The 72,089-nt window shown below is 40.4% G+C and overlaps 3 protein-coding genes across 15 annotated transcripts in view; 1 reads left to right on the forward strand and 2 right to left on the reverse strand.

The window, feature by feature from the left end:
- The first annotated feature begins 9,084 nt into the window (after window positions 1–9,084).
- Window positions 9,085–17,980, forward strand: CLN5 (CLN5 intracellular trafficking protein). The gene is made up of 4 exons (XM_081214629.1): window positions 9,085–9,272; window positions 12,492–12,657; window positions 13,202–13,427; window positions 15,702–17,980. The coding sequence occupies exons 1-4, from the start codon at window positions 9,100–9,102 to the stop codon at window positions 16,211–16,213; spliced, it is 1,077 nt and encodes a 358-aa protein (XP_081070755.1). The 5' UTR covers window positions 9,085–9,099; the 3' UTR covers window positions 16,214–17,980.
- A 2,394-nt stretch (window positions 17,981–20,374) lies between these two features.
- Window positions 20,375–40,918, reverse strand: FBXL3 (F-box and leucine rich repeat protein 3). Its single transcript, XM_081214630.1, has 5 exons — window positions 40,662–40,918; window positions 35,506–35,857; window positions 32,754–32,876; window positions 29,142–29,313; window positions 20,375–22,903 (listed from the first exon to the last, which is right to left on the reverse strand). The coding sequence occupies exons 2-5, from the start codon at window positions 35,854–35,856 to the stop codon at window positions 22,260–22,262; spliced, it is 1,290 nt and encodes a 429-aa protein (XP_081070756.1). The 5' UTR covers window position 35,857; window positions 40,662–40,918; the 3' UTR covers window positions 20,375–22,259.
- Window positions 40,919–52,617: 11,699 nt separating this feature from the next.
- Window positions 52,618–72,089, reverse strand: part of MYCBP2 (MYC binding protein 2) — a 266,977-nt gene continuing 247,505 nt past the window's right edge. For all 13 annotated transcript variants that reach the window (XM_081214828.1, XM_081214825.1, XM_081214831.1 and 10 more), the window contains 14 exons: window positions 71,757–72,023; window positions 70,764–71,047; window positions 68,592–68,688; window positions 67,154–67,273; window positions 65,264–65,365; window positions 63,851–63,979; window positions 63,355–63,487; window positions 61,967–62,070; window positions 60,763–60,951; window positions 59,618–59,725; window positions 58,285–58,494; window positions 56,171–56,278; window positions 55,359–55,524; window positions 52,618–53,450 (listed from right to left, as the gene is read on the reverse strand). In XM_081214828.1, coding sequence (XP_081070954.1) covers window positions 53,335–53,450; window positions 55,359–55,524; window positions 56,171–56,278; window positions 58,285–58,494; window positions 59,618–59,725; window positions 60,763–60,951; window positions 61,967–62,070; window positions 63,355–63,487; window positions 63,851–63,979; window positions 65,264–65,365; window positions 67,154–67,273; window positions 68,592–68,688; window positions 70,764–71,047; window positions 71,757–72,023 — 2,133 coding nt within the window. In that variant the 3' untranslated portion in view covers window positions 52,618–53,334. The remainder of the gene's footprint in view (window positions 53,451–55,358; window positions 55,525–56,170; window positions 56,279–58,284; window positions 58,495–59,617; window positions 59,726–60,762; window positions 60,952–61,966; window positions 62,071–63,354; window positions 63,488–63,850; window positions 63,980–65,263; window positions 65,366–67,153; window positions 67,274–68,591; window positions 68,689–70,763; window positions 71,048–71,756; window positions 72,024–72,089) is intronic.

Here is a 72,089-nt window from a genome sequence, read left to right on the forward strand (position 1 = left end):
CTCCAGGAAGTCAATAACACCCTGTTGAACAAATGAATGAATAACAGCCACATAAATTTTAATACCCTTCAAGGTAAATAGGTGCTAGGTTTAAATGGTTTCTTCTCCTAAGTTTTAGAAGCAAGAGACGTTTCTGAAAGGAGGAGCTTTGTCACTACCTAGTAATGACTTTAAGCAAGTCATTTTTCCTCCTGGGGAAAGTCAGTGAGTTCCTCATGAATAGACATATTCTCTGACTTCAAACTTCAAGTCTTGCAGTCAAAAAAATGAATGGGTAGCATATCTTAAACTATTATTTAAAAGAATGGTGTAGCCGCTGTGGAAATCAGTACGGTGGTTCCTCAAAAAGTTAAACATAGGATTACCGTATGATCCAATGATTCCACATATAGGTATGTACCCAAAAGAATTAAAAGAAGGTACTCAGCAGATACTTGTACACCAATGTTCATAGCAGCATTATTCACTATAGCCAAAAGATAAAAACAACCCAAATGTCTTGGACAGGTGAACGGATCAATTAATGTGATAGATGCATACAGTGGAATATTATTCATCATTAAAAAGGAATGAAATTCTGATACACACTACAACCTGGCTGAGGCTTGAAGACATTATGCTAAGTGAAATAAGCCAGCCACAAAAGGACAAATATTGTATGATTCCATTTACATGAGGTACCTAGAGTAGTCAAATCCATGGAGACAGAAAGTAGAGGTTAGCAGAGGCTGGGAGAGCGGGTAATGGGGAATTATTGTTCAATGGTAAGATTCTGCACCCAACTCCAGACTGTCCAGGTTTTTTCCACCTGAACCGACAAGCAATTCTCATAACACCTGCTGAGTGTCCTACAAATTCAACTCAATTCTGACACTATCTACCTGGAGATAGCGTTAGATCCCATAGGGTAAGGACTCACCCTACAAGACTGCCCCCACTTCACACACTAGTCTCAAGTCCAGGTTGTCACCTGTGCTTCTGGCCAACCAGCTATAGATCAGAGACTCCAATGACCCCCCGCCCCCTGCTCCATGGATTTGATTAATGTGCTAGAGCAGCTCACAGAACTCAGAGAAACATTTTACTTCCTAGATGACCAGTTTATTATAAAAAGATATAACTCAGGAACAGCCAGACAGAAGAGGAGCGTAGGGCAAGGTATGGGGAAGGGTGCAGACTTCCCAAGCCCTCTCTGAACCTTCCAATCTTCCCAAATTGCCACGTGTTCACCAACCCAGAAGCTCTCCCAACCCTGTCCTTCTGGATATTTAAGGAGGCGTCATTTATAGGCATGATTGATTAAATCATTGGCCATTGACAACTGAGTCAACTTCCAGCCCTTCTCCTCTAATGTGGACATCAGGGGAGGTGGGACTGGAAGTTCCAATCCTCTAATCATCTGGTTCGTTCCCCTGGCAACCAGCCCCCTTAGGTGCATCCAAAAGTCACTTTATAAACATAACAAAAGACATCTTTAAAGTTCACTTCACTTAGGAAATTCCTTGGGTTTTAGGTGCTTTGAGCCAGAAACAAGAGGACGACCATATATATATTTATAAAAAATCACAATATCAAAAACGGGTAGAGTTTCAGTTTGCCATGACGAAAAAGTTCCGGGAATGGATAGTGGTATGGTGGCACAGCATTGTGGATGTACTTAATGGCACTGAATCGCACACTTAAAAATGCTTAAGATGATAAAATTTGTTATGTATATTTTACTGCCAGAAAACCCAAACCAAACCAGAAACACGCTGTTGGCCATGGGCAACCACGTGGAGGTGCCTGTCAGGCTGCTGCAGATGAAGGACGGGCCTCTTAGGCTGAAGCCCTGCCTTCACACTAGGATGGTTAACATTCCCAGGGAGCCCGCTTTTCTTTGTCTAAAACGCAGTTCAGTAGCTGGCGACCGAGTGGAGGGGACAAAGGGGGAGAGTTGAATACAGTTCAAAATTAGAAAGAAGTAAACCGCACGAAAGGAAAAAGTCCTCGGATGCGTCTGCCCCGCAACTCCGCAGAGGGAAAGCGCGCCCTCCTCCTGCCCTCGGGCTGTCCTGACCTTGCCCTGGTGCCTCAGCCCCGCCAGAGTTTGATGGGCTGCCATAGAAAGGGGCTGCCAGGGCTGCCACAGAAACGCCACATCCGCCAGGACGAAGGTGGGACAGCTGAGCCTTGCTGCGGGATGGGACGGCAGCGGGCTGCACTCGATCGCCGCCTGGCGGCGGACCGGCCTCGCGCACAGCCTGATGGAGAGGGTGTTGGCCAGCGGTCACCAGTCCGGCGGGAGAGAGAGCGCGCCTGATGAAACTGCACATCAGGACTAGGGGAAGCTGCAGCTATTGTCCCTTGTGCTGGGAAGGAAGAAAAGGTGTGCCAGGCAGCCGTAACCCAGATTTTATTAACCAGAATGTTTCATTTCAAAATTATCTTTAAATTTAAGAGGGAAAAAAATACGGAATCCTACCTTTAGCTGGACCAAAGTAACTTCCATGCAATTTATTCCAAAAGAGAACATCAATATTTATATACAATAATTGTTTCATTTTAAAAAATTCAATAATACAAATGAATCTGTATACAAAACAGAAATAGACTCACAGACATAGAAAACAAACTTACGGTACCAAAGTGGAAAAGAGGGGGGAGGGATAAATTAGGAGTATGGGCTTAACAGACACAAACTACTATACATAAAATAGATAAGCAACAAGGTTTTACTGCATAGCACAGGGAACTATATGCAACATCTTGTAATAACCTATAGTGGAAAATAATCTGAAATACATACATACATATATATATATATATATACGTATAACTGAATCACTTTGCTCTACACCTGAAACTAATACACTATTGTAAATCAACTATATTTCAATTGAAACAATTTTTTTCATCGTGTTCAATAGATTTTTTAACTGCTCAGCTCGAAAAGCAGAAGTTGAAGTGGTGTTTTTGACACACAAAAAACTGAACGAGAAGTGCCACTGCACCCTTTCATCTGCATCAGAGCTGAAGGACAAATAATTTCTTAGGTCACTTAAAATGGAAAGGTTGATGACCAGATACAGTGTGGACTGTAACTGAGAGCGGTGAAAGGAGCCAGTCTTGGCTAGGATGCTGTGCTCCTCCTGATATTTTGCGTTTCACAAATGTAGCAAGTTTTTAGAAAGTCCAATAACCATATTTGTAACCTAGTTTTCTTCTACGATCACAGGAAAGCAACAGCAAAGAATGTGTTTACCTTGTTTAGCTAGGATGCTCCCCGAGTTTCTTTTGTATGACCTCATATATTGACCAGATATTTGAAAGAAATTTAGTCTTGTACTATTAAAGGGTGAAATCTACAATCTCCATCAATTACATCTCTACTTCCCCTGTTAGATTTTTAAATTACTAACCCTATCTTCCTCCAACAAAAATTTACTAAGCCCTTGTTATGTGCAGTGTTATAAATAAAGGACTACATCTACTTTCAAGAAGAAACCTACCTTTCTTAGCCTGGAGATAGATGCTGGTCATAAGTCATGGATGGAAGATTGCAAACCCATGAGGCTGATTCTAACTCTTGACCCAGAAGGACATTTTCATAGCCTAAGACTGTCAGTGATGCCTAAATTTAGAAAGAAGAAGTGTACATGCTACCGACATCAGGCAGGGGAAAGAGCAGCTGCCTATGAAAACGCAGAGGCATCCACCCACATCATTGAGGATAAGGAGGAACAGGAGAAGAAGGAGGAGGAGATATTAGTCAACTCGAGAAGCAGGATAACCGGGTGGCCGGAGCAAGTTCTGTGTCTGCCTGCTGGGGATCTACCTTGAGTGATGTTGCGAAAGTTACTAATATCTCTGTGTCAACACTTCCGCAATCTGCAAGAGGGAAGTAGCACCTTTTTCACAGGGCTGTTGGGAGGATTAAATATAGTAAATGTCCAGTGTGTCAAAACCTTAATAATGGGCTTCCCTGGTGGCGCAGTGGCTAAGAGTCCGCCTGCTGATGCAGGGGACACGGGTTCGTGCCCTGGTCAGGGAAGATCCCACATGCCGCGGAGCGGCTGGGCCCGTGAGCCATGGCCGCTGAGCCTGCGCGTCCGGAGCCTGTGCTCCGCAGTGGGAGAGGCCACATCGGTGAGAGGCCCGCGTACTACAAAAAACAAAAACAAAAACACCTTAATAGTCATGTATTTCTGCTCACTGAATGGTAGGCACTGCTTCCTTTTGCTTGATATACATGAAAGCAAAGAGACGTTTTTGTTCTGAAGCTTTCTTGACAATATTAACAAACTGTTCACAACAGAAGTCAAAATATATGCAATAAATAACTAGAAGATTGTAAAGAATTGTTTAAAAGATTTAATGTAACAAGTAAAAGAGTTTCAATCTGGAATTACTTGATTTAGGATTAGGGTAGAGGGTTAACTATAGCTCCACAGTCGTTTGTTTTAAAGTATCACATATTAAGTATGTGACACTAATTCCTTCAAGTGGATATAATTTGTAACTTTATTAAATTCACACTAAATTATACTGTTAAATTATCTTTGACCTAAAATAAGTTATGCTGTAGGTAAGTGAAACTGCCAATAAAAATCTGAAAATAGGGCCTATATATTGCTATATAGTTGATTGTATTTGTTTAAGCCAGTTAAGCACCTGTAAAACAGGTACGTGTACCCAAGTTTCATAGCTTTGGGGGGAGGGGGGCTGTTAATGATTTGATTAACATGAAGATACTATTAACCTCTTGCATTAAAATTAGTACAGGAAATTAGTGTGCCCAGGGCAAGGGCTCTTAACCTTTCTTCATGTTCCATGGATCTCTTTGGCAGCCTGGTTAAACCCCTTCTCAGACTAATGTTTTTTAGTAACTAAAATAATATTAACACTGGATTTACATTATTGACACTGCATTATACGTGTCAATGAAAAAACTAATCAACAGTCTAAGAAAGAAATGGAAAATCTCATTCAAGTCAAACTGAGGATTATAACCCAGGAGACAGACTCTCAGAGAGCTCTGAGAACTGTTCCAAAGAGTTAAGAGGGGAGGTCAGTATATATGTGATTCTGGGGAAGCCAGCATGTGCAATCAAGTGCACAGCTTGGTAGAAGTTTGTTGCTAGTCACGAGGAACAGATATCTTAGTTAATGGTTTTTTTAGTATTTTTCTAAATATGGGAAGATGTAAGAATCCAGGTTCATAAAATTTTTTCTTCTGAAAATATCTAACTCTCTGAAGGCCAGTTCTGTCAGTTTTCCCAGAGCACAGAGTGCCTTATCCTGATCTTCACCCTTAATTCCTTTTAGGGTGTATTGTAGGTCAGGGACTGCAGTGGCTAATGAAATGATTCTTGTAGAACTGGATGGTGGGCAACATTCTTTGTTTTCCAATCCCTTCCCTTACAGTCTTAATTTCAGCCAAGGTCTGGGAGGCATTTCATGACCAGTTTGTCCCAAGGTGCTAGGAATGCTCATCCTCAGGTTAGGCAAGGATTTCCTTGGTAGGCCACTTAGTGTGTTGTTACTAAACTAGGCCCTGTTAACCATAGGCAAAAGCTTCTGTACCACCTGTTTTATTAGTCTGTTATGGTCCAGGACATGGTCCCCTCTTGTTGCTTCTTCCCATATCTACAGTTACACTATTACAATCATTGATCTTACGGAACTGTATATTTGGCCAATCATTTCAAGTCGCATCATCACCATTAATTTTATCTGAGGCTTGTCACACATTTGGTAATGCAAGAAACAATAATCTTGTAAAAGAGGCAGAATATTTACTAACATAGCCAGTAACATTAATAGGTCTTATATAAGTATTTAAGCTAAGAACTTCCATTAGGTGTGGCCCAGGATCTCCCCAGATCCTCTGACCAGTCTGTTCTGTACCAATCCCTATCTTTAAGGGAAATGATATATTGGCATTGTACATAAAGTTCATTAAAGATGTCTGCCCATATAAGGCCAGTGGTGAGTCATCGTGACTTCTTACAGGATTGAGAAAGGAATGATATCTTCTAAGGAGTTACAACATGGCTGGCGCCAGAAGGAGAAAAATTGATCTTTATGTTGAGCAGGTATTTCTGCCACCGGAGAGGTCTCGTTAACACATAATGCAGATGCACAGTGCACACTAGAGGGGAGCGAGGAAGCCCAGATGGAGAGAGAAAATATTTACATTTAAATTTTTCTTGTCTTGCCTTAAAATATGAATTTTTATTTCATCATAAGTGAGAAAGTAAAATTAGCTTGGACTGTAAAAATCTGCCCTGCCATCCAGGAGCCTGGAATAAAAGGCTGATAAAATCAGTTGCAAAATTAACATAAAGCAATAGTTCTCCACAAACAGAGCTGTAAAGTGTCATAACCACCTCCTGCTTTCTGACTCACTGAGAAAATTTGTTCTCTGAAGTTAAAGACTTAGAGAGGTTTTGCTGTTGGAAATTACATCAGTAAAAATGAAATATCTCACATTTACCTGGAGATTCTCAGCCCCTTAACACAGAGAAGCAGCTTCAATTTACAACCTTTACAACCCAGGTGCAGAGCTTGCAATAAGGGGTTTCTAGACACAAAAATTCCATCTCTATTTAAACTTCGTAGTATCCAAGGAAATAGGACCCCAGGTCCACTTTGTCATCTAAGCTGCACGTTGACTCTGTGTTGACACACAGCCTTGCTTTGAGCCTACCAAAATACTGCTCACTTAAATTTCACTTAAACTCCACCTTACCTCAGAATCCTATAACTCTATCTTTTCCTTTGCTTGGGGAGATGCCACGCAGTTCCTCTGTGAGCAACCTCCCACGATGCAACAGTTAATAAACCTGATTTTACTAGACTACAGTATTGTTCCACTATTGTGGTCTTAGGCTAATTGGAAAAGCCTGCAAAATAAACCAATTGGATTAAAATTCAGTCTATTTGTTGGGCCCTCAAAGTTTAAAAACGTCGGACTAGAAAGAAGTAGCAAGTATGATAAGGGCTCAGGCAACAATAGTCTGGAAGCCTCCTTAGCCTGGGGTGCTAGGGTCATAGCCAAGAAGAACAGAAGGCAGACCATAGCAGAGCAGATGGGAGCTACCGAGAGACTGAGTCAGGGCTAATATGAGCAAACGCTTTGGGCTCCTTGCACACAGAGTGGAGAGACTGCACACCCAAGAGGGGAGATCCCCACCACAAACCAAGGTCGATCTGAAGCTTAGTTTTGTAGCTCTGGGAAATCCTGAGCAGGATAGAAAGTTCCACTGTGGCCCTCTAGTGTCTGGTCTCCTTATTTGTAAAGTCTATAATGTTTCTTCCGAGAGCTGCTTCTTTTAGCTTTAAGCCATGCTCAAGTGCGGGCCCACTCAGAATCCTGCAGGTGCCCTTCAGATCAAGCAGTACCCGTCCGCTGTCACCGCTAGGATGAGTTTCCCTCTCATCTTGGGTGGGTCTTTGGAGAAGCCTGCTTAGGTTTGGTGATTTTGAACTGGGTGGTGGTATTCGGAGGAGGGCTAGGGTTGGAGCCATCTAAATGCTTAGGTAAATGAGGGTTAAAATGAAGCCCCGCCTGAACCTCCCCAGAATCCCCAACCTGCCGCAGCAAGTGGGCAAAGGCGTGTGTGCATGTGCGCATGTGTGCGTAGAGGGGAACAATTCCCATAGACCCTCAGAAGGCCTGGCAGGCGTGGGGAAGCCAATGACACTCCCACCTCTCACCGTGCCCTCACCCCCGACCCCCCGCCCACCGGGTCACAACAGTCCCCTCTGGCCATTGCAGTCACCCTGCTCATTCCAACATACTTACAAATACTATGCTGGTTCACTCATGGTGTGGGTGACGTGGAAGCGTTGGAAAGCCCTGGTCTGAGTCCTGCAGGCTGCCCTCTTGTGAAACGAGTGACTGTAAGTGACCATAAGTGACTATAAATGATTATAAGTGTCTTTAATGCACTATTTTATTTTTGGCCGCATGGGGTCTTCGTTGCTGTGTGCGGGCTTTCTCTAGTTGCTGTGAGCGGGGGGCTTCTCTTCCTTGCAGTGCTCGGGCTTCTCATTGCGGTGGCTCCTCTTGTTGTGGAGCACGGGCTCTAGGCGCGCCGGCTTCAGTAGTTGTGACACGCGGGCTCAGTAGTTGTAGCTTGCGGGCTTAGTTGCTCTGCAGCATGTGGGATCTTCCTGGTCCAGGGCTCGAACCCTTGTCCCCTGCATTGGCAGGCGGATTCCTAACCACGGCGCCACCAGGGAAGTCCCTAATGCACTGTTTATAGACATACGTCAACCTCTGTCTATGAGAGCAGGGCAGGCCGTGAGTGCCTCATCAGAAGCAGGGCAGCTGATCCCCGTTGTTTTCTTCAGGTGGTTCAAGGGTCAAAGAAGACAGAGTAATGCAGAATCTCCTTCGGAACTGAAGCGGTAGATACAAGGATGAACATGGCGGGGGGCGGGCGGGGGAGGTGGGTGGATGTGAGCTGCTTGTTAGTGCGGCCACTGTCATCACCGGCTTAGTCAGGTGAGGACCAGTCACTCCCGCATCACTGTCTTCCTCACTGCACTCACCTCCCCCATATATTCTCCTTCACTCAGATGTCTGTTGTCTCCTAGTCTGGGCCCTGAGGGATGAGGTAAGTGTTCGGTGCTAGAGAATCCAAAAGAGACCAAAGCTGGACTTTGTTTGTTTGCTTGTGGTGACTGTAGTTGGGGGGAGGTCAGCAGAAGCTCCAAAGAAGCGGTGACCTTTAAACTGAGACATGAGGCCAAAAGAACTCGGCATTAAGAGTCAGAGAAAAAGAAGGCCCACGGCCTGTTTGGGCTGCTCGGGGGAACTGGAACAAAGCGCCTTCCGGGTCGGCCAAGTCCAGAAGCCGCCCACGCTCGGGGCACCGGACAGGAGAGGAGACGGGCCCGCGCGGAGACCCTGCGCCTCGCCCCTTAGTGCTCCGGGCGGCGTGAGGAGGACCGAGTCGCCGGGACGGGCGCGCCGGGCAGGGGGCGGAGCCGCTGGCGGACAGTCGCCCGGGTCCCGGATTCGCTTGAGGGCGTGGCTCTACGCATGCTCGGCTCGCCGGCCCTCCGCCGTCGCGGGGCGCGGGAGGCGCAAGCAGCGGGGACCGCCTCATGGCGCAGGCGGGGAGAGCTGGTCCGGGGGCCTGGGGGCGGCGGTGCGCGGGCGGGGATGCGTCTCCGGTCTGCGCGCCTTGGCGCTGGGCCTCCGCGCTGCTCTGGCTGGCGGCGGCGGCAGCGGCGGCGGCGAGCGGCCCCTCCCGGCGCCAGTGGCCGGTGCCCTACAAGTGAGTGCGCGGGCGCGGCGGGGCGGGCGTTCGCGCGCGCGGCCGAAGTTCGCGGGTCAAAGGCGGGGGGGTCGGGAAGGGGATTGTGTCCCGGTCGCGCAGTTGTGCGGGGGCGGCGCTCGGCGACCCTGAGGGCGCGGCGTTGAATGAAGTAGAGAGCTGTTGAGTCGCGGCTGTTTGCTGCGCGCCGCCCTGGGGTCACCTCCTCCCGGGACCCTTGAGCCATTTACGAGATGACCTAGACTCAGGGCTGCCCCGAATCGTGGATGAAAAGGGAGTAATGTTATTTCGTCGCGTGACTGTCGGATACAAGTCGCTGACACTTTGAATAGTTTGGGGAGACCTTTAATATCACATTTATTACCGTGTCATGCCCTCTCATTTAGTTATCTTGAGTGCATAACATTTGCGCGTCAAGTGTCCAGTTTACCCAGCTTGCCTGGGTTTGCCTGGGACTTCCCGTTTTTAGCACTAGAAGTCCGGCGACCCGGGAATCCACTCGCCCCCTCGGTTGGCGACCTCGTTTGTCCACTGTCTTTAGCCTGGAGGTAGGACGCTGGTCATAAGCTGAGGACAGGGAGACTGCAGATATGCGAAGCATATTTGAGCCTTTGAACTAGAAGAGTATTTACATGGCCTAATTGTCAGAGATGGCTAAGCAGAGAGAAAGAAAGAAAACATGGTGTCAACATCGGGCAGGAGAAGGGCCAGCAGCTTTTGAAAATGCACAACTATTTTGGATGATGAAATAGTGAGTTGGGAGACAGGATAACCTAGGGGTCGCGAGTGAGTTCTGGGCTCCGACCACTGCGGATCAAGTCAGGCTCCACCATCACTAGCTGTGTGATCTTGGGAAAGTTGCTCAGTATCTCAGTGTCCACATGTCCTGAGTCAAGAAGTAGGAACAGTAGTTACTTCAGGGATTAAATCTAGTAAATGCTAGCCGGCTATTTTCAAACCTGAATACAGTATTGGTATATTCTGCTCACTAAATGGCTCGCAGTACTTCCTTGTTTTGCTTGATATACATGAAAAGAGAAACTTGAGTTTGAAGCTGGTTTTCTTGAAAGTGTTAATAAAACGTTCAAAAGAAGTAAAAATTTAATATTCAATAAAACAAGGAAGAGATTGGAAATCCAAAACTACTTGATTTAAGGACAAGATATTGACTATGACTTCTTATGTTTCTTTAAAAGTTTGAAGTGTTAAGTACATGCCTTCATCTAATCCCCATCATAAAATTTTAACTTTATTAAGTTCACACTTAAATCATACTTTTGAAATTACCTTTGACCTAAAATAGATTTTGCTGTGGGTAAGTGAAACCTATATGTAGTTGCCCATTTGCTTAAACCAGGTAAGCACCTATAAAACAGTTAAGTATATCCAAGACTCGTAAGCTTTTAGGAGGGGTTGTCAATATTTTTGTCTAAATAAAGTTTTTTTTTTTTTTTTTTTGGCTGTACCGCAGGGCTTGCGGGATCTTAGTTCCCTGACCAGGGATTGAACCCAGGCCAAGGCAGTGCAAGCACCGAATCCTAACCACTAGACCACCAGGGAACTCCCTAAATCAAGATTTTAACTCTTTAAATTAGAATAGACATTTTTGTTGCTGTGTTAGGACTGTAAAACAATAGATTGGGCTAGAACCTGAGGGAATCTAGGATTCTTAGAGGCTAGGTAGAGGCAGCTGCTTTCTCTCTTTCATCTTTCTCTCCAGTGGAAGGTGTGTAGTGAGTGTCTGCTGATCTGAAATCACCACAGTCCCTCCTCCCCAGTCCTACTGCCATGGCCTTCTCAGGCTGCTTTCTCTCTTGTATTATTGCCCTGAGCTCCTCACTGACCTCTCAGCCTTAATTTGGCCTTTCTCCCCGCCCTTTTCTAATTCATAAAGTGAGGCTTATTTAGAGCAAATTCAGCTATATCACGTCTGCTACTTCAGATCCTTTCATTGATCTCCCTCCCAGGCTCAGCCCTCCCCAGCTGTGGCACTCTAGAGGGTGACCTTCACATTGTCCAGACATACCTCTCGTTTTATTGCACTTCTCAGATACCGCATTTTTTTACCAACGGTAGATTTGTGGCAAGCTTGTGTGGTCAGATGCTAGTTAGCATTTTTTAGCAGTAAAGTATTTTTAAATTGAGGTACATAGAATATGTTGGGTTTTTAAAGACATAATACTATTGCACGCTGAATAGACCACGGTATGATGTGAACATAACTTTTATACGCACTGGGAAACTAAAAAGCTCGGGTGACTCCCTTCCCTTTACGGCGTCATCCGACGTATCGTGGTGGTCTGGAAGCGACCCACGCTGTCTCCGAGGTGCACCTGAATTAGGGCGAAGTGACAGTCCCTGCCCCCCTCTCCTCTCACCGCTGCTGCCTTGAAGCCTGAACTCCAGTCTTCCTTACCCACTTGAGACTCTTCCAGCGTGTCATGCTTGTCTTAGAGTATTTAGTGTTTTGTTTCCTTTTCCGTACTGACTTCCTAAAGTATTTTAAAAACCTAGGCTAGGCCTTCATCTCTTCCTTTGCCTCCTTACCCCCAGCCATCCCGCAGCAGGTAAAAATGATTTCTCCCTCTTCTGCACCCTCAGGACTTTGTGTGTTTATTTCTTTGTAAGCACTCACCATGCTGCGCTTCATCGCTTGTTTAACGTCTTAGCAGCCCTCCCCCAGAGCTCCTTCCTGGAGGGGAGGAACAGCATTTTAACTTTTGTTTCCCTCCTTTCTAGTATAGTCGTAGATCCTCAGTAATATTGGTTGAAGGGGATGTCGGCTAATCCTCAAGAAAATAGAAAATATGTTCTATTTAATTATGATTATCTTTGAATAATCTTAACATATGGATTGTTTGGGAAGTTCAATATCATTTGAAAGCTATTCCTTTATTCAGTAAATATCTGTCTACTAAATAAGATGTGGGGCTATAAACATTTTCACATGTGGTCCCTGTCTTCAGAATTCTCACAATGGGAGCGGGGAACCAGGAAGCACGCAATTATCAGTGCTTTCAATGTATCATTTGCTATTAAAGACATCATTGGAGTTTGTTCACAGGATAACATATAAAATGTATATTTATACACTATGGCTGAGCTTTGGGTGTTTTTTCTAAAAATGTGATTGACAGTGAAATTAAAATCTGGATTGTACAATGTGCGAGAACCAAATTCCTATTAGAATCTAACTTGATGATTTTTTTTCTTTGTCAGACGCTTTTCCTTCCGTCCAGAACCAGATCCTTACTGTCAAGCTAAATACACTTTCTGTCCCACTGGCTCCCCTATCCCAGTGATGAAGGATGATGATGTCATTGAAGTCTTTCGATTACAAGCCCCAGTGTGGGAATTTAAATATGGAGACCTCCTGGGACACTTGGTAAGGCTGCATCTTGATCTTATAGCTGGTTAATTAAGTGATTTGATTAAGTGGATTTGAGGGAATAATCTCTATTCAGTCACTAGTTTTAGATGATGTTTATTGGTGTTCCTCTTAGCGAATTTTAAATAAGTAGTCCAAAAAAAAATCAGGTTTTATGAGCCTGACAATAATCAATGCAGTTGCTTTAATCCATTTTAATATTATGAATCCAAACGCAATTCCTGTACCCAGATCCTGGAAAGAAAGGAGGAGGCCCCGAGCAAGGGGCAAGGCAGGTGGGAATCACTTCTTCACATCCAGTTCCTATTGTGCACACTTTTCCTAGGTTAGCTCACCATTTGAGCCTCTCATCACCTGAGAGGTACACAGACTTCCTTCCTGAGTCTGGGGCATGGAGGCTTCTCAACGCGAGAATAGCAACAGGGAAGGCGAATAACTGGTCTACTCTATATGCAGTTGTGGTATCGCACTTTCTCCCATCTGGCTCCTAAACCAGTGGTTATGTCACAGATGCTTTGATACATGTATGATCTTTACACAGAAAATTATGCACGATGCCATTGGATTCAGGAGTACTTTAACTGGAAAGAACTACACAATGGAATGGTATGAACTTTTCCAGCTTGGAAACTGCACATTTCCCCATCTCCGACCTGAAATGAATGCCCCTTTCTGGTGTAATCAAGGAGCTGCCTGCTTTTTTGAAGGAATTGATGATATTCACTGGAAGGAAAATGGGACGTTAGTTCTAGTAGCAACCATATCAGGTAAGTTTCAAAAATATGGCAGCATTTGATGATTGCATCAATATCCAAAAATGACAGAAATTACTTTCATTGAGGCTTCTCAGTAATGGTCTACTCGTCAGAGGTCAACTTATAAAATACACTTCTGGAATCACTAACCTTTGATCCAAACTATTACTCATGCAAAACTTCACCTTATTTACAGATTATCTTTTCTATTTTCATAATAAAAATAAATGATATAAAGCTGTACAATTAAATTGGACTTTCTAAATAAAATAATAGAGGTAAATCTCTATTTTAGAGGTGACCACCAGTTTGTTCTCTGTATCTGTGGGTCTGGTTCTGTTTTGTTTGTTCATTTGTTTTATTTTTTAGATTCTACATGCCATATGAAATCATATGGTAATTTGCCTTTCTCTGTCTGACTTACTAAACATAATATCCTCTAGGTCCATCCATGTTGTCACAAATGGCAAGATTTCATTCTTTTTTATGGCTGAATAATATTCCATTGTATGTACATGCCACATTTTCCTTATTCATTCATCCCTTGATGGAAACTTGGGTTATTTCCATGTCTTGGCTATTGTAAATAATGCTGCAGGAAACTTAGGCGTGCTTATATCTTTTCAAGTTAGTGTTTTCTCTTCCTTTGGATAAATGCCCAGGAGTGGAATTGCTGGATCATATGGTATATGTTTAATTTTTTGAGGAACCTCCATACTGTTCTCCATAGTGGCTGCACCAACTTACATTCCCATCAATAGTGCATGAGGGTTCCCTTTTCTCCACACCCTCAACAACACTTATTTGGTGTCTTTTTGATGATGGCCATAATGACAGGTGTGAGGTAATATCTCATTGTGGTTTTGATTTGCAGAATTGGTGTCTTTTAAATGTAAGCTGGGAATCTTTTAACTATATATCATGCTGTTTTCTATCTTTCTTCCTATTTTCTAATTGATGTGCCCCAAACCATCCAACAATATGAAAGTCCATTTCTCTTTTAGCAATGCTCAGTGGTAAATAGCTATCCTTCTTTCATTCCAGGCCAGTTCACGTCTCTCCTTTCTCCATTTCCACCTACCTCATTATCTACAGAATCTTCCTTCTGACATCAAAGTATGATCATATGAACAAGTGATCACTATTTTCTGTAGAAGAGTTTGCAATATGCTGGTACTTAAATCTTGTAAGTTATCCATCTGCCTTGTGATTAATCCTGTTCGTTGACCTTTCTTCACATGACAGAGTAGGGTTTTGAAGCGTTCTTATCTCTTCATTACAAGCACTGGCTTTTCAAAGTTGAAGAGCACTAAGAACAGTATCCCCAGCTCTAAGAAAACAGGATTTATATTATTTCACCATTTTAATACCATACAATTGATAAAAGCAGCCACTCTGTTCATTCTGTAGGGCTTGAAATATTGATTTTATGGACTCAAGTTGGAATAACCTAAGAAAGATTCACACACAGTGACAAAGTGAAATGTTGGGGCCATGCCGTTTTAGGCCCAGATGTGGTTGCAACCATGCAGAGTATTTTGTTAACATTTGGAGAGATTCCTCTGGTCTGGTACAAGGTGGTAAGAGAGAGTGTTAGCCATCCTGGAGTCTGTATAATCCATGAACTTGGTCAAAAACGTTTCCAGTTTAGTTGATTCACTGGAAGAATTTGTGTAGTGGGTAGAAAGGTTGTAAGCAGTAGCCACAGTACAGGGAGCAAAGGGAGATAGCAGATATTCAGGGTGAATGGGGCACGGTGCTTCCTTCTCAAGTAGCTGTTCCTCAGGGCAGCCATTCATACCTTGCTTTGCACAGAAAAGCTTTGTGTTTCACCCTCCTCAGTTCTTCTTACACTGTCTTTGCCTCATTCACTTTTTCCTCTTCCACAATTTTTCCCTTGCTTCTTTTTTCTCTTTTGCCTCTGAATCCAAGATCTGTTGAGTGGAGTAGAGAAAGAGGGCTTTGGCACATGTACAATTAGCTTCTGACTGTAGCTTAAATGATTATAGAATTTGTATGTAAGACTCCTCTTTATACACCTATTATATCTACTGTTGAGCTCAGAAATACCTTGTGCCTTGAAAAATGGAACAGAAATTGGCTGAGCTTGGATTCCTTTTGTGAGATGCAGGTTTGGAAATTCAAAAACTGTTGTTTAATCATGTAGTCATGGCCTTGATCTGGTTAGAGCATTTTACTTAAAACTAACATGATTAGCTTTGAAAATGTTCACATAGTGCTGTTTTTTGTTTTTTTTGTTGTTGTTGTTCGTTTGTTTTTAACTAGGAGACATATTTAACAAAATGGCAAAGTGGGTAAAACAGGACAATGAAACAGGGATTTATTATGAGACATGGACTGTCCAAGCCAGCCCAGAAGAAGGGGCAGAGACATGGTTTGAATCCTACGACTGTTCCAAATTCGTGTTAAGGACGTATAAGAAGTTGGCTGAACTTGGAGCAGACTTCAAGAAGACAGAAACCAACTATACAAGAATATTTCTTTACAGTGGAGAACCTACTTACTTGGGAAATGAAACATCTGTTTTTGGGCCAACAGGAAACAAGACTCTTGCTTTAGCCATACAAAGCTTTTATTACCCTTTCAAACCACATTTGTCAACTAAAGAGTTTCTTTTGAGTTTCTTGCAGATTTTTGATGCCGTGATTATACACAGACAGTTCTATTTGTTTTATAATTTCGAATATTGGTTTTTACCTATGAAATCCCCTTTTATTACAATAACATACGAAGAAATCCCTTTACCTGACAGAGACAGAACACTCTCTGGTTTGTAAACCTAAGCCTCCTGCTGTTGTTTCTACCAGCACATCAGCTTTCCAGGGAGTGGTTGTACATGTGTGCATTTCTTAGGCCTTGCTTCCTCGGGACAGGAAGGTCAAATACACAGGGGCAGAATTGCTGCCTAATAGTAGCTCGGGAATTTGTTTGGAAAGACGATGAAAACACTTATTGTGTTGGCCAAAGTGGAACCCATTAGGTGATCTTGATTTCAATCTCCAAGGCTTTGTTAATATGGACAATTGTATCATATCATCAGATATACAGGCTCTTTGGACTCACAATGTGAAATTGTGGATATGCTGTGCCAAAACTTTAAAAATACTGTCCGTGACTTTGTCATGGTGGGAGCTACGTTTTGCAGGTATGGTAGTTACACTTTTTCATTTAGGTACTTTCTGGTAGTTTTGACTGACTTTACAGCCTTTGTAACTTCTACAGCTAGTCCTAGTAGTTTGATTTTCTCCTATTCACTTAAAGAGTAATTTGGAGGTTTCCCTGGTGGCACAGTGGTTGAGAGTCCGCCTGCCGATGCAGGGGACACGGGTTTGTGCCCCGGTCCGGGAGGATCCCACATGCCGCGGAGCGGCTGGGCCCGTGAGCCGTGGCCGCTGACCCCGCGCGTCCGGAGCCTGTGCTCCGCAATGGGAGAGGCCACAACAGTGAGAGGCCCGCGTACCGAAAAAAAAAAAAAAGTAATTTGGACACCACAGCTGGAGTGGTCATGCTTCCAGATGTGGTAAAATCAGTGATAAAGAGCACACGTTTCTGGCTAGCATTTTAGAACTAGCCAGTAACTTGTATTTTGTGATTTAAGCAACTTATCATTTCCAAACTTTAGTTTCCTTATCTCGAAAATGATTCATCTGTCATGATTGTTGTAAAGACTGAAGCCATGTATAGTTTGGCCTAGTAAGTTACCACAGTAAGTGGTAACTATAACGATTAATCAAAGAACAAACGGCATTGATCTTGCCTCATGTGATTTACATGCCACCCTTTCCTGGTTTTGTAATAATCACCTAGACTTTGAGCTGGCGGCATAGTGCTTCTGCGGTCCTTCACACACATGGAACATGGAAGTATCTGACTGCAGGTACATCTGGGTGAACAGGCACCCTTTAACTAACGCCTTCACTGCTTCACACAGTCCCTCCGCCGCCCACTTAAAGCTGCCAGCAGTGGAAGAAGGTACACTTCCCAGAGAGAGGGCAGGTTTTTGTCAAGGATCTCCAAGTAGCCGTGCTTCCATTAGGGCCACCAAACAAGGTTTCAAGGTCCTTTAAGTGTCTGATAACTGAACACCTTGTTTCTATTCATGGAAAAAATACCTACCAGTCAGGAAAATGATGAGGCAGAGATCAGAGAAAACTATCTGTATTTAATATGTAAATGTACCAATTCTATCCAGTTTCTGCCCACATTTGAGTGCTTCCTAAGAGGTTAGTACATTGAGTTCTCATAAAAAGCTTAAGCGTAGGTACTCTACGTGATTCAAATGAGTAAACTGAGACTTAGAAAGGTTACATGACCTTTCCACAGCTACCCACCTAGTGGTAATGGAGCCTCATTCTGAACCAAGTTCTGCTGACTGAATGGGATGCACCATCAAGCAGGTTTTTCAGCACTGCATCAGACCAGTGCCTGGACCATAAGTTACTAACACCATATGTTCTGGTCTGTGAGGAGGAACTGTTAAAGCAACTTGTTGGACTAATTTTGTTTCTGTTGAATCTAATTAAAAAAAAAACCGGGGGCTTGTACTTTGCTTTTATTTCATTTGTCTAGGAATTTATTATTGTCTTCAAAACTATAGGCACTAAAACGCAGTCTAAAAATAAAAACCCAGCCCTTCAGCACAGATAGCATAAGCACTGCACCATTATGATGATGCCTGCTGCACAGAGGATGTCTCACCCTCGAGCACAGGGAGAACTGGCTTTCACTGCCTACAGCTCAGCCTTGTCTACTCATGTTTATAGCGCCAAACATTCCTGATTACTTTAGCCTCTTTAACCTACTAGTTGTCTTCGGAATATGTCACAAGAAAACTTGGATCTTTGCACTAGCACCATCTAGTGGCTAAAATCGGGCAATGTCAACCTCTACGGATTCTCAGGAAAATTGCTCTGGAAAAAGTGTTTTGGATTTCCAGAACTGCATTGGGGTAACAAGCAGAAACTCCTATGCCAAGTTTGTATTAACTGTAAATCACAGAACTTGGTTCCATGGCAACAACAAATGAGGACATCCATACATGGAACTTGAATATTAAAGCAAGAATCTACTAGTTACATTAAAAAGCATTCATGATTTTCCACTGTTCCTAAGAATACCGATAAGTGAAGAAATTCTACTGAGAATTTGACATACAGACTCAGGATACTATAACAGAGTGTGTAGCATTCACATAAGTAAGTACTTCTTAAGAATTTATCAAACCTATCAACTAACAAGTTGAGGTAGGGCTTTGAAGCAGAGATGATTCAGGAAAAAGCTTTTAAAATGGTAGCTGGAAAACCAAAACACAAGCCAGGCAGGAATTTGCCAATTAAATTTTGCTGTCCTTTGAACTTCTATATAACTAACTTAAATGTGATTTCTGTTTTTCTCGTTAAGTTGTAAATGTATAAAATTTCCTCTACAAGAAACCATTAGTTGAAGTCTAACTTATATTAGGGCTTTAGAATAATCTTATTAATAACTTATTAATTCTGGCTCCATATTAGGTAAGTATACCCACAGTGTGTCATCAGTTGTAGGTACAGGAAAATAGGCAAAAGGTGAAGATAACTCAAACTGTAAATATTTGGAACCCTCAATCAATACTGGCTCCTTATAAGAAATCAGAAAAATAAATAAAAATTAAAAATCTTAAGAAGTTGGGCTTCCCTGGTGGCGCAGTAGTTGGGGGTCAGCCTGCCGATGAGGGAGACACCGGTTCGTGCCCCGGTCAGGGAAGATTCCACATGCCGCGGAGCGGCTGGACCCGTGAGCCATGGCCGCTGGGCCTGCGCGTCCGGAGCCTGTGCTCCGCAACGGGAGAGGCCACAACGGCGAGAGGCCCGCGTACAACAACAACAACAACAAAAAAAATCTTAAGAAGTCTCATCCAGTTTTATAATCTGCTCTGGTGGCACTTAACGAATTCCCTAGGACTATTTCCTTTAAGAAGACGACCTTTTTTTTTTTTTTTAAAGAAATTGCTGGTATGTTACAAAAACAGCAACGTTCCCAAATCCCCCACACGCTTTTCCCCTCACAGCAAATGAGTTGGCCAAAGTTTGTTTCCAGCATCTTCCTCGTGTTTACCTTTTATTGTCCAAATAGCATCCTGCTTCTTAAACCTTCTACATTTTCTCTCCCCTATTTAAAACAAGATAGCATGTTAATCATATATTCTTTTACTGGACTGATTATTCTAAGGGTAAGCTCTTAATTCACTTTGGAGTAAAAGGCTTTGTGTTTTTATATATCATATGATATGTTCTTTTTTTTTAAAGGAAAGTTGGGTATCAGCAAGTAGGTAAAATTTTTCTGGCTGCTTGGTAACATTTAAAAACCAGCCCCACAGATAAACTGAGCTGGAATTTGTGCAAAGATTGTGCCCAACTGTGTATGGGGTAGAGATTACAGCTTATTAAAGGACCTAGTTCAGGCCTGAGCCTTCTTCATACCAACCCTTGCCTTCTATCCTAAGCTTTTCCATAAATATAAAAAATTCTCCTTTGATTGCAGTAAATTGACTTAATCTTTAGTCATGCCTTTTTACTGATAATATTGTTAATAAAATAGCCCAGATTAACATTACCAAGGTAAACTGAAGTTATTTTATGGAAGCTGGAGATGGAAAATAATTTCAGTAGTTTAAAAACTATTCTGATTGTATGGATTTATATAAAGGTGTTTCTCTCTAAAAATGCTAGCTGGTTTCAAGGATCCTAAGAATTCCATTCCTAAACAATCTGTTTTTTAAATTCTTATTCTAAATGCCTAATCTTGTATCTCAAAAAAACCACTCTATCATAAATATTTAATATTAAACATTACATCCATCAGATATGGATATGAAACTAAAACTATAAATCTGTAAGTTTAACTTGTTTTAAAATCAAATAAGTACATTTGCTAGGGTAGTTTTAAAAAATAATACAACAGCATTTATAACTATCTTTATTCTAAAACTGATAAAAGCATTTAACATATACTTTACAGTATAAACAAGTGCTATGCATTTTGCTTAAGAAGTGACTTGAAGTTTTTCAAGCATTATATAATTCAATTTGTACAGAAAGTAAATTTCCAAATAAAGCTTTGGTTAGTAGAACTGATTACATACTGTCAAATCCATTTTCCAAAGTTGTTCAAAGAAAAAAGCTTCATCCACTAACAGGTATTTCTTGTACAAAGTTTTTCACTGTTTATAAGAGGGAGGAATATTACAATAATTGCTTTTGATTTCCATGTCTGGACCAGCCTTTTTTCTTCTCATTTATATGCGCTCAGAATACCATCACTTTTGAAAGCATAAATTATGCAGAAAATCACCTTTTTACTTGATTCTTAGGAAGGTAATGTATTTTAAAAATAGATTAGATTCGTAAGACTGTTAGCTTCCATATCTACCAAGATGCTTTCTAAGTTTCAAGCACTAATACATCCCACTGGGGGTAAATCACTTCTAATTTCCCTTAGGAGGGTAATATCTACTAGCACTAGTGCTCAGAATCAAGTTTATATAATATCTAAAAAAAACTAAATATAGCCCCAAACTTAATATTTTTACAGTTTCTACAATGTATGGATTACCTTTATTCATATGAAAGTAATAAAAATGCTGCCTAACTTAAATAATATAAAATATCAGTTTAACCAAATTAACTATCACAAAACTGCAGACATTTTTCTATTAAAATTTTCCAGTCCACTGAGCAATATTTACTCAAAAATATGATTATTAACTTAAATATATGCTCTTTTAAATTTACTGTTTATGCTGAACTGTACATTGGTGCTTTTACGATTTTTGAAAATTCTACTTACATAACTATATAATTCCAAAATGTAAAAAGAAGCCATCACTAAAATTCACTGGAGACTAATATTCTTTCATGGAAACAATTTATAAACATTTTAAAGTTCTACCTTTAATTATTTCAATTTGGCTTTTTAAAATAGATAAAACTTCTCATTTAAATTATTGTGTAATACTTCAAAACTAGTTTAAACAAAGATAAACCCAAGAAGAACTAGTAAAAGCATTCCTTACTTTACATATGATGCCCCAAGTGCCACATACATAGTAATGTATCACAGAAAAGAATTTATATAGTTTAGCAGATTATAGAGCAATCCTAAAAGTTCATACAAAGCTAAACACTGCCTCCCTTTTATTCCACTCATTTTCTTTTAATTTAATCTTGGCTCTATTTATTATCTTTCTACAATAACCATTGTGTGACATTTATCTGTTTTTCTAAGTGTCCCAATTAACTGTATATACTTCTTTAAACAGCTTTGTAACATTTTAGAACATTGAACCAAACTTTTTCATTACATACAATATATCCTACATTTTTCTCACAAAATGCTCACTTTCCTGAGCTATATTAAACACCTTATAACAGGTGTATGTGTAACTGAAGACCCTAAAATGTCAAGTTTACATTTTTTAAAAATGCATAGAGAACATAACATTTTGGAAAACCTATTAGTACTCACTTATTAGATATTACAATATATATGTTTTGTTTCCTTCAGACTGTAAAATGCTTAATCTTTATTACTTTCAGATCTGAATCACTTTTTTAATTTTTTGAGATTTAACTGCTATTAGGCTAAAGAAGTACATGAACTTTTCTGACCAAAACTGGTCCATGAGTCTTCCAAAAAACAATCCTTATATACTCAATGAAGATATCAAATTTCTGTGCCACAAAATAGTAGAATTATATCAGACCTACAGGAAATAAACTTTTATTATAATATAATATGCTTAAAATTAAGGTGCTATTATTCATCATGCCCTATGTCATCTGGTCTTTACCAAGTGGGCATCATGTCTGGAAACCACACTCTACCAAGATGCTTAGACACTTCCCAGTGAATCTGCTCCAAACTATACTTTTGGTCAGGAATTAATACTTCTTCCATAATGGATAATTGAGACAGGCGGCCACCACACATCTTCACAAACTCAACAAAGGCACTGCATGAGACTTCGCATTCCCCTAGTCCAATAGCCGACAGATTTTTGCAACGCTCTGCAATGCGAATTAACTCTTCATCAAGTGGCCGTAATCCATTAGCACACACTACTAGCTCAACTAGTCTAGGACATGTCATTCCCACACGGCCAAGCACATCTTTGCTTACTGATCTCCCAAAGTAAAGATGGGTGGCAGGTATTTCATACCGAAAGAATGGATCAAATTCCTCTTCATATAAAAAAAAATACATTACTAAGTTCACTTTGGGTGAATGTCTGATGAAAGCATCCCAGCTGCTCTTCTGAATAGCATGGAAGTGTGTCTGTCCAGGATTCTCACTGACCACGTCAATGCGCAAATGTTCTAATCGAACGTGTTTTTCAGAAGATAGAGCAAGCAGCAACTCATCGCTTAGCAAGTGGTAATTCAGGGCCAGTTCACGTAAGCCATGACACCGATCCGCCACACAAAGGACACCTTGGAAGAAAGAAGACCCAGTTATTTATAAAGTTTTCTACAAGTCCACCATCTCCAAGAATTTGATCGAGTACATGGCCTACAATAAAATTTTACGTTTCATTACCACAGAGCTATACAATTTAAAATCTAGTTGTACTGACTGAACCAGCAGGAAGTCACACACATTTAAAAATCTATTACCAATTCTGTCCGTAAGAAAATGAGACCAATTCTAAATCTGATACCTTAAAAGAAATGAAGCTCACTTACCAACTCAGAAAAATCATAAATTATTCACTATCATTAAAAATATACCATGACTAAAGAAGACTTATCCCAGTAACGCAGTGTCATATTTTTAAAAAAACTGATGACTAACACTAAGTTTATAGGTTAAGCAAGAAAAATCACATAATCATTGTGACAGAGGCTAAAAGACATTTTTTTGAAATTCAAAATCTAATCTTAATGAAAAAATAAGGTAAAACCAGATAAAATGTGATTTATATAACTAAATAAGACATTTGAAAAATTAGAAAAAAAAAGACTTCCATCAAATGAGCAAAGAGTTTAACTGCTAATAATAATGTAACAAGCCTGTCAAATTTCTAAGAAAAAAATACCGAGATATCAACTAGATAGATGAATCAAAAGATAACTGCTCATTCACATCAACGGAAATATACATTATGACTTTTTTAATGCTCTAACATTCTCAGAAAGCAATTCCTTATATGGTTCCTTATACTTCGGGCACTATGCTTCAAAACTGCCCAAAACCCCTAGCGTAGGAGCAGGTTTTACCAAAGGTCAGTATCTGATCTCTGAAGTGGTCTAGTGTAAGAACTCTGCCCCAAAGGGACACAGCCTGATACTACTTGATAAATGACCCGCTCAAACCATTTCTTTTCTGCGTTTAGAAACGAGGATAGGAACAACAAAACAGAAAACATATTATCTACTATTTATTGTACAAGTATGATATGTTAGGTTCTAGATATGCTATCCCACAAATACTCAAAAAAAATCTAGAAAAATAAGTGTCTTTTTTAGTTTGAAGTTGAGTCAGCTAGCTAAAGATAGCAAAGCTGGAATTCAAACAGAGACTGAGTGACTCTTAAGTACACGTGTTCACCTACTGCCTAAGAAGTAACAAGACGGAGGTCACCAATAAGCCAAAGCTTTATACAGCTGTGGGAGAATATAGGCAACAGAATCAATGACGTGATAAACTGCATCACCAGTATAAGAGAGTCACCAGAAGAGGGAGTAAAAGACATCTGTGCTTCACTATTCAGCCACTGCAAAACTTCTGTTCTCCACAAGGTATGGATATACTTTGAAATAAACCCTGATCATCCAAGGTAACCTGGACACATCTCTGTTCTTCGCAATCTCATAAAGCCTGATATAAAAAGAAAATAAACACATGGGAAATGGTAACCGAAGACGCAAATAAAAGAAACCTTGAGGTATCATTTAATAACTACTAAAACAGTTGTGGCAGGCATAATTCTAAAAGTTGTCCTCAAGATTCCATGCCCTAACATCCAGAACCTGTGAATGTGATAGGATGATCACTCCCATGATTTTTGTTATGCTATAGACAGCACAGTTAGCTTTAAAGTAAGATTAGCCAGGCGATCCTAATCTAATCACATGAGCCCTATACACACAGTTTTCTCTGGCTGGTTGCAGAAGAGGAAGTCAGATTCAGAGCTTCTCTAGCTAAACAGAGAAGCCCTGCTGAGCCATGCCTCTAGCTCTGACCTACAGAACTGGGATGCCAATAAATGGGTGATGGTTAAAGCTGCTAAATTTGTAGCTGTTGGTTATGCAGCAATAGAAAACACACAGTTACAAGTGCTTAAATACTTAACACGAAATAATGACAAAGATAAAACTGGTAAACTATTACAACTCAATAATACAAAAACAAGTAACCTAATTAAAACATAGGCAAAGGATCTGAATAGACATCTCTCCAAGGAAGATATATAAGTGATCAATAAGCACATGAAAAGACATTTGAGTCATCAAGAAAATACACATCAAAACCACAACAAGATACCAGTTTACATTCACTAGGATGGCTATAATCAAAAAGACAAATAAGTGTTGATGAGGATGTGAAAAAGTTGGAGCCCTCGAACACTGCTAGTGGAAACGTAAAATGATGCAGCTGCTTTGGAAAACAGTCTAGCAGTTCCTCAAATGGTTAAACAGAGTTAGTGTATGATTCAGCAATTCTAATTCTTGTTATACACCCAAGAGAAATTAAAGTGTCCACACAAAAATTTGCATATACATTTTCATAGCATTATTCGAATAACAGTCAAAAGGTAGAAACAACCCAAATATCCATCAACTGATCAACAGAAAAATGTGGTATTATCCATAAATGGAATATTATTTGGCAATAAGAAGAAATACTGATAACGCTACACCATGGATGAACCTTGAAAACATCACATTAAGTGTAAGAAGCCAGTCACAAAGGACCACATACGGTTGCATTTACATGAAATGTCCAAAATAGGTACATCTACAGAGACAGAAAGTAGATTAGTGATTGCATAGGGCGTTTGGAATGAGGGTTTTGGGGAGTGACAACTAAGAGGTACATGGGACCTTTTGGGGATAGTAAAAGTGTTCTAAAATTCACTGTAGTGATGGATGCACTACTCTGTCAATACACTAAAAGTCAATACACTGTAAACTGTATGACATATGAATTGTATCTCAATAAAGCTGTTACAAAACTGGTACAGAAATCCATTGGTGGTGGTGTATAAACTCATACAACTCGTGTTGGAAAAAAACACAGCAAGAAGCATTAAAAAAATCTAAACCCTTCAACCTAGCTCTTCCACTTCTTAATAACTTGTCCAAAAGAAGAAATTAACAGAAGCAAACTATGTGCTAAAATAGTTCATTTTTTAAATCACAGCAAATAGTAGAAACAAGTTAAGTGATCAACTGTAAAAGAACTATGAGGGAAATGTTGGCCTATCAACAAGACAGAAAACTAAGTAGCTAAATGTTCATTAGTTCGGCTGATAATTAATGAGTGTCTTGTATGTTAACAACTGGTGCTAGGATGGTAAAGAGTCAACAGAAACAAGACATCCTTATCCTAACAGAAGCCAGCAGATAATTAAACAAGAATGCTCTGGGAGTCACAGCAAGGAAATCAGGGAAGAATTTACAGAACTAACACCAACCTACAGAATTCAGAAGGATCAAGCTAGGGCAAAAGGCGAGTAAAGAAGCAAAGAGAATAGCATTTCTGTGCGAATACTCAGACATGGACGAAAACACAAGCACTGTAAGAAATGAAGGGAGCTCAACATACAGTATGTAAGTAAAAGAATATCTTAAAGGCCGAAATCCAATAGACAGGCAAGGACTAGATCATATGGGACCTTGTCAGCCTCAGTAAGGAGTTTGGATCTTACCTAAAGTATAGTGAGAAGTTTTGAAGGAAACTGGAGGGAAAAAAATCAGATTTATATGTTAGAAAGATTACTCTGGCTATACCATGGAAATCAAATTAGAGAAGAGCAAGGTTGCAACTTAGGAAATCAGTTAAGAGGGTACTCAGAAAGATTACAGAGCTAGATTAGAGTGGACATGAAGAAAGGTAGAGTGTATTAGTTTCAGCTGCTTAAAAGAATACCACAGACTGGGTGGCTTAAACAATAAACATTTATTTCTCACAGTTCTGGAGGCTGGAAGTCCAAGATCGGGTGCCAGCAAGGTTGGGTTCTGGTGAGGGCCAGAACTCTTTCTGGCTTCTTGCTGTGTCTTCACATGGCAGAAACAGAGATCAGATCATCGTTCCTATCCCTTCTTAGAAGGGCACTAATCCCATTTATGAGGATTTCTCCCTTATGACCTAAATACCTCCCAACCCACTTTCAAACACTGGGGAGTAGGGCTTCAACATGTGAACTGGGGCAGTGGGTGAGGGGTGGAGGAGAACAATACAAACATTCACTAAATAGCACAGAGATTCAAAGCATGTATCAGTGATGGAGTCACTAGACCTCAGTGACTAAAGGGATGTAGAAAGTAAGGGTAGAAGAGATCAAGGATATCTGTTCGGTCCCTGACAACCAAACAAGCAGTACCATTCACTGAGACAGTAAAAAGGGAGAAGCAAGAGATTTCAATAGGGGGAAAAGGAAGTTCATTAATCTGACGTACCAGTGAGACACTCTAGAGGCACTAAGCCATCAGCAACTCAACACATAGCTCTGGAGTTCCAGAAACACTAAACGTAGGAGGTATTAACATATAACATATAACTGAAGCCATTGATGAAGATGACACAGCCCAGAGTTTACAGAATAAAACAATAAAGGGCCCAGAACAGAACACAATGAAACACCAAAATTTAAGGAATGAAAAGAGAAACTAGCAAAGGAAACACAGTTGGAACAATCAGAGAGGAAGGAGGAAAATCAAGTCACTAGTGTCAAATGGTGCTTAGAGGTCCAGTAATAGACAATTGTAAGGACTATATGAAATGGGAAAAATTTTTTGATAAAAATTGAACTGAAAAACTGTTCAATGAAGAAAAAGGCGTAGAAAATTGCCCTTAATTACAACTTAGAGAAAGAAACTATCTAAATATACAAAATATGGATAGAAAAACAATACACAAGTGTTAGAGTTTAAATTAAATCCTGTGTTTATACTCTTAAGTTAAAAAGTATTACAGGTGCTCTTTCTCTTCCCTTCCCAACAACTAATCCAAATGCCATTAAAGCTCAGTAAGACCAAGCAAGCTTATACTGTATTATGAGCATTGATATGTATATTTAATAAAAATAAACGAGCATGAGATGTACCAGGATAAAGAGAATAATGAGCTCAGTTTCACAGAGAAACCAGAGACCCAAAGCTTCTCATACAGTGTGGTAAGTGCTACAAGCTATGTTGAAAGTGCTATGGAAACAGCAAGTGGGGCTTCTAAACCAGAGGGGAGGAGGAAGAAACTGGAACAGCTGAACTAAATTTTGAAGGCTGGACTGGAGTTAGCCAGGTGAAGAAGTAAAAACAAATTTTTTTATAGAGGCATTCTCCAAGGTACAGTGTACTGGCCACACACACATACAAAGAACTGTTGTTACATAGGGCTCAAATAAAAGCTACACGTGAGTAAAAAGCAAACAAGATTTAAGAGAGAGGTGGGGGTCAGGATACAAAGATCTTTGTACACTATGAAGTATGGACCGTACTCTCATAGGAACCTATATACGGTAGACAGTAAAACGTGACCACGCTCACATAAGGAGCTGCCAATGCCCGATCTTCTTAACTTCTATTTTATTGAGATTATCACCTTCAATGATAATCTAGAAGCGGCAGAAAAAGATAGGAAAACACTGCAACAGACCTCATCATTCCCATCACCAGACCCTCCGTGTGGGAGACATGGGAGGATAGAAAGTAATCTCCATCCAAGAGGGAATCATTTTCTTGGGGGAAGGCCAGGCTTTAGTTATGGCAAAAAGGTGGGAGGTGTTCTGTAAAGAGATCAAAACAGGTTTTCCAAAGTAACACAGCCAAATGGTTGGCAGAGATGTCAACAGTTGGAGGGCGAGTCAGGAATGAAGCAGCAGACTAACACAAAGTGTAGGTTTATAACTGCTTTATAATACAAACCATTTGGAATTTAAATGCTCTCAAAGTGAATAATCTAGTAATGCTTAGTCTATACAAGAAAAGCTGGGAAGAGCATTAATAATGCTACTCCTCCATTTGATGCACTCGGCCCTAAAACTCAACTTAGGAAAAGGACTATTTTGCAAAATGTAAGGCGATAACTTCAGCACAACTCCTCTCCCTCCACATAGTGAGACAAAAAGCAACTGTGAGATTTCTATGACTCAAAACCTACCCTGTTAGCTCAACCACAACTAGAGAAAATTCTACTTTACCTAAAGGGCCATCTCAGGCTGACCTCGCAGTGTCCTTTCCTTTTATTTTTTTAATTTATCCATTTTCTAGCACAGGTTGGACACAAATTGCCAAATAAAAAGATTAGAAAATAAGTTGAAAGTAAGTGTCTACACTAGGAATGCTACAGAATTTATGCTATTGTATTATAACAATAAAAATATTTTTATGCAATAGAGGAAATAATCCTATGAACTCACCTTCAAGGTTAATGATCATAATTCTCCTTAATTTGATAAACACACCAATACATTTTACTAAAATATTATCTGGCAAAAGCCACACAAACCTGCTGGAGAGACGTGAGGACAGCTGCTCATTTTTAGCAACTTGAGTGTATCACTGTTGTTGGCCACTAGTACTTTGAGGGATGGATCATCTACTGGGGTGTCATCTATCTTAAGGGAGGACAAGGATTTGGAGTTTACAAACACAACCGTCAGTGCAGAGATAAAGTGAGACTGAAAAACAAAAAAATTAAAACACTGTTTCAATTTTTACAAATGAGAATTGAGGGGTTTTCATATAATACATAGTTCATCTGAACCCTAATATATTTCACAACTGTTTTGGGGTAGCAGCCCCTCACTCTGCTGTGGGAATATGGTAAAAAAGAGAGGTGACTTCCCACCATCTTTGAGAACGACCTTTTTACGTGGGGGGAAAAAGATTTCAAACCTCAGGATGGGTGTCTCTGAAGCACAACAGTCATTGGTAAGTAAAAAGAGGAACTCTGGAACCCAGAATGAGAATACCTCTCAGACACTTCACATCACCTTATCTGGAAATCTTACTCCAGTGTATTATAACACTGAACTGCATTCTTTTTTGGTGATAGTAATGATCACTAAAATAGTTAATAACTATTAGCAAAATCATCAAAAATTAAAACAACAGTCAATCAACTTCGGAGCTATGAAAGACTTATTTGGAATATGGAAGCTCATACAAAATTTGATTCTAAAATAATACAAATCATAACTAAATAAAATTCCAAACTTAAAACTCCTTTAGGGACTTCCCTGGTGGTCCAGTGGCTAAGACTCTGTGCTCCCAATGCAGGGGGCCCAGGTTTGATCCCAGGTCAGGGAACTAGATCCCACATGCCACAACTAAGAGTTTGCATGCCACAACTAAAGATCCTGTGTGCCGCAGCTAAGGGCTGGAGCAGCCAAATAAATAAATATTTTTTTTAAAAAACCTCCTTTAAATATGCTAAATTATCTACAATTATCTATATATATACGATATTCTGTTGGACACAGAATCTGACCTAAGACCATTGTAGGAAACCATTTCTTAACCATTGTAGGAAACAGGAATTAAAGCACAAAGTATGGGACTCTGGATCAGAGCTAATAAGCCATAACCAATGGACTCACCACAGCAGCGAAAGGGAGGGATGAGGGCAGGCTAGTAGCCAAGAAAGTACAATGAAACATTATCTTCTTGGTCACGTCCCCTAAATTACTTTTTTCCTACTGTGATTAAATAACTACTTAAATTTTGATTAAGTATCTGTTTAACAACTTAAATGTTAACATCTTTCTCCTAATATTTCCATATTAAATTCAACTATATCTGTATTAGTATGTGCATGACTCCATCACTGCCTTCTTTTTCCCATTTCCCTCAGAGTTAGCTCTGGTCAAATACAGTTCTTTCACGTTCTCTTCAGTTCGCCCAGGATTTCCAAGATATAGCAATATAGGCTTTCAATATTCTACGAAAGCCGTAATAGGAAAAGAAAGAAAAACAGCATAAACATCCTAGGCCGTTTTAATAAGGAAGGAAGAGTCCCAGATGCAGCCATAGTTCCCAAAACCAAAATGACTGCATGCAAGTATAATACTAGTACTAGATATGCATAATGATCATCCTGAGTAATAAAAAAAGAAGGAAATTATGTTCAACATACATTTTACTATGGTATATTTTACATACTGTACTTGTTTTTTAACTATAATATGTACACAGAAAAATCAATTCAAAATATTTCATTTCCCATATGAAGCTTGAACAAGGCACTACTATACCACATAACTCAGTGCTTCTTAGAGGGCCATGAACCATCTTAATCAGAACCACCTGGACTGCTCTTAGGAAAAGGAAATTTGGAAGGATACCCCAAATTTAGAAGTTCCTCAGATGATTCTTATGCATATTAAGTTTGAGAACCACAGTGATTGAACTCCTATACTTAGAACCTTAAAATGCTGACATGAACAGACTCTTGCTGATTCCCCTTATGTTACACATGAGGAAAACAATTTATCTCAAATGTACATATTTAATGAACCTTTTAAAAAATCAAATAAGACTTTGAAATCAACTGGTGATACATTTGTTACTGATATTCCATTGAACAACCTGGGTTATAATATAAATTCAATTTAGTAATACAGACGTACCTCAGAGATACTGCAGGAATTGGTTCCAGACTACCACAATAAAGCGACTGTTACAATAAAGCTAGTCACACAAGTGTTCTAGTTTCCCAGTTCATATAAAAGTAATGTTTACACTACACTGTAGTCTATTAAGTATGCAATAGCATTATATTTTTTTTTTTTTTTTTTTTTTTTTTTTTTTTTGCTGTACGCGGGCCTCTCACTGCTGTGGCCTCTCCCGTTGCGGAGCACAGGCTCCGGACACACAGGCTCCGCGGCCATGGCTCGCGGGCCCAGCCGCTCCGCGGCATGTGGGATCTTCCGGGATAGGGGCACGAACCCGTGTCCCCTGCATCGGCAGGCGGACTCTCAACCACTGCGCCACCAGGGAAGCCCAATAGCATTATATTTAAAAACACAATACATATACATTAAAAATACTTTATTGCTAAAATATGCTAATCATCACCTGAGGCTTCAGCAAGTTGTCATCTTTTTGCAATAGTAACGTCAAAGATCACTGATCACCATAACAAGTAAAACAATAATGAAAAAGTCTGAAATATTCCAAGAATTACCAAAATGTGACACAGAGACAAGAAGTGAGCAAATGCTGTTGGAAAAATGGTGCCAAGTGACTTGCCTGACACTCCACAAACCTTCAATTTGTAAAAAATTCATTATTTGTGAAGTGCTGCAATAAAGTGAAGTGCAATAAAAGGAGGTATATTTCTTTCTGAATCATCCTAGTAAATTACACGATTAGGTGTTTAAAGGGGTGTCTATATTTTAGTTTGTGGCATATTCTGATAAAATCTTACAGATTACTGCTGGATACTAACCTAACTGAACATGAGCTGACATACACAGGGATTTTATCAGTTGCCTTTCTAAAAATGCACACTTCTTATTTTTCTATTTTAAGAGAATAGTTATTAGAGAAAGAGACTATGTCGAATTACACGCAGGATCATGTTAGAACATATATATGAATATACAATTTATATAAATGTATATTTCACCAAAAAAAGTTTTCTTTAAGTCTGTAAATTAATCTAAGCTGTACTTATACTAACTCTGCTCAAGAACAAATCTTTACACACTTACCAGAAGATTTTCTAAGCGAGCTCTAACTGCTCTTAATACTGGCACTGTCTACTTTTCTTTGATTATAATCTCACCAATCTGCTCTGAAAGTCCAAAAGGGAGCATCTGTACGTCTCTTTTTTTCTAATACGTTTATTTCTCAGTTTTACTTAGTCTCTTTCAGTGCTTCTTATAGAATCCTCTGCAAATTCACTCACTCTTTAATATTACCCATAAAGAAACACAAAGTTTAAAAAAACGGAAAAGTGCTCTCAAAAAAAAATCATAATACTTAACATTCTAAATAGTAACTGGTTTTCCATTTTACATACCACTTTTCTTACATTCTCATTATCAGTACAAGAAATGGGTAGGGTTTCACTGGATTTCTCAGTAAAAGCTAATAAAACAAAACCAGCAGATACCTTTGGTAAATCCATAAAGCTTGGCCGAGCAGTTGAAATAAGTCCAAGTGTCTTTAAAGAGCAATTCACAAGCTGTGATAATATATCACAAGCTGCTTCAGCTGATTCTTTGCTGCTGTCCACCTAGGAAAAGAAAACGTCCTTTACACATGAATATGGTCACATTTCTCTGTGCATATTTTAACTTTACAAAAGCAAGAAATAGTTATTAGTTTATTGCATTATAATTTAAAGAATTAATATTTATCCTTTCAATCATCTACCCTCACACACAATGTCAACCTTCTCTGAATCTCCCTGAAAGATTGTACGGGCAACTGTCAAGACTTAACTTTCACTATGATAAGGTATCTATTTAATGTTAAAAAGACCTGGCTTTTAAGTTGATTTATTGCAAACGGACTATATAACCTAATGGAAATATGAACTTACAATCTTTGAAAAATAATTATATATTTGGCAGTGGATCAGATCATACATGTAAATACAGTGGCTATGGTACAAATGCTTCAAAACAAACTGAATGAGTATTTACTCAGAAGGTTCCAGTGAATCACAACCTGGGATTTACCATTAATGTTATTAATTGAAAGATGAATGTGAAGTAAAATAAGGGTGTCCAACTAGTCAAGCATGAAAATCTGAACCAAATGAGAAGTGGCTGCTCCCATGCACTCTTTTGCATAGACATTTCCTGGGGGAAGGGAAATATGGCCAAAAAACTCCTTAAGGATATAAGAAGGAGCTCTTCTATTAAAAAGGAAGCTGTTCCCTGGGCTAAAAAGCATCTTAGAGTAGTTAAAAGTAATATTCCTTTAATTTCCAGATTGACGTACATTACCTTAACCCAAAAATGTCCTGAAGAGCTCGTTGTAAAACTGATATACCAATTTACATTACACAGTTTCAGAACTATTTTCAATCCCACCCTTTGGCTAAGTTTCTCTACACCAGCGGTTCCTTTGAGAACTGCTGTGCTTCTGGACCAGCAGCATCAGCTGGGGACTTGTTAGAAATACACATTCTCACGCCCAATCCAGATTATCCGAATCAGTAACGGAGCACTGGAACCCAGCAATCTTTGTCTTAGTAAGCACTCCAGGCATTTCTGATGCACATAAAATCTGAGAACCACTGTTCTACACTAATAACTCTGACTATAAGACTCTGGCCTATGGTCAGTGATGAATTAAACACAAATATTATCAGGAGAGCTCAGAAGAATCCTGGGATGTGGCTCTTTCTACAAATCAGAAATTTCCTCAGAAAAATAAACAATCCCTAATAAAAATGTTTAAACTTATAGGACAAATGGTTTTGTGAAGGTTACACATGTTGGATACAGCTGAATTGTGTCACAGGTTAACACTGACCCAGCCAATCCATTGGATGGAACTGGTCTTTAGACCTAGGAGATTAATGTATTATACCCATCTTTTTATAGGATTTACCATAAGAACACTTTTAGACAACTCAAAGATGACTGAAACCGAGGGGAAGGCTCTTCAGGTTTCCCCATGGGCAGGCAGAGAGGGACAACACATAAGGAGTTCCCGGATTTTTGTTTGTTCTATCCTCCCACTATTCTCCCACCCTTGCCCTCAGTTAGGGTTGCAACATAACATCCAGGACATCCAATTAAATAAGTATTAAGTATGTCCCAAATAATGCCAGGGATACTTACACTAAAAACTATCCATTGATTATCTGAAATTCAAATTTAACTAGGCATCCCCTATTTTTATTTGCTAAATCTAGCAATCCTACACTTGGTGGCCTAAGTGCCTTTGTGCATTTTTCTGGAAAGACAACCATAATACACCCAACCATTCCCAACACCAGGTCTCTCTCCTCTTGTGACACATATGGGAGAATAAACAGGTAATCCCCATCTTAAAAGGAATGACAGTCTTGGAAGCAGACAAGACTAGTTTTGGCAAGGATCTCTGGGTTAAGAACCATTGCTATATATGGGTTTAACGTGACCTGTTCAACAACAGCTGTATATGGCAAATCAGGTATTCATGTGTTACTTTTCAACAATAATTATCAGGTGTATTAAGGATTTAGTGAACATACCCACATTTCATTATTGAACCCCCAAACAAAACGCTACAAGCCTCTGTACTCATACAAACCACTATGATTCCTTAAACTATTCTGGACACCTCAAAAAGCCACCCCTCTTCATTTATCTCATCACTGCCTAATTTCCAGTATGTCCCTGCTGGCAATGAAAAGAAACAAAACAGTTCTCTCTGGCATTCTTCCATGTACCTTTTTCTATTTCTCTCTAAAGTATGTTCATCCAAACCTTTTACATAGAGTTTCTGTATCTCTTTTTTCTTTAAAGCCTCCATAGCACAAAGCCATCAATAAGCAAAACTCAGTCCTATTAAATAAAAATAACAATTAAGTTTTAGTGAAAATTTCCACATCTTTTATTTTACTGTATTATTTCTTTTGGTTCAAATTTGTTCACCATAATTCAATGTGACAGCTTTGGTATATGATTATGTTTATTTAATGGTTGCTTCTACTCTTTTAAGAAATTAGTAAAATTTATAATAAAATGGAATAATTTAGATCAATATAGTTATTTGTGATAGCCTCTAAGGTACACGATTACTCTAAATCTTTCAGCACTTTCCCTAAAAAGGCAACCGTTTAAAGACATGAGAAGATGTATTGGTTTAGGACACAAAAGCCACTAAATATGCTTTATTTTTAAAAGAAGGATTTAAAGTATTACCTTGAAGCTGACATATTGTAGATGGTTTGAATGTCTTTTAATAATCTGTTTGATCAGCTCTGGATGTGTTGCTTTCAAATAAGATGTAGCTGGCTGATTCAGTTCAAATTCAAAACATCTCCACAAGTCAGGCATGTGAAATACCTGGTTCCAGTTGCGGCAAACTTGTGAAGCATGAGCCCGGTCAAGAAGAGGCAAATACTTAAACACTTGGAGAATAATATCCTGAAGGAGATTACCCCAATCACAAGTCTGAGAATGCTCAGTTGTAGTCCTCAGTTTCTTGGATTTCTCTGCAGTACCTTCTTCTGATGAGTTATGGTCACTATCTCTTCCTCCTCCTCGTTTCATCCTATTCAGAAAAAATGCATCATTTTTTTATACTTAACTTTTCAATAGAAATAAATCCAAAATGCATTCTTCTGTCACTGAGATGTGTATACAAATACCAACAGAAACATGCAGGAAGAACTGGATCAGTAATTCAAGGAGAAGAATGTCAAAACAAAATATAATGAAAAACGCCAGCAGAGACCAACTGTCATTTTACAAACTTGTCTTTGGTAGGTGCTTTTAAACATTTGTACTGTACTACCTGGGGGGAGAAGTTGATTATAATTTTGAAGCTAAACCAAGAATTTATATTTCAAAAGTTGCAGTCAACTAGAAGGAATACAAAAGAGAACCTACAGTGACACTTTCTCAAGATTTCTTAAAAGTCATCTAAGGATACCTACTATATTTGAATTCCTGAATTCATGGCAGAGTCCCAGGAACCTCCAGAGAAGACCTGAATTAAGTAATCAACAGATCTCGCCACACTGGGTAGCCTGTGATATGTGTTACTGCCAGACCCAATCTCTGCTTAAAATGAGCAAACTCATCCCCACTGTGCGTATTTGGTCTGGAATGTGGCTGCTTCTTCCAACACATCACTTGCTGCTGCAATGTTTTATCCAAGTTGTATTTCTGAATGAGAGTTAAGTGTTTATTCTATCTGTTTGTACAACCTTCATTCCATTTGATTTTTTGAAAGTAGTTTTGTTGTTGTTGTGTAAAATAGTAGTACGGTTAAAGAGAACGGGTTCCGGAATCAAGCTCCCTGGTTTAATTCCTGGCTCTGACTCTCACTGGTTATGTGGCCTTGAACAAATTACTTGACTTGCCTGTGCTTCAGTTTGTGAAATGGGAATAACAGAAATACACAGGGTTCTTGTTAGGAATTAAACAGTTATTAGGGCTTTTGAAAGGAGATATCGATGATTGCTGAACTCAGGTGTAGGCAAGCAGTCTAGTATTAAGGACATTAAAGTGCAACACAAGAAGAAACAGAGGTTACCAACCAGAAGGCAAAGAATGATCCTAGATTTGTTTTAAAATGAAGTGTGTATGAGAGAGAATGAGAACGCAAGCTTATGTATGAGAAACATACACTGGAAGTAGATTACCACATTAATACAGTAACTATAATAGTGGGATTATATAATAATAGTGGGACAATAACAGTGGTGGGATTACAGGTGATTTTTTTTTTTTGCCGGTGTGCTTCCCTATATTTTACACGTTTCTTTTAATGTCAGTGAAGTAAACTGTAATCAGATAAAAGGTCTTGTTTTGATTTATTTGGAAAAATAAATACTGCAGGCTCTAACTAAATGGGGATAACTGCAGACCATTCACTGGTATCCCTATTTAGTTTAGAGCCTGAAATACTTCTGTCTCTAGAGAGCAGTTCTGGCAGGGTATGGCTTGGATTTAGAGTCACAACTTTTTCACAAAGGATGGCTTGTAGCTCTAGCTCCCTTCTTCTGGCACCTCAGTATGTAAGAATTCTGACTCCTGTGTGGGACACACGTACACAAGCATGGCTCTTAACCAAATATGTCTCTGCAGACTCTCTCTCTGTAGCTAGCTAAAATTGTGAAGGAGGATTAGGGGCTGGAGGAAAATGGCAGAGGACCCTGGCTTTCATGCCATTAAACTCAGCCCAGGAGGTCTTAGTACATGTGCAGCAAACCACCTATTCCTCATTTCTCCTACTTCCACCTCTAACTTACGTAAATTAAATGATGTATATAATATTGTGCAGGGGGAGAGGAAGGGAGAAAACAGAATGGCAGAGGTGATAGCAAGCGGGTAGTTTTATAGAAGACTAAAACTGACATCTGAATCTAAGAATACATTTTTAAAACGTGTTTAGAGAAAAGGCAGTATAATCTACAATGTCGTCTTTAATATGAAAAAAAGTCTCTCCTAGGAATAATTCTCACTAGAGGTTGAGATAACACTGTCATTATGACCCATTTTTCTGCTTTAACTTATCCTGAAGGCTTACTTTAGTTTTAGCATATAAAATCTGGATCAAAGAACAAAGAGCTTGCTACTCAGGGCTTATAATTTCTCTTCTGACTACCTAAAACTACTCAGAATTTTGAGAAACAGAGATTCAAAAAATAATGAAGTTATTTTTATAATTTCTACTTATTATAGAATGCTGATCTATTTCTGGAGAAAAGTCTTCTAAAACCAGAACTATTCAACTTAAAGACAGAATGATTCGGGCTTCCCTGGTGGCGCAGTGGTTGAGAGTCCCCCTGCCGATGCAGGGGACACGGGTTCGTGCCCCGGTCCCGGAGGATCCCACATGCCGCGAAGCGGCTGGACCCGCGAGCCATGGCCGCTGAGCCTGCGCGTCCGGAGCCTGTGCTCCGCAATGGGAGAGGCCACAACAGTGAGAGGCCCGCGTACCGCAAAAAAAAAAAAAAAAGACAGAATGATTCATTTTACTTTAAAGTATATGGACATATAAACAAAAATAAAATGACGGCCTTTTTTACACAATTATCTTTGCTGATCCTAACAAATACCTTCTTTTGTCTGTTGCAGCCTAGTTTTAAATAAAGTATATTTCAATACCTTTCCAAGTTGAGGGGAGAAAAGTTGACATATTAAAAAGAAGTATGCAACATTGAGGAAAAGTCTCTCTTGGTCTAGATATATAACACTATATGATCACCAAAGTATATTTTAAACACTTACTAGTCTATGACTAGCTGAACTAGTCTGTAAATTGTCATATATGACTGTAATATGTCAGAATTACAGTATATTAAGCAATAGAAAAAAATGTAAGACCATATGCCAATATAAATGTCTCTGTATTATCCTCATGTATGCATAAAAAATGTGAGCTCATAGTAGGCGCCTAAGAAAAAATTTTAATGTCTAGTTTTTTTCCACGATGATCTCATTTATTCATGTAAAAATTTACATTGCTTTCAAAAGTATTTTATTAAATCTATTTACACATGAAGCTGTTTTACAGAAAGTTAAACAATTGTGAGCATCCACCAGTCTGCAAAGAATTTACTTCAATGGATTATCTTATCTCCTACTTTTAGTCAAGGTGAAAATACCTCTCACACTTGAACAGGAGTGCAGAGAAGCTGGATGATCAACACCTCTTAGATCTTGTAGAGCACACGAACTAGGCCTCGTCATGCCTCCGGCAGTTCAGTTCAAACTGTAACTTTTCCAGGCCCCGAATAATCGATGCAACTTAGGCCACTAAAAGCATCTGGTGAGGGACTGATACCGCTACGAAGCACCAAAAAGCAAACTAATGAGGAAAGACTCCAGCCTCGTTGAGCAGCACAGGGAGTTATGCAACTTACTCTTCACATTTCCATACACTCTGAAAGGAGCAGTCCACTTGCTCATCAGATGAAGAGTAGCAGAGGAAAACACTTAGCCGTGTGCCCCTCGTTGTATTTTTTTTTTTTTTTTTTTTCTTTTTGCGGTATGCGGGCCTCTCACCGTTGTGGCCTCTCCCGTTGCGGAGCACAGGCTCCGGACGCGCAGGCCTAGCGGCCATGGCTCACGGGCCCAGCCGCTCCGCGGCATATGGGATCCTCCCAGACCGGGGCACGAACCCGTATCCCCTGCATCGGCAGGCGGACTCTCAACCACTGCGCCACCAGGGAGGCCCCCTCGTTGTATTTTTAGTACATTGCACTGGTAGTAATTTTAAAAGCCCATGTGTATAGTTAGCTCTAAAAAGCCTGTTTTGGGCAACACATTTCCTTTCCATTTATGTTCTTCTTTGACTAATATCACAATTAATATGCATTCTTTGGCTGGAACACAAGACTAAAACAGCGCAAAGAGCTTAACTCAGGACTAGATGGTATAAGAGAGTGGTGGAGCGATCATTTGTAGATACTAGAAGTTGGTGGCGTTTTTATAAAGATTTCAGGAGTAGAAGGAAGACGACTCTAAAAGATCTAGGCTGGGTTTCCCTGGTGGCACAGTGGTTGAGAGACTGCCTGCCGATGCAGGGGACACGGGTTCGTGCCCCGGTCCGGGAGGATCCCACATACCGCAGAGTGGCTGGGCCTGTGCGTCCGGAGCCCGTGCTGCGCAACGGGAGAGGCCACAACAGTGAGAGGCCAGCGTACCACAAAAAAAAAAAAAAAAAAAAAAAAAAGATCTGGGCTGTTCGATTGAACATGATCAGCAAGAAAATAGCTCATCTCTTAGCTTGGAGATACAGGCCAATCATTTCCTGATCCCTGTACGCAACCCCACCTGAAAGCGGTGCTCTTGCTCAAAGCAGGCGTGAAGCTGCTCATCACAAGTTGACCAACTTTTCCACGTGGCTACGCGCGGCCCGGGCGTCCCCTCCTCCCGCGCCACCTCCACGGATTGGCTTTCCCTGACATTTCTGCTGCGCCCTACCCCGGGCAGTCTGTTTTGACATCTTAATGCCCCTCAGTTCTCAAGCTACAAGCACGGCCTTAGCCGACACCGGGAAGAGCCGGACAGAGAGCAAGCTCAACGGTGTCGGTCACCAGCCCCCGCCGAGGGTTAACAAAGCCGGGCGACAGGCTCGGCGGTGTCGCGGGGAGGCTGCAGGCCGCCGCCGCGCACGCACCACGCCTTGTTGACATGTTTTGAAGCAGGCTCTGCGGGGAAATGCCCCGGAGCAGGTTCCGCTGTCCGGACGCCGCGCCGCGCCGCGTCCCGCCCCGCGCTCCCTAGGAGCGGCGCGCGTGCACCCGGGGCCCCGCGTACCCCGGCCAGCCCCGCCGCCCGCCCACGTCGGCGACCCTCCCCGGCCCCGCCTACGCCCCGGGGCTCGGGCCCTCGGCCGTTACCTGCTGCCGGGGGCGGCTTCCCCCACACTCCACCCCGGGCTCCGGGAGCGGCTTGGCTCGCGGCTCTCACATGAGGCCCCGCGCCTTGCGCTCCCGCCGCCGCGGCGCCCCGTGCTCCACCCGCATCCGAGGCGCTGGTCCCGGGGCGGGCGCCAACGCGGCTCCGCCTTTGCGGCTCTGGCTGCCCAGGGAGAAGCCGCCCTTCTCAGTCCCGCGCCGTCCGCGTCCTTCTCCCAGGTTCTCTCGTCGCCGCGCGAGAGACGCCTTCAGCGAGCCGCAGCCACCATGTAGGTCCCCTGCGCTGCGGGCCAGACACCGAGTCCAAAATGGCGCCCGCGCTCGCGGCCGCGCGCTTCCCCCGGCGCGTCTCCGCTGAGGGGGGCGGGCGCGTCTCCGCTGAGGGGGGCGGGCGCGTCTCCGCCGCGGCGCGTCCGCGGAGGGCGAGGCGTGGGGCGGAAGGAGGCCGCGCCCACGTGGGAGCGCGCGCCGCCCCGCGCGGCCGGGGGCCTCAGTCGCCTGGTTCAGGCAGGAGGAGCTTCCGCTTTCCTCCCGGAGACGTGACTGCGGCTTTTCGGGGTTTTTCGTCTTCAAACCGAAGGTGGGAGGGCTGGAGCCAGCTAGATGCCTAAGAGACTCTCTGCGGTGGAAACTAGAAGTTTAGGGAGGTGGAGCAGCGAGAAGAAAGAAGGGCGAGTCTCTGGAGCCGGCTGTAACCCAGCAGCTGGCTCGGGCCGAAGGATAAACAGTAGCTGCTGCAGCGGACACACCTGCGCGCGCGAGGCGGGAACTCCTATAGCCACACCTGCACCGCGTAACCCGAGGGGGTAAAATACAGCTTGTAATAATACACACCATATAGACCATGACAGGTATAGCATAATAATATGCATCATGTATGCATAAGGTGTCTTTTAAAACTGCGGGGAATTAAAGCAGAATGGTGACAGTGTTAACTCTGGGATTACAGGTGATTTTTAAAAAATCGCCTTTATGAAGTAGACTCCTGAAATTTGTAAGTTGCTTTCTGAAACACAATGAGGAGAGTGTAAGGGAGTATATGGCTATTTAAAAGAAAACTCTGGTGAAGCCTTTTGTAAGTAGAGGCATCTTTGTAACTGCTACCTGGTTAGCTTGTTTTAAAGGTTTGGATTTTGGGGATACTGGGTTTTCTTAAAGTTAGAACTGTCCTTAGGTGCAAAATCATAACTTGAATCATGCACCTTCCCTCCCTCAAAAATAAAGTAATTTTTCATCCAAACGTGGATGTCTTTTCAAGGATCTGACCCATGTGTAAGAGACTGGAAGGCAATGAAGCCCAGGCAGCCCTCCACAAAACTAAGCTAGGAAGCCATGTGTAAGATGACAGCAAGATTCATCGCGGGGGCTTCCCTGGTGGCTCAGTGGTTGAGAGTCCCCCTGCCGATGCAGGGGACACGGGTTCGTGCCCCGCTCCGGGAAGATCCCACATGCCGCGGAGCGGCTGGGCCCATGAGCCATGGACGCTGAGCCTGCGCGTCCGGAGCCTGTGCTCCACAACGGGAGAGGCCACAACAGTGAGAGGCCCGCGTACCGCAAAAAAAAAAAGATTCAACACGGAAAGATGCCACTGTTCTTCGTTAGGGCCTGGCTCTCTGATCATCAGGTCACAAGGAACAAAGTCCCTAGCAACATAATAATGTGTACCTGCACTGCAACATTTTTTAGGTTCCTCCGTGACTGGATGCTGAAGGACAATAGGAAGACAGGCTGTGATCATTATAAGAGGAAGAAAAAACAAGTCAAATACAAGCCCATTTATTGAAAGCTAGGTTAACAGAATAAATGATCAGCAAAACACATTAAACCAAATCAGCAAACATAGTATATATTACATCACATTAAAATTTTCACACTGTAATTGTAGTCCCCTTTTAATTCCTCATTACAGTCTATCCTCTCCCTAAAGAAGGCAAACATGGGATCTTGGCACACCTTGCCTATCTAACGCTTCCTTTTCTTATCCTACTATTATTATTCCACTTTACAGATGAGGAAACTGAAGCACAAAGAAATTCAGTAACTTGTCCATGCTTGCATATCCAGTAAAGGCAGAACCAGGATCAAAACCTAAGCCCCCGCCCCAGGTGCCAGACCTTCTCCATACCACTCTGGAGCAGCTTCGACTGAGCAGTGGAGACTTAACGGCTCTCAAGTTTGCAGGACCCCAGAAAGGCCTGAGGAGACGCCAGTTCCTCCTCTTGTGGGGAAACGCCAAACTGGGGGACCTGAAAGGAAAGAGCTTCAGAGAAAGGAGAGGAATTGGGGAAAGAGAAAAAGAGGTCAAAGAGTGGGAAGGAACCTGTGGGCATCCTCCGTATAAAACCGTACATCTACAAGGCCCTTCCCTCGTGTGATTCAAAGGGATGACTAAGTTACCGCTAAAGCTGCTGTCCCTCCCCAGCTCTTTGTTATTGAAAGATTTTATTTTACATTTTTGAAAAAAAGCAACTTGTGCTTATTTTAAAATCATTCAATACCTATTTAAGTTTACCCGTTGTGTCAGTCAATATGAGTCTGGAGGGAGGGAGAGGGGGCGGAGTAGTGTGGTCCAACAGCGAAGAGTATTTTGTTGCCAACCCTGTTGGACAGGGTTGCCAGAATTGCCAGTGCAGAGATTAAGAAAATTTTTCTTGTATGATAATGAAAATACCATATATATCAGTATTTGTGAAAAACATCTATGCTAACTCTTAGAGTGAAATTCATAATTTTAAATATAGTTACTCAGAAACAAGTACAATTCAACAAAAGCCAAATATTTAACTCAATAAATCAAAAGAAAAAACAACAAAATATCCAAAGCATCAAGGATAGTATAATGTTGTTTACAAGGTGGCTACCACCTATTCTTCCCTTGCGTATGGTCAAATGCTGCTTCTCACATTAAGAGATGAAGTCCAGGGAATTCCCTGGCGGTCCGGTGGTTAGGACTCTGCGCTTACACTGCAGAGGGTGTGGGTTCGATCCCTGGTTGGGGAGCTAAGATCCTGCGAGCCACATGGCAAGGCCAAAAAAAAAAAAGGAGAGATGAAGTCCAGTTCCCTTGCCTTTGAACCTGGGCTTGCCCTGGTGATTTGTTTCACCAGTAGCATGAGGCAGAAGTGACATTTTAAAACTTCTGAGGCTAGGTCTTAAGAAACCTTACAGCGTTTATTTGGGTCTCTTGGGATGCTTACTCTTCAGACAGTGTGCCAGAAGAACCAGTCACCATGTCAGAAGAAAACAAAGCATCACAGTGCAATGCTCAGTGAACTCCAAGAGACAATAATAAATACCCGTTTCAGTCCAGTAAGGCGTTAAGTGGTTTGTCATGCAATAGTAGATAACTGGAAGAGAATTAAATAATAAGGACAGGAATCAACAAAATAGGGGGGAAAAATAGAGAAGATTATCAAAAACAAAAGCTGGTTCAAATAAAAGTAAAGTAGATACAACTCTAGTCAGATTGGTTAGGAAAGAGTTGCAAATTAACAAAATACAAAATGTTTTGAAGGGGGAACAAATATAGCCACCATAGGTATTTAAAACAATAAAAGTATGTTGTAAATAATTATTAGCTAATAAAATTGAAAGCCTAGATAAAACAAGTAAAGTCCTAGAAAAATATAAAATGCCAAAATTGGCAGGAAGAAGTAGAAAATTTGAATAGATCAATAAACATTGATGTAATTGGCAAAGCCCTTTCGTCCCAAATAACCCTAGACCCGGAGGGAATTATAAGTGAGCCCTACCAGACTCCCAAGTAAGAGTTAATCCTTTCTTCTACAAGTTGTTTGAGAAAAAGTTTGAAGAAGAAAAGCTGCCCAGGTCATTTTATGAAGCTAGTATAATCATCACTCCCAAACCAAAAATGGAAAAGAAAGGAAAACCGAAGCCCCATTTTTCTTATGAAAATAGGTGCAAAAATTTAAAAAGAAATATTAGGTAATCAAATTCAACAATGTACTACCAAAACCAAAAAAATAAACAAAACGAGGACAAAACAGTGACAATAGCACTCCGGAGCCCCCTTGACCTCTTTTTCCTTTATCACAGCATGTTATCACCTCCTAGCATATTACATATTGTATGTCTGTTATGTAATGACCCAACTCAGATATAATAAGCACCATGAAAACATGAGTCTTAGTTTGGTTTGTTCGCAGATCCTAGGCTCCCGGAACAGTTCCTGGCTCGGTAAGTGTTTCTCTGAAGCGTGAAAGAACGTGACAAGATGGGGCTTCTGTTTGTATTACATGGTGTAGTGTCCCGGATTTGAGCCATGTTGCAACTAAAATAAATCTGTCGTGGGGAGTAGACGGGCAGATAGATGTTGCAGGAGAGGGAGAATCCTGAAAGGTAAATGGGGATAAGCGAGTTTGATGATGGACCAGAGGCTCCAAATCGTACAAGGAACCCTGTGCTTTTGTGATTCACCAGTATGACAAGTCCCACAAGGAACGGGGAGCCCCCTCACAGAAAACAGGAAATCTGTTAATAGAACAGGAGAAAGAAACTCTAACTATCGTGGTCCTCCTCTTTCTCCTCCACTGTCTACAAGGTGCTTGGTGTGACAGAGGAGGAAAGGGACAAGGTCTGTGTCCTTCTATAGCCGTCTAAAGGGATAACATCCACCAATGAAACAGAAAACACTTGTACAGCAATGTCTTAATAAGTTCCTAATAAGGTAGTATACATGAGTGCTGAGGGCACGGGATGCAGAGTAGAATGGGGATAGATGGGCAGAGCTCATTCGTTGATCAAGGTCAGTTTTGAATCGAATCTCGAAGAAAATAATGGAATTAGGGAGAAGAGAGGCAGGCAGTCTATCCAACTGGCAAGGGAAGCACAAGGCCAGGATTTGGTAAGATGATAGAATCATAATTAGAAGGTCATTGTGTTCAACACCTGCCCAAGACTGAAATCTGTAGTGAACTCTTAGTTGTCGCCTAGTAGCTCTTTTGGGGAGAAGCCCCCCACCATCTGCTTGGTTTTAGTAGTGGTTTCCTGTAGCACGTGAACCTAGGCCCTGTCCACAGTTGATTGGTCCAGAAATGGACACGTCATTCAAGTTAAGACAGTCCTCCCCGCTGGGAATTTGGAATTAATACGGAAGGAAAGAGAGTAGTCCCTTCCTTGGGTGTTTGGACTGGGAACATACAAACACAGGGGTTATAGGTGGTCACTTTCTACCACATGGTCTGGAAAGCACAGAAGCGTGGCCTGCAGTGAGATTCTTCAGTGTTTCCTTTTAACTGAAGGGCGATCATGGAATTTGTTCCCGCTGTGTCCTGTGTCTGGGAGTGGGGCTAGGGGTGGCATCTCTCCATAGCTGCCATTAACCAAGCATGACTCTGCCAAGTAACACAGGGGTGGTGGCTGGGGGTACGCTCCTCTCGGATGGAGTTCTAGGAAAATGAGTGGGCCTGACGACTGCCTCTTTTTTTTTTTTTTTTTTTTTTTTTTTTTTGCAGTACGTGGGCCTCTCACTGTTGTGGCCTCTCCCGTTGCGGAGCACAGGCTCCGGACGCGCAGGCTCAGCGGCCATGGCTCACGCGCCCAGCCGCTCCGTGGCATGTGGGATCTTCCCGGACCGGGGCACGAACCCGTGTCCCCTGCATCGACAGGCGGACTCTCAGCCACTGTGCCACCAGGGAAGCCCACGACTGCCTCTTTTTGCAGGATTTCCTGCCTTCCAAGTGGGCAGCTCAGCCACAGATCTCGTATGAGAAAGATGCATGGAGTTCCCTTCCGAGGTCAGGTAGCTCCCCGAGGAGCCATTGAGCTGGGGAGGGACAGCAGCTTTAGCGGTAACTTAGTCATCCCTTTGAATCACACGAGGGAAGGGCCTTGTAGATGTACGGTTTTATACGGAGGATGCCCACAGGTTCCTTCCCACTCTTTGACCTCTTTTTCTCTTTCCCCAATTCCTCTCCTTTCTCTGAAGCTCTTTCCTTTCAGGTCCCCCAGTTTGGCGTTTCCCCACTAGAGGAGGAACTGGCGTCTCCTCAGGCCTTTCTGGAGTCCTGCAAACTTGAGAGCCGTTAAGTCTCCACTGCTCAGTCGAAGCTGCTCCAGAGTGGGATGGAGAAGGTCTGGCACCTGGGGCGGGGGCTTAGGTTTTGATCCTGGTTCTGCCTTTACTGGATATGCAAGCATGGACAAGTTACTGAATTTCTTTGTGCTTCAGTTTCCTCATCTGTAAAGTGGAATAATAATAGTAGGATAATATAATGTTATTAATAATTATAAAATGGAATAATAATGTTATTATTATTATTTTATATCTACCACATAGAGTTGCCATTAGAATCGAATGAGTTAACGTACGTGAAGCACATACGTCAGTCGCAGGCATGTAGTCAACGCCCAGTGAGTGTTAGCTACGTTGCTCCTATTATCACCACTCCAACTCCGCAGATGAGGACACTCAGGCCTCTTTGGCGTCTTACCTCAGCAACCCCACTTCTCTCCTCTGAGTTACGCCAGCATACCTCTCCCTCTCAGGCAGATTAGCCCAATGAAACTACTTCATTTTAGGCTGTCTCTTGGAATTTTAACTCTATCTAGGGCTAGACTGTAGACTCCTCAAAGGAAAGAAGTCTGTTTTAAGAACCTGTGACAAGAACCTTTATCAACTCTTCCTGAGACTTCTCCAAGGGCAGTGTCTTTCAGACCACCTAACCCGCTTCTTGCGTTACCTTCCTAAAGCCCCTGTCTCTTTCTCAAAAAAATCCAAAGATGCGTGATAAAATCCAAACAGTTGAGAAGGAGATTCTAGGCCAGGATAGTTCATTTAGAAATATATGCAAGCCATATATATATAACTTAAAATTTCTAGACTCCACATTTTAGAAAATCTAAAAAGGAATAGGTGAAATTAATTTTAATATTAAATATTTTATTTAACTCAGTATATCCAAAATATCACCAGTTCAATATGTAAGCAATTTAAAAGATTATTGAGATATCTTAAATACTTTGTCTTTTGATACCAAGTCTTTACAAAGCCTTGGGCTAGTTGTTTAACCTCTGTGAGACTGGAATTGCTCCATCTGCAAAAGGAAAATAAGAGTTAATAGGTTTGTGGGAAGACGAAAATGCCATAATGCACGTGAAGCCCATTGTGTTTGTTTCTTATTACCTCAGACTTAGTGGCTTGAAATAACACAAGTTTATTATTGCACAGTTCAGGGGGTCAGAAGTCCAAATGGGCTCAAATCAAGGTGATGGCAGAGCTGCATTCCTTCTGGAGGCTCTGCGTGAAAATGTTTCCTTGTCTTTTCCAGCTTCTAGAGGCTGCCTGCATTCCCTGGTTCCTGGCCCCTTCCTCCATCTTCAGAGCCAACAGTGTAGGGTCTTCCACTCTCTATCTCTGAGCTCTTCTTCTGTCACCACATCTCCTTCCGTGACTTTGATCTTCTTGCCTCCTGTTTCTCACGTTAGGACTCTTGTGACCCCATCGAGCCCACCAGGTTAATCCAGGAAAATCTCCCCATCTCAAAGTCTGTACCCTTAATTACATCTGCAAAGTCCCTTTCACCATGTAAGGTGACATATTCACACCCACTGGGGATTAGGATGTGGCCATATTTGAGATCGGCCACTGTAAGCCCTCAACAAACGCTCTCTCTTATTCTTAGAAAACTTTGATTATAGTTCTGAATAACATTGTGTTACTTACGTGGTTCCGTATTTGTGTTCTGTGGCCGTCTCATCCCTAGCGCCTGGCCCAGTGCTGCATGTGTTTACTAACTTGTACAGTTCACTTATCAGGCAACTTCTGTGTGTAACTCATGGTTACTAAGCAAGTGGGAACACAGTTCCCATCCTTGTGAGCACGTACTGTCAAGTGGAAATAGAACAGGTGCTCAACTGTTTATTAAATGAATTGATGAAGCAAAACAGCTTACTTCCACTTTGGAGGAACACACCAACACCTTAGTTTTCACCACACTCTCTCCCTGGAATGCCTTTTTCACTTGTGCCTCTCAAAACTTATCCATCCTGCAAGACTGGGCTGAAATACCAGCTTTGCTCTTTTTGAGGAAATGGACCTTGTAAGTCCTAACCGAACATGTTTCTTGTCCTGCTTTGTTAACTAACATATTGTGAAGTTGATGGCCTTCTCTCTAGAAACTATGTAAGACTGTGTAACCATAGTTTATACAGTCACTTACTGGACACTCTCCTCTAACCTCGGCTTTGATTTTGTTTCATATTTTTTCTTCACTGTACCTCCCTCCAGTACTCCTTTTATAGCCTATGCATTCTTTTCTTAGCTCCCTTATGTCACTCGTGAAATGAAGCAGCCGTTAAGTCAGTCATTTAAAATGTATTATCCTTCTGTTTCACTCAGCCAAGTCCTCTATGCCAAGATAAAGTTAGAAGTGCAAGAAATGTGTTGGGAGTGGTGCCTCTGAAAGATCCAGGTGTGAGGGGGCAGGAGTAGGTGAGGGAGCGTTCAGACTGCCACGCAGGTTTGGCATCTACCCCAGGACAGGGAGAAGGAGTGCCAGGCAGGAAAAGGCTCTGACTGCAGCACGGCTCCAAGGAACCGCTCTCAGCTGGGCTAGCCTGAGTCCTGGTGTACAGATGGCACACAAAGGAGCGCTTCTTGGGGCAGACACGGCCGGGCCCTGGTACCCTGCCATGCTCTGTCACTGGCCAGCGCTGCAGGGGAAGAGTGTGGCTTTGGATCAAATGCCGTGGCGGATCCCCTAGGTGGGGCAGGTGCAGGCTGGCAGCTGACCCCTTGCCCACACCCGCCATGAAGGAGGTGGGTGCTGGCTCCCTCTGCATCTACCCTGCACGGTCCTTGAGGCAAAGCCTGTCTTGTTCCCTTGGCAATCTTGCCCATATTACCGGTGTCCAGTGACCGTTTCATGAGTTACTTCTTTTCATAGGACAGTTGGTAATGTAATAGTAATAGCACGATGGGGTAGGAAGAACTTGGCTTTGAGACACAGAAAGATCCGGATTCACATCGCAGGTTTTTTCCAGCCAAAGCTGTACTAGATCAGCTGGCATCTAATGCAAGTTCTTTAACTTCTTTAAGCAGCTGAAATGAGATTAAAATCATCTGCTGAAATGAGATTAATAATGTTTTACCTACTCAGTTGTCTGCCTAGCAGCTCTTTTGGGGGAAGGAACAGAGTTGCTGGGAGGATTAAATAAAATGCTTATAATTCAGTGGCAGCTGTTGAGGAGGCGTTGAATAAATGTTCTCTTCTTTACTCTTCACTTTCAAATAATGCTTTATGTGGGATAAAGCACTTTTGTAAATGCTTCCTCAGCTGATTTAGATTAGGTATTATTATTTCCAAGAAGTTGTGACCGAAAGGAATTAGTGGCTGACTCAAGGTCACACAGCCAAAACCGAGGCAGAATCAGGGCTTGAACCCAAGTCCCCAGGCTTCTGTTTCAGCACCGTTTATGTACTGTTGGCAGTTTTCAGGAAAACAAGAGGCGGTGTTCCATCTGTCAGAAACACGTGTGGCTAGGTACTGGTGGAATTCAGTGACAAAGTGCCCAGGGAGAAACGTTGGGCTGAAAAATCTGAAAAAGTAGGTGAATAAGTAACCATTGTATATGAGAAGTTAATAGTGAACTGTGTATATTTTTCAAATATGCTTACTGATGGAGTAAGGAGGTTTTAGACCTAAACAGACTGGCCAGAAAACTGCTTAAGAAAAATGACTTTTCCCAGGCCTGAAAATATAACAGGAAAAGAGTTTGTTTCCAGATTCCCCAACACCTGCTCTCATGATTCTGCTTTCTGTTTCCTGCCTGGTATCCTGCACAGCATTTGAAACCTTTGGGCACAGTATGCTTGAGCCAAACGTATGCCAAAGCCATCTGCCTTCTGTGCTTTGTCAGAACGTATTTATTCATAAAAGACTTTTCTGGTTTTGAGATGCTTGGAATATGACTAAAAATAGCTTCCTCATAAACGAAGATAAGCTGGAGTCATTGTGAGAATGTTTTAGGACTTTGTTGTTTTTATCCCTTCTATTACCAGCGTATTAATTTGAGATGGCTCATGACTGTCAAGCAATCTCCATTGTTTCCCCTTCTTTTTCCTTCCCATTTACACACTGCAGCTTACATTTCTCAGGTGTCCATGATGCCTCCTATCTGCGCGGCATTCTCAAGGTTAGTTTCATTACTGTGGCCAATGAATTTAAGTCAGATATGTTCACAATGGCCTCATCACATCTGGTTTTCTGGGGTAAACCTACGAACTGCTTCTGCCTCTGACCTACTTTGTGTTTTTGGGAAACACTGAAAGCCAATCCTGAATCTGTGCCCTCAGTGTTCTCCCAAGGCTTGGGCATGAAACGAGATTACGAGGTTACTGTGAAAGGCAGAGCTTCGCGAGCAGGTGCTGAGAGGTAGAAGCTGGGGCTGAGGGGTCGTCTGGGAGCAGTGTCACCATCCCTTCCTGATGCCTGTTGCCCAACAACCTCATGGTAGAATGATCGCTTTGAAGAAAACAACTGTGTTGCCCTGAAGGTTCTGGAACCTCTTTTGAACATGGGTAGAGAATCCCAGCTAGCCCTTTGTCAGAAAGAGAAATGTGTGTGTGTTCGGGGGGCGGGGGGGGGATATAAACATGCGAGCGCCTTTAGGACCCTTTTCTGCTTCTTCCCGAATTATAAATCCAAAGTATTCTGGAGGTTGAAATTGAACTAGCCCTGCCTGCAACCCTTTCAGCTTGACTTGGGACCACCCAGAAGTGCCCTCAGTAACAACAAATCACTCTCCTGGCTTTTGAACGCACTGGGCAGTTAAAAGTTGCTTGCAACTCTGGGGCATCGTCACTAATAACAAAGGACATTTGCATAATGTCCTTCTCTTGAGCGATTTTAAAAGAAAGTGTTATCATTACTTTTTCAGTGATGGTTCAGATGTATCTTATTTAGATGAAGAGGGACCTCTGTACTGTTTCAAAGTCCTTTCTTGCTCAGGAAGGCCCCGCGCCTGTACATACAGTGGATCCACAAATTATATCATGAAGAGATCAGTCTTTGTGATCTTCAGATTTTTTTGTTTTTTTTGCAGTAAGCGCTCCAACACAAGGAAAGTCGGACTATTCACACTGTTCTATCACATTCTAGAATTTTCTACACACATACTTTTTTCCTCCTGCCTTTCTCTACATCTCCACGCTTGAAATGCTACTTATTTTTCAAAGGGAAGCTCAAGGGGCCTCTTAGCTAACCTCCTCCCTCCCAACAACAGTAACAAAAACAAAAAACCACTAATAACCATCTTTCCTAAACCCTGAAGCATTTGGTGTGGACATTTTTATGCAATTTATTAGAAGATTCTCTAAATAGTTATCTGTGCTCAGGCTAGATCTTTTCTTTATATTTTAAGTTGCTTCAAGGCAAAGATTATTTTAAATTTCTCACAAATGCTTAACAAAGTCATTAAAATAATGGTTATTGACAAATTATCTATTTTCAACAGTAGGAATTTAGAACAAAACTGATCAGAACTTTTGATCAGTCTGTCTCATGAAATAAATATAATCTGATTTATGACTCATCATAAGTCAACAATGCATCAATTTCATGAGTTAACTGTAAAAAACATCTACTAAAACACACAGTCTATAATAAAGAAAAGACTAGTGATTCTGTTGATTGTTATATACGTTGAAAAAGGTGCTGGTTAATAAGGTGGAGGTTGCTGAATTTCCTAAATATATTCTTCTATCTTTTGCATATGTCTGTTTATGAATATCTATCTATCTATCTCTCCAGTGTTAAGATTCCAACATTGTACTTCATTACTACTCTTATTTTCCCCAACAAACAGTTTTGAAGGTTATGATTGTGCTATGTTAGTAAATTTCTTTCCAAGGAAAATTGGATGGAGTTTTAGACCTTAGGTATTTAAATTCTGTTTCTCAAGCCAACACCTTACACACTTGTTAGACTTTATCACTGTATAAAAATGTACAGTGGTTTATTGACATGTACATTCCAATATGTTTACAGCTGCAAGATAATGAGGCACACTCAGTATTGCACTTCATTAAAATTTCAGGCTCAAACTTAACCTAGAAGTTTAAATGAAACTGCATTTGTAATTTAGTAATTCTTATACAGGACAAACATTGATATCTTTATATACAGTGTGATACTTATTACATTTATATGCCGTCCTAACACATTTTTTTTTAAATAACAGTCTAGGAAATAAACCAGAATATTCCTCTTTTTATCCCCACCTGTGATGCAATTGTACAGGATTACAAAAAGGCAGTATACAATAAACAATGATAATTTTTCTCTTTTGCTTGAAAGCCAGCATCATTCTTAGTCCATGGGCATGGCAATTCTTTGTTATCAATTATCTATAAATGTCCAATGCTTCACAGGCCAGTGACGATAATGGCCACATGCAAACACCTCACAAGTTTGATGTCCTGGTTCAAAAGAAGATAAACTGAAATAATAGGGAAACTTTCCATAGCAAGAATTATGTACATGGTATTTGGCATCCTTCTTGCACTGTGAATGGTTCATTTTGGTGGATGTATAAATGGTCCCGTCCTTATCCTGAGCAGAGTTTAAACTTCACCACATCCACTTGGGGGGATGAAGGCAACTTTTCTCTCTGTAGACAAAGGAATCTGAGTGTTCTAAAAAGTGTGAGCATTTCTGCACACTCCACAACCCAGGGCAAACTCTTCTCCAGTGGGTGGATGCACAACATGGAGAGGACATTCAGTTCCTTCTAATTGTTTGCCTTTGGGACCTGTATACATTTTGAAGGAGGCAAAAAAATATAATTAAAACACACACACACATACAAACCTAATGAAAATATTAATCACCCGTAAGTTACTTAGAGAAATAATGTGACTGTGGTTATGCAAATATAAAATTAAATGTAAAATTAAAAAATTATTTTCTTCTAACCACAAAAATAAAAACATTCACTATAAAAAATTCAACATAACACATACATGCAACAGAAAGGGATAGGGTCCCTATCCCAGTCCAGAAGGATTATCTCCTTCAACTTCTTAATCTGGACTCTTGTCCTCATCCATACAACACTGCCCCCTTTTCGTTCCCTTCATTCGCTGACCTCCAGCTCACTACCCTCCTACTGCTCGTCGTGGCTTACGCCTCTATTCTGGCCATTTTCCTAAACACTATAGCCTCACGTTATTCTCATCTTGCTTCTTTAAAGCTCCTTGAAAAGCCCTAAAGTACTTCTACTGTAAAGGAAGTAGAGGAAGAATAGTATAACAAATTTTACTTGAGATGAGCAAATAGAAAAGAGTAGCCGTACTTAAAAAAAACCCTATGTATCTTAGTATCCTTGTTTTTGAATAGATAATATACTTCACACGGTTTAAAAATCAAAATTTAAAAAAAAATTACATACAAAAAGAAGTCACCTTTCCCCCATTTTTATCCCATTTTTTCCTGTTTTCCCCAATAGTTAATCAGTTTTATTAGTTTCTTGTCAATCTCCCCAGTGTTTTTTTTAAATGCATATGAGTATATATTCTCATTTCCCCCTTTCTTACAAAAGGCGGCATACTATACACACTGTTCAGTAACTTGGTTTTTCATTTAACAGTATCTGCTATAGACCTTTCCATATTAGTACACAGAAACTCCATCCTCAGTCACCTTCCTTTTTTAATAGTGTGTAGTATTGAGTGTTTAACCAACCTCTTACTGGATCCTTGCATTGTTTACAAGCTTGTATTATTATAAACAATGATGCAATGAATAACCTTCCTATCTGCTCTTTTTTATTTTTCTCACATATGTGGGTATATCCCCAGAAGTGGGATTGCTAAAGGGCAGGTATATTGGCAGTTTTGAGAGGCACCGCAGGGTTCTGCCATTTGCACTCTGATAAGCAATGGATGGGACCGCGTGTTTCCCAGCTTTAACAACGTTGTACACTGCAGTGTATGTGCTCTTGCATGTATTTCCACTCGTTTCAGATCTGTCTCTTCTTGGTCACATTTACCTCTCCTTCCACTCTTGTCACTTCTCTTAAGCCTGGTATTCCACCCCACTGTGATCACCAGCCTCCTGACCTCTTCCAATTTTCTGTCTCTTTTTGGTTTCATATTCACTTTTTCTCAGCCTGACCTCCATAGACAATCATCTCTCCTGTATTCTCAGTGGCTTCTTTAATTCCCTTGGCTTTCTGATGCTCACTATGCTGCCCATTCCCAGACATTCTAGATCAAATCACTTGTCCATTTTATGGTGCTGGTTCCAGGCTTCTTAAAAAATATCATAGCTGCTCACAATAAAGGCAGATGTGTGACCAAAAAAAAAAAAAAAATCACAAAATCCTTTAAAATGGTTCTATTATCAATTTATAATTTCAAACTTCTCATGGCCCTTTAGCGCTGAACAGCAGTCCTTCTACTAATCCTTAGCTGACTTCCTTCTCAGTCCCTACACAATTGCTTCTTACAGCTTTGAGCCCCTCATTCATGATGGTCATCTTACTTTTTACTCCACTCAGAAAGTCAGAAGCTTACAAGGGCAGAGGAATTCCCTTTGTTTCTTTAGGATAGTTTGAACTGGGTTTCTGCCACTTGAAACAAAGTGTTCTCATATGATCATTAAATAAAATGAGATACCATATACATTATAACCATATTTATAAATACTAAAAGCATACCTGCAGGACAGTGTGGTAGTTCTTCCTTAGGAATGCTAGTCATTCTCTGAAAATCATCATGACAAGCATTACAAAAATGTGTTGTTCCAAAACAGAAAAAGACTGCCACTGAACAGCAGTAGCGACATTTATATTCCAAAAAGTCTGTGCCATGTTTCGGACACATCTACAGCAAAAGAAAATAAATACAAGATTATGACAAGTCTATTTCAACTATACTTAAGAAAACCATACACATAACTCAGTGATTCATATTTTTAGAGTACACACAGCTCTCAAAACTGAATGAAAACCTGATGATACACACATTAAAATATTGAATAAATGTGTGGCTTGGCCTGAAAGGTTTGGACGAAGCCCCAAGTTTAAATCCCAGCTCCATAATAACCAATATTATTTAATAAGCTAGCCATTTAATTTCCTTGTGAATGTTTCTTGGTCAGCCAAATTGAAAAATTAATAATATTTCTTCTATCTCTCAATCTCATAGATGTATTGTTAAGATTTCACTGAAGACGGGAAAACCTAAAAGTGTGACTGCAGGTTTAAGAAAATGAAATAAGTAAATTTATTACTTGTTGAACTATGGTGATTATCTTATGGGAGACAAAATTATAAAATGCAAATACCGTCCAAAAGAAATAATATATACAAAATGATCTGGAAAATTATACACTGCCCTACAAACATCAGAAAGCACTGGGGAAAAAAATGTACTATACTATCCCCATCATATTCGTTATATTATTATTTCAAAAACACAGAAGTTTAACATTTCTAAACTGTCCTTTCTAATAAAATGTTCTGCCCACCTGAGCCCTGGACACATCAGAACAGGCACCGCAAATGAGCTCTCTGGGATCATAATCATCTCCCTGTCCAGCCTCAGCATCGCAGCGAGCTTCGCCACCGAAATATGCCTAAGGAGGGAATGTATTCAGATCACAGCAAGAAACAGAAAACTCTGCCATGGGAGGTTCAGTGTGGGTGCAATGGAAGTGAGATCGAGAGGCCTCAGGAAATACTATTGTCTATTGACATTCCCTTGTAATGCCCAGTGGATACCCATATTGCTGCCTGTAAGAAATAGATCAGGGTATGAAATAAAGCTACTTCAGTTCTGGAATGGATTCATACTTACAGTAGAAAGTTCAAACATTGTACTGTCAAAGCAAAATAACAAAAGAATGTATAATATTCCAAATAAATATCAAGAATAGGCTACTAAGTAGTAAAGAGAAGCTATGATTTTCCAGGGCAAAGTTTGAATAGTTTTTCTCTTTTTGAAATATGAAATAACATATTCCCTTCTACTACTCTAAAAAAATGCCTAAAATAAATATTAGTGTAAAATTATAATCCTGAGGCTAATGGGAAAGAAAAAAAATCAATTTTGATCATATAAAATGTTTAAAAAGGAAAGGCAAATTTGGATATTCTGTTCAGGACATTGCTCGTACTTACAGAGCTGCACTACATGTAGGGACTCAACAGTATCTAATACAGATACTTGAATATATGAAGTTATCATCATGGGTAATTCCTCTCTATTTGCTCTGGGCACAAAATAAATAAATTAGTGTCTAATAAGTGCCAAGTACTAGAGATAGAGAACTTAAGAAACATAGTCTTCGTCCTCATGGAACTTATCAAGGGGGACAGAGAGACACGTGAACCAGTCACTGTTAATGCAGAATAATGAGCGCTTAGACGGACGTATGCGAGATGTCCAAATGGCGTGGCGGTGGTGGGGAGGTCGGGGCACGCTGCAGAGGAGGTGAAACCGGAGCCGAATCCGGAAGTGTGATTGCACAGATCTGGCCGTGCCTACAAGCGTGTGCATGGGTGGCAAGCGAGAGTAAGATGCAGAGTAGGAGGCAGAGAAGAGCATTCCACGGACAGAAGAGCCCGGGCGACAGCGTGGAGGTGTGGGTGAGTGAGCCGACACAGCCCAGTCTGGGGCACTGCAAGTTGTTCGGTGTTCCGTTGCACGGGGCACAAGTGGTGGCATGCTGGGAGATGAGACTAGAGAGGTGGAGGGGCCACAGGATTAGAAGCTGAACAGTGACACGATCAGATCTGGGATCTAGAAATGTTCATCTGCTAGTGAAATTGTAAGTGTAAGTGTGAAGCATGGAACGGAGAGCTTAGGGGCTCCACACAAGGAGCCCAGTAAGAAGGCTACTAACAGTTACCAAAGAAAATGATGAGGGTTGCTAAAGATACAATAATAGAAAGAAAAAAGAACTCAAGAGAGATTTGGAGGCAGAAATGACTTTGTTCATTTGTTAATACAGACTGGAGACTGATAGAGTCAGAAGTATCTGTGAGAAATCTAAATGTCTGGTAGACAGTTGGGTATCTGTATCCAAATCTGAAAAATTTTGGAGGGTCAGAACAATACAGGTGGTGGGCAAAGGCATGGGTATACAGGTCACCAAAGGTGAGGAAGTATGATCAGGCAAGAATGGAAGGCTGGGGAAACAAATATGTAAGGAGTAGATGAATAAAGAGGAACTCTGTGAGGGGGTTAAAGACAAGTGACCAGAAAGGAAGGAAGATACCAAAGAGAGTCTTGTCCTGGGAGCCAAGGAAGTAAGAATTTTAAGAAGGGAATGGTCAAAAGAGTTAAGCAAAAGAAGTTTATTCCAGAGCCAACTGGATTTGGAAAACAAGAGGGGATTGCTGATGGGAAATAGCTTGTGTAGAGAAACACCTCATGTTTGTTTTGGAAATAGTCTGTATATGTTTAAAAAAAGCGCCCCAAAACAAATTAAGAAAATAAATTCTACTTGAAGCACAGCACCAAACTTTCTCATTTTTAACTTTAGACTTAAAACGTCAGAATAATTAGACATCACTATACTATTCAACTTCTTAATCACACAGGTAATCTTAATAATTCGTAGTATGATTAACAGCGTACCTTTCTGCATTTGTAGCAGACATAATATGCATATCTATTCATGGCATAGCCAGCGGGGTCATTATAAAATCTCACACCAGGGGTTGTGATAGCTTCGCTCTTATGCAGACCTTCATATTCCAACCTCATTAGGGCTTTTCTTCTGACATCCTCATAGAGCTCTTTTATAGGATCAAGCAGGTCTTTTAACACGATATGATTTATTTTGTTCTGAAATTTTGAAATATGAACATTCTTTATTTAACAGAATCACTTCATTTATTAATTCAACAAACACTTAGTATTCACCTAAGTGCCAAGCACCGTGCTAGGACAGGAGATAACCAAACATTTCCTAAATAAAATGCCATTTAAAAATAATCCTGTAAGGTCCTCACAAGCCTATAGTTTCCCAAGAGCAGGGAAAGTGGCGGCAAGTGGGGCACAGAACACGAAAATTCCATTTGATGAGCTTCATATTCCTGAGCATGAAATGTATCTCCTGCTGCCGTAGCTGTTCTGGGAATAAAAGGTTACCCTGCTGCCACAAATACCCCTCTGTGTGTGTTTTGGTTCCTTGGGGGTGGGGCAGAATGTTAGATAAGAGAAATGAACAAGTAGTATTTTCTATATCCCTTTCATCTATCATTTCCTGAATGTGACTTTTCTTTGTGGCAACAAAAGAGAAGGGAGAGAAAATCCTATCATCTTTTTGAATATTGCTCCGTCTAAGCAATGACTGTGCTAAGTCCATGTTATACCCTAAACACCAGTCTGGCAGTACATTCTTAAACAAAAGTTTTTTGTTAAACATTATTAGCTTGCCAGAATAACCTGCTACTTTGGTTACTATCTTTGCAGAGACGTGTCAAAATGTCAAGAATTTTCTCCTTATTTTACCTGAGCTCTAAAGAATCTGTCCTAATGGCACTTTAAAAAGTTCCGGTTTCACTCTTTCATGGCAGGTATCAGTACCTACAAGCACCACAGGCTCTTTCTTCTTTTTGGTAGTCACCCACTGACAAGTCACATGGCCTGAACTCTCAGGGGGTCTGAAAGCAATGATGCATGCCCTTCAATGCACGATAATATCTAAATGAATTTTCTGATGCAATAGTTTAATTTAATCAGCTTTTAATGGACAATTAATGCCTTGAAATGTAGTATAATAGATAGAAAGATCTTATTCTCAGGTACTACCTGGGTGAAGAGAGCAGAAACTGATGGGGGCTGGTGGTACAAAGCAGACTAAGAAGGACACTGAGAGATGCTGCCATGTTTATTTTGAAAGATGAAAGATGAAGACAAAGATGAAAATTAATAGAAAGCAGGTAATTTCTGATTCTTTCCATACCTTGCAAATGGGACAAGATATAAATCCAAAGGTTATCCTTGGACCAAGCCATCTGTTTTCCAAAACTCGTCGACAGCACTGTAAGTGGAATATGTGACTACAATCCAGCTTAAATAAAGAAAAGAGAAGGATATAAGCAAATGTAATAACAATAAACATGAGTAACTGGCAGATTAGTCAATGTAAGGTGCTACTTAGGGCAGGTAAGAGAAAAATCTAGAAATTCAGTACACTGAAACTTCGGCACTTCTCTGTTATTCATGCGACATCATGAACTATATCTTCAGCTTCTCCCAATTTTTACCATTCATGTATTAACGCCACCTTATAGAGAGTAAGCTGGGCTAGGGAGAAATGTGAAATTATTCAATTTTGTATCTCACAGGAAGAAGAGGAAACTACTGATTTAAAGATTTAAAATTTATTTTTGAGAATATTTATTGTCTTGGAATCACAAGAACTGGAAATATAAACAAACAACCAGTAAATGTTAAAAAAAACTTATTTAGCAAATTGTAACTTCTATAATATTACTAACATTATAGATACATGTATATATATTATATACAGAGGTATGTATCATCATGCATAGATCAATTACATAATGTTATAAAAGGCCATGCTGGATTCTGGAAATTAAGAAGAGAGAAGCTACTGGATAATCTAATTATTTTTTTTCTCCCTTATGAGCATTTTATACATTCAATTGATTATACAGGCTCACACAAATTACAGATTAAAGCTCACTGCACAAAATGGAGACAGAACGTAAAGAGACAGCATTTGCTCTGTAATAAACTGGTGGATATTAGTGGGATATTTTCTCCCAATGGTATAAGAAAGATTCAGTCTTTTTTTTTTTTTTTTTTTGCGTTACGTGGGCCTCTCACTGTTGTGGCCTCTCCCGTTGCGGAGCACAGGCTCCGGACACGCAGGCTCAGCGGCCATGGCTCACAGGCCTAGCCGCTCCGCGGCATGTGGGATCTTCCCGGACCGGGGCATGAACCCGTGTCCCCTGCATCGGCAGGCGGACTCTCAACCACTGCGCCACCAGGGAAGCCCAGTCGTTTGTTTATTTGACATGTATATTTATATTTCCTATTGAAAAATCTAGGCACACTTAACACGTTAAAAGTGGAGACAACCTGAATGGCAGGTGCTGCGGAGAGCGCTTCTGTGAAACAGATCATGCACATGTCGTCAGCGTCCTGCTTCAGGGTCGCAGCATTTTTATCACAGCCGTGTAGACAGGGCAGACAGCGCTCTTCGTTTTTAACACCTCCGCATGGATGGCCACAAGGATGCGTCTTGCTACAGGCTATCTTAGCATATTCCTGTTAAAGATGAATTACAGCAGCACAGAAAATATCAAAAAAGGCACACATCCTGGTAATTACATCCATTATATTAATTTTCTAAGATACCTTCCCACGGGAAATAGATATAAGGCTAAGTAACCACAAAGTAAAGTTATTTTTATTCTTTGTTTGCATATAACTTAGGATTATTAACAAAGTCTAATGTGATTTAAAAAAAAATTCACTCCACATAAAGGGAATGCTAATTAAAAAGTGAGCTGCAATTTTAATCTATTTGTTATCATGCATAGCCATGAAGCAAAAAAAATTCCTGACATATAATCATCCAATCACCACCTACCTCTCTCCAAAATGAAATGGGGATTAAAAAATATACAGGTATCCTTCACTATCTGGACACTATCCAAATTCTTGTTAACTAAATTGAGGAATCAAGAATATTTGGATAGCATGGAATGTGTACAGATGTTCATGCATAAACAACTTTAAGGAAACAAGTGAATAAAATGTGTAAGAAGAAAAGGAAAGGCAGCCCATAGATTTTTTTTTTTTTTTTTTTCAGTACACGGGCCTCTCACTGTTGTGGTCTCTCCCGTTGCAGAGCACAGGCTCCGGACGCACAGGCTCAGCGGCCATGGCTCACGGGCCCAGCCGCTCCGCGGCATGTGGGATCCTCCAGGACTGGGGCACGAACCCGCGTCCCCTGCATCGGCAGGCGGACTCCCAACCACTGCGCCACCAGGGAAGCCCCAGCCCATAGATTTTTATCTGCTTCTAGCACAGAAGTAAATGTTAAATATATATGATGGTGGTAGCTGGGAAACATACAAAAGAGACTGATTTGGGTTTGAGAGCTTTAACTGATCCATTCTCCAGCTTTGATAAAGCATTTAACTCTTGACATGGGTAATACACTAATTTAGAAAACAAAAGTGATGCTGAGCTCAGAGTCCTATTTATATGAAGTGAAGGTGTCAGGAGAGAACACATGCTATTCCTTACATGATGGCCTAACTAACTATACACGCACCTGGCAATCTGCATCAGAACAAACACTGCCAACAGCAGACAGCTCTGTTCCACTCCTGGAACCACAGAAACGGCATGCTTCCGAGCTACTTGTGGTGGGTTTACCTAGGTTCAAGCAGAAAAGAAAAATCCTCCTTAAGTATATGTTTTCTACATATTTTAATACAACTAACTGAAGAAAACAAATCAAGCAAGCAGGGATATGTATCAGTTACTATCACTGAGAAATCAGCCTGGCAGTTTTGCAGCTGAAGTGTTGTAAGCTGCCCTAATTATAAAGTAAATAATCACACACAAAAAAGGATAAGAGACTAAAGAGCTACCTGAAGCCAAATAAATTATTAACTGATTTATTTATACTTCTTCAGTACACAGAAACAGACTAGGCTTCTAGTTAAGACAGCAGGTCGAGCAGCTATGGTAAGCCCCCTCATTACAAAAGCACAATGCCAGACAAAAGATAACAACAAAAATTAAATAAAGATATATAGAAAAAAGGGAAATCATTAGGTACCTTTCCCAATGACAACATTACAAGGTATAGGAGAAAACCTATCAGCAGAGAATATGAAACGTGACTAACAGAAGAATTCCCACCCAGGGAACTAAAGATAATAGAAACATTTGAAAAGGAATTTAAATATGTTTGAAAAGTTAAAGGAGGAATGGAACCAATAAAACAAAGAACAAAAGGAAAAAGAACAAGATTTGAAAAACACAGACCAAGCTCATTTTAAAACACAGGTACAAAATTCTAAATATGATAAGTGAACTTAGCAATATTTACAGAAAATGTTTTTTAAAAAGGATAGTTTAGGTCATAAATACAATGATGGTTCAAACACTAGAACATTCATTAATGTAATATGGTATGGAGGGAAAATAGGAGAAAAAAAAAATCAGCTGTGAGAAAAGAAAAGACCATGCTCTTGCAGCATGAAAAGTTATTCATATTTAAATTTGTCAGATTTACATCTAACACCAAAATCAGAAATTTGTGCCAGATAAATGGCAGACTACAGAGGTGCTGAAAATTGAGAATCTGTACGATTCAATGTACCTTTAAGCTGGGAATACACCAGACTTTAGAAAAAAAATCAAAATGAAAAATGCATATTTTGGAGATAAAATGACTTGCCCAAGGTCACACAGCTAGTTCATGGCAAACCAACTTTCCTGACTTTTAATTTAATGTTCTACAATAGAACACTGAACACTGTCTAGTAAATATAAAAATACAGTGGTCAATGATCTCATCATCACTTAATAGAAAACACTCAAAATTATTCACATTAAATAATTAAATTAAACTAACATCTAGTTTAATCGTAATCAGTAGGGATGGTTCAATCTATTTGTCAGGCACGGTTCACTCTTAAATCCTTTTACCTGTGTGTTCTCGGAATTCCACCATTGCCTTCATGGTTTTAGAATCTGCTAGTGCCATCAACCAGAACAATTTGGTTCTACCACAACCTTCATGAAGGTCAACCTTTATAGCTTCTTCTTCTTCTTTGAAGACCTATTGTATCATTAAATAAAAGGGGAAAATATAGCACTATGAAAGAAGTATACATTTTAATTATTCAATAATGAAAACAGCTTTTATTTATTAAGCACCCTAAGAAATTCCAGGTATCTCTAGTCTTGTCTTTAATCTTCACAACAGCCCCATTTTTATAAATGTGGAAACCAAGTCTCAGAGGTTAAACAACATGCTTGATTTACACAGCTGGTAAATGAGACAGCTGGGAATTCCACCAAGGTCTTTGATTCCAAGGTTCATTTTTCTCCCATTACACCAAGTCTCCTTCCCACATTATTTCTTACTGAATATACTTTATGTTACAGATACTATTCTGCATGTAAATGCAGAAATCTTCACCTGTCTTTGATGAGTTTTGGTTCGCCGATGAAGATGAAGGAATCTGTCACAGTCAGTACATAAGTTTCCACATACGTTGCACAAAATGATTGCTGCAGTTTCACCGTCATCATGGTTATCACACATAGGCTAGAACAGGACATTTCCATACGTTACAAAAGATTAACAAGGAAGTCTTAAATACTCATACAAATTGAATGTGATTTATTTACAACAGGAACAGACTGTTACTCTGAACTTGAATAAGAATTTAGAATCTGAACATTAAACAGAATTATGGCAAGTGTACTTAACTATAAAAAGCCCTTGGGCTTCCCTGGTGGTGGCGCAGTGGTTAAGAATCCGCCTGCCAATGCAGGGAACACGGGTTCGAGCCCTGGTCTAGGGAGATCCCGCATGCCACGGAGCAGCTAAGCCCACGTGCCACACAACTACTGAAGCCCACACACCTAGAGCTCCGCAACAAGAGAAGCCATCGCAGTGAGAAGCCTGTGCACCGCAACGAAGACCCAACGCAGCCAAAAATAAATAAATAAATAAATAAATAAATTTATACATATTAAAAAAAGGCCTCAAAATCCCCAAATCAATGATTAATGCACTATGGGCATTGAATGATTAACAAAATAAACATGTATACTTTTCTTAGCGACTTAAGAAAATTTCTCCCATTATGTTCAAACATTCTGTATGCTAAATGAATAAATAATGCATTTTTGAAACTTGGGTGTTAAAAAGAAAATGTTGAAAGGGCCTGTATAAAGTTTTTCCTTCCAGTGAAGCAAGGGATACTTATCAAACCTACTTTAAGTACATCTGTGAATAAATGGTATAGCATGTTGTTCTCTTACTACTTTATTTCCTTATCATAAAATTGATTACATTTTAGTACAAAATCTAGATATAGAATCAGAGTCTGGCTAAAACCAAACTTTGATATGATGCACACATGACTCAGAGAAGAAGGGAACAGTTTTTTTATGTAATTAAATCCCCTAATATACTATGCAGAGGGAACCCTAAGTGAAACAGACTTGTGAGATGAACTTGGGCAGTGTGACGCAAGTTTTCAAGAGGTCCACTAACTGTGTATTTTGACACGTAGAGTCCTTTTTTTTTTTTTCTTTTTTTTGCGTTACGCGGGCCTCTCACTGTTGCAGCATCTCCCGTTGCGGAGCACAGGCTCCGGACGCGCAGGCTCAGTGGCCATGGCTCACAGGCCCAGCCGTTCCGTGGCATGTGGGATCTTCCCAGACCGGGGCACGAACCCGTGTCCCCTGCATTGGCAGGCGGACTCTCAACCACTGCGCCACCAGGGAAACCCCTAGAGTCCTTTTTTTTTTTTTAAAGCTAAGCCAAAGCTTACTGTAAAGAAAAACAAGCTAAATTTTTATAAAGTAACTCTGATCTTACCATTTGTTTTTGTTGCCCATCCTTTCCCATCCATCTCCCTGAGGAGAGGCGATCCACGTGGTCCTGGTCGAGAACACACAGCGACGCCAGAGCAAGCCAGAGCTGCCGAAGGGAAAGGCTGTTACGCTACAGAGCGTGGGGTAACACCTTACAGAGCACCCACCGCCACAGCTCAGTGCAGGCTAGCTGGACTTGAAAAGACGTACAACCCCAGTGGCTCTCAAGTCTTCCTGGTGGGGTACCAGGCACCCACGCCCTCTACTGTGTGTGCCATGCACAGAGTAGGCACTGAAATACATACTGAGTAAATGACTGTGGCTCTGATGAACCATTCTGTTGTCTACCTGACATATAAAATTAACCTTTATTATTCTGATATGTAAACAACATATCAATACATAAATTTACATATTTAATATACCAATGCCTTCTACACATTTTCCATCTAATATCTGCCTGAGGCATTAAATTCCAAGGAAATCTCTATGCCTCTAACAGTCGAGCACTATGCTGGGTACACTTTGTCAGAAATAAGTAAACGTCTTACAAGCGTTAGAAAATTGCCCTCAAAAATACTTTAAAGCTTTCTGAGGCTTAAAGAGCAAGCTTCATTTTTACACAGAATAATATATTTCTTCATTACTGAAAAATAGAAAATAATACTTAACTGTCTCAACTCTGAGAAGTGCATGTGAGTATCACTGGGTATGAAGAGTAAGGGGGAAATAAAATAGGAAAAGAGAAGCCAGAAGAAAATTAAAGTTATGCAAGGGGAAAGGGGAGAGCCGACTGAAGAACGAGTGCAGCGTATACGTGGTGGGAAAGGGTGACTGTCAGGGCAGCTGCTTCAGAGTCACACTCACTGGCAACATGGCAGGAACTGGCTTTTTCTGCCCAAGGGAGATAAAATGTATCTTCTTTTTCAGACTTCTGAGGATTAACTTAGGCAATTTCTACCAGCTTTGACTTCTTCCCAATGCTGTCACAACTGCCCTGCTTCAAGGAAATCTCAAATCTCTTTTGGAAGTATATGGGACATAAAATTTGGTAGACTAAAATTTACAATAGATTGCATCTCATCTGAAGGATGCAATCTCACTTCCTAAGAGATTCTGCCCCATTGTGCCCTGGGCACACACTTTCTGCTTTTGAAAAGTAAGGCCTACACATTCAGTAAGTAGGCCACAGGACTCTATTTTAGGACAACTGAGTTATTACAGAAGGAGTAGGCAGGGGCCTTGTCTTTAAAGGACCTTCAGTCTATCACAACGTCATGCTGACACTAAAATTAACAGTAAATACATCATTAGAAAGACAGTACACTGACATATACGTAATTCAGCTTCTTTTTAATGAGTATATCCTTAGCTCCCTAAATAATAACAAAAACAAGTGATAAAGAACACATAACAGTGAACATTAAAAATTACCAGGCTTAGATTATAATTCAAAAAACCCCTTCATACTTTTTCAATAAATACAATATTTGGTAAGAAAAAAGAGTGAGGTGGGTAGGGGAGGGATGGATTGGTAGTTTGAGATTAGCAGGTACAAACTATTATACAGAGAATTGACAAACAACAAGGTCCTACTGTATAGCACAGGGAACTACATTCAATGTCCTGGGATGAACCATAATGGAAAAGAATATGAAAAAGAATGTGTATGTATATATATATATATATATAGATAGATAGATAGATAGATAGATAGATAACTGAATTACTTTGCTGTACAATAGGAATTAACACAACATTATAAATCAACTATACTTCAATAAAATAAATTTTTTAGAAAAGTAAATTAAGCTGGCTTATTTTTTAAAATTTGTTCAAATCTATTACTGAAAAAGAACATGCAACAATATAGACCAAATGAAAGGAAACCTACCCTAGTTGTTGCAATACATCTCACTGGAGATCTAAATTCTTCCTCCATCTTGGTCAAGGCAATGATGGTTTCTGCAATGGCATTTTTTGTCACTCGGGACCACGCTTCTGACAGATGACCCTAATGAGCAGGACAGAATAATTTAATAAACAACCAGAGAGGTATAATCAAAGGAGCAGATTCTGTTCTCTGAACATCTCTCACCAAAAAGGAAAATTTATTTGCTAGTGGAATCTTAGATCAAGGGGCATACTTTAATATAAAAATCCTTCACAACTATATGAACAATTCAACTTCTACTTACTATTTTGATGATTCAAAACAAAAGTCAATAAAAATTTAAGTTCTCAATACTCTTTTCTTACAGAGTTCAAGGGCATTTCATCTTACATGTAGATAAAAACATAACAAATACTAGGCTGTCTATGACTGAGAAATTCTGATCATGAAACCCTGTTATTTGACACGGAGCTCACACAGCTAAGCTAAAGCGCTTTAGAAGAGTATTACTGGAACCCGAGAGCATAAATGGGTTCAAATTACAACTACCTTAATTTGCTAACGTGATTTTTACTGAACACCAACATGTTAGTCCTAGAGAGTGTTCCTAAACATCTTTCATAAATATTTTCATCCAATGAAAAGCCTATTTACTCAGAAAGCCTATTTGAGAATGGAAAAAATTCTCCATTTCTCTGATTGAGGAAATGTCCACACTGCTGGGAAAAGTGACAGAACTTCCTATTTCCCCAGAATATCCTTACTCGTCTCATATCCACACGCTATCAATCTTTAAAGGGACAGAGTTCAAGTTCCAATTCCTCCTCTTCCAAAATGCTTGCCGTCTACTCTACCTCTCAGGAACCTGTCATCCACAGTGTCCTGCCCTCCTGGGGCTGAACTCCTGGAAATAAAATGGAATGTGAGGAAACTAACATGGAGCAACCAGTGAGAGCCAGGGACTCTGAGAAGTAATTCCCTTTCCTCCGCACTCTGGGATCTCCCTGCAAAAGCAACACCTAAAGTAAAGACAGCAGTACAGGACGTTCATAAACTGTGAGAACTAAAAGACAGCAAGAAACCTTTGCTCTGAAAAGCCCTTTTTTTCCCTTTAGGCTCTTGGGCTCAGGCTGTTTTTTTTAGGGTTCAAAGAGTATACTTTTTTTTTTTTTAAGTTTCAAAGTCTTGGAAGACTTATGTAATAATTCTCAAGTAAATTAATTGGGAAGCTTGAAATGAACATAGTTTACACAAAGGGCAAATTTATCACCAGCTGGAAAGACATCGTGCGATAGTGAACCTACTAAATGGACCTTGTAAGCAAAGCAAAATAACACGAATGTTCTCTCAATTCAGCAGAATGATTATGCTACTCGTTTTGCCAATCAGGTTCCTACTGTACTTCACTGACATAATGATCAGGAGGATGGGAACTTACTGCCGCCATATCCTTAACAAGTTTAATGATGATCTCTGAGATCTGCGTAGGAGTTGAGCCCTTCATCCACCAATGACTCTCACCTCGTCGGATATAACTACAAGAAAAGTCAGCGCTTGTAAACCAATCAGTGAGAGTTACAAGTGAATAAGATGAAAACTGTTATTTCAGCATGCAGCATTTTAATTTTTAAAATGATTCAACCAGTCAGGACATTTTTAAAAGAAAATTAATGACAACATTATTCGTAATCCATCTCTTCAACCCCAAGGGAGTAGCTATTCTGATATGTGTTCCCTTTCAAATATTTCACTGTTTACATATTATTTTACATGCATCTTTTAGAACAGTACTATTCAAACTATATCAATAGAACACAAACTATTTGTTACCAGTCCACATAAAGATAAGAGCTTGCACCAGAATATGTCAACTGTATCACTGAGCATAGAGCAAGTCCCCTACATACAAGCCTTCAAGTGACAAACTCTGAAAGATGCAAACGTGCATCTGGTTCCAGCAAGGAACCAGAACCTGTGCCATCAGCGTCAGGCGTGAGTGACATTGCAGCTGGCCCTCCGTCTCCTACTGCCGACGATCCTTCAGCTCTACCATCTCCCACCTCCTCTCCCTCCTCCTGTCTGTAACTCTTCTTGTCTGTTCACTCGATGCCAGCCCCTGTATGCCAGCTGTTGTACTGTACTACTGTACTTTTCAGGGTACTGTACCCAGTAAGATTAAAAATGTTTATTTTTTGTGTTTGTTTGTTTTTTATGTATTATTTGTGTGAAAAGTATTGTAAACCTATTACAGTACAGTACTATATAGCCGCTTGTGTTAGTTGGGTACCTAGGCTAACTTTGCTGGACTTAACGAACAAACTGGACTTACAAACGTGCTCTTGGAATGGAACTCATTTGTATGTAGGGGACTTACTATACTACTGTTTAGTTCAGCTCACATTTTTTTCCCCTAGGAAGACTATCCAGATGAAGGAAGCAATATACTTATTTACATTCTAGTGCTATTCACTTAATGTTATGAGTTGGCTCTTTGACTAACATTATTCCAGATGTCTCTAATCTTCTGCTGTTACACACAGTTCTATAACAAACAGCCCTGTATATATATCCTTCTGCACATGTATGAACATGTTTGAGACAAACAGTTCTACAGAAGTAGAATTGGTAGGTCAAAGGATATGCACATTTTAAATATAGTGATATGTTATCAAACTGACATCCAAAAAGGTTATGGCAATTTACATTAGATGTCATAAAAACTGTCTATTTCTTCATAATTATGCCAATGCAAAGATATTTTACTACTGTTTTAATCTACATTTCTCTGAATACCAGTGAGGTATCTTTTCATTTACTTATTGGCATGTGTAACTTTTCTTCTCTGAAGTGACTACTCTTGGCATTTATTTTTGTATCAGATGTTTGTCTTTTTTTTCCATTGATTTATAGTCATTCTTCTAATATTAGGACTAATAATTCATTGCCTACTATATAAGTGTTAAATATTTCTTTCCAAGTCAGTTGTTTGTATTTTAAAAGTATTGTCTATCAATTAATTTTCACTTTTATGTAGCCAAATCTCTGAGTCTTTTCCCCTGTTACTTTTGGGTTCTGTGTTTTATTTAAGGATGTCTTCCCAAATTGAAGATTACAAAAATATTCTTCTATAATTTGTCCTACTAGAGTGTAAAAACAAAAATATACAAACCTTTAATTGATCTCAAGTTTATTTTGTAATGGTGTGAGGTCCTACAGTTTTTTTTTTTTTCTTTTGCATTTGGGAAGTACTCTAACATCATATACTCAGCAGATTTTCCTTTCCCCACTAATTTTTTTTTTTAATTTAAAAAAATTTTTGGCTGTGCTGCACAGCATGTGGGGATCTTAGTTCCCAGACCAGGGATAGAACCCACGCCCCATGCATTGGAAGGCGGAGTCTTAAACCACTGGACCACCTGGGAAGCCCCTCCTCCCTAATTTGAAAAGATACTTTTATTACACACAGCATTCTCTTTCATACATGGGCCAGTCATTTATGGCTTCTATTTCTGGTAAATAAGCAAATAAGAGGGAATTTGAAAGGTCTGAATTCTTTAAACAGTAGCTTACTCTGTTCTATTTTTGTACCAAAACATATGCAATGACCAACCTGGAATTGAAAATCATTGGAAGGGTAACTGTTGTAACGCCTTTGCCCACGGAGGTACCAGCTGTGCCTGTGATGGTGGTTCCTTTGGCTTTTAGCTGTACTGTGAGTGCTTTGGCAATGCATCCTAGAAACATGTCCAAGATACCTAGCTTATTCCAATCTCCTTTCTCTGTTGAATGAATAATATCACTGATATCTGCTGGGGGGAGGGATTTCACTCCTATAATGCTGGCCAGACGATTAGGGGTAACTTCAGGCAAAACTCGTCTTAGTAAGGAGGTCACCTGGTACGAAAAATAAAAGAATCCTATTTAAAGATTTGGGATTGACATATACACACTGTTATATTTAAAACAGATAACCAACAAGAACCTACTGTATAGCACAGGAAACTCTCCTCAATATTCTATAATCATCTAAATGGGAAAAGAACTTGAAAAAGAATAGATAACGTATATACGTATAACTGAATCACTTTGCTGTATACCTGAAACTAACACAACATTGTTAATCAAGTATACACCAATATAAAATAAAAATTAAAAAAAAAGATCGGTGTTTTAAAGGTTTCATCTTTTTTAATGAGTCTAGCTGATGTTCTATGACTTCAAAAGCTCTGAGAAGGACAGAGAAATGATTTAAACATGATTTAATTTCTCAAGTGGTAACCACCACTCCAGGGCAGCAAGAAAAAAAAACACGTCTCTTACTTGGTCATTATATACATTATATACCTCATGAATAAGATATTCAGTAGCAGAATACGCTCTTATCACAATAACACATTACTAAAATGGAACATATTTTGTTCTTCCATATTCTCATTACAATGAGTCAAAAAGAAAAAACATGGGGTTAAAATACAATCCCAAAACCAAAACATAACAACAAAAAATAACCAAACAAAACCCCCTGATTCTCTTTGCTAGAGTAATTTTTAACCATGCTTCAAGTAACAAAATAAGCCTACAGGTAAGTGGTGTGATCAGTCACCTGTCTCTGGACGCGTGGAGAGGCTGTGTGGAGCAGTGAAAAGAGGTCCTGCAGCAGAGTCAGCTGCTGGGCCAGATACTGCCGGCCCACGTTGGAGCCACTCAAGGCTAACACCATGGAGAGCAGCTCAAAGCAGTAGGCATCGGAGGAGGCATCTTCATCGTTGGGCTGCGAATTGGCATTTTCTTTGCTTGATATGGCATGTTCCCATTCTTCACGAACTCTGGTGGCTTCCATGCGAATAGCCTGGACGATGTGAGCACACACCTATTTGAGGGCAACATAAAGAAAATGTAAAAACATTATTTGTAAGGCCTAGTTGAAAACAAAACA

This window comes from Mesoplodon bidens (genome assembly GCF_964165515.1).
Source record: "Mesoplodon bidens genome assembly, chromosome: 17".
In the NCBI taxonomy this organism is placed as follows: Eukaryota; Metazoa; Chordata; class Mammalia; order Artiodactyla; family Ziphiidae; genus Mesoplodon; species Mesoplodon bidens.

Coding starts and splice junctions, on each gene's coding strand:
- CLN5 (XM_081214629.1), top strand. CDS start 9,100: ATGGCGCAGGCGGGGAGAGCTGGTCCGGGGGCCTGGGGGCGGCGGTGC. Junction 12,658..13,201: donor GAGACCTCCTGGGACACTTG/GTAAGGCTGCAT, acceptor ATCTTTACACAG/AAAATTATGCACGATGCCAT. Junction 13,428..15,701: donor TCTAGTAGCAACCATATCAG/GTAAGTTTCAAA, acceptor GTTTTTAACTAG/GAGACATATTTAACAAAATG.
- FBXL3 (XM_081214630.1), bottom strand. CDS start 35,856: ATGAAACGAGGAGGAGGAAGAGATAGTGACCATAACTCATCAGAAGAA. Junction 29,314..32,753: donor GCTTTATGGATTTACCAAAG/GTATCTGCTGGT, acceptor TTTGTTTTTCAG/TCTCACTTTATCTCTGCACT. Junction 22,904..29,141: donor TCCTCACGTCTCTCCAGCAG/GTTTGTGTGGCT, acceptor CTTTCTTCCAAG/GTGTCCTTTGTGTGGCGGAT.